Genomic DNA, 72089 nt, shown 5'->3' with positions numbered 1-72089 from the left:
CACTATATGTCTCTGCCCTCAAACACCAAATATGAGTCACAACTTAATAAGCTTGCAGGCCAGTCTTATCTCCACCCATTACCCACCTGTTGCGTAAAGACACGGACTAAGGTTTTGCTGGGGCTTAGGTTGGGTGCAGAATAGGCATATTTAGTGACTAAGGTGGATGTAACCCAGTTTACAAATACACAAACAACTAATAAAAAATAAACAGACTGCTAATTACATAACTGAATAAGAACTGACTTTCTTTTTGGATTTTTACTGATTATTTTTATTTTTATTATTTTTTTTTTCTTTTTTGCAACTGATAGACAATATACTGAAGCAAATAAATATACAACTCTGATAAACATATATTTACAACTCAACCAAGACATACGTACATTATGTACTATCCTCAACAACTGACTATATACAACTCGATAACAAACTGGATTTCGTCACACAGGGTTAAAATAAAGTGAAGGCCGAGGCTGAAATGGTGTGTAATGTTCAGTTTAATAAATGAAAAGGAATATGGTCCAAATGGGCTCCTAGGGGAATAATGTCGGGTAAGGAAATTTATTTAGTGGGGGAAAGTGTACGCAAGGGTTTTCTAAAGTCCTAATCTCCATACAGGTGGTGGTATTAAGATCTCAATAAGTATGTGACAAGCAAGTTCTAACTCTGTAAAACATACTGGTTTCCCTCAATCAATGGTGTAAGACATGTTTTATATCTATTATATAGTATGTGTATTAAGTATAGGGGGCCATCTCACAATATGTCTGGAATAATGGGCTGCCAATATGAAACATGTATACCCGTCCCCTTGACTCGTTATCCCCGCCTAAACGACCCCATTTTCAACTTCTCTTTTTGAAAACATTCGTGAGTAAAACTATCGAGAAGCTGAAAAACCAACCATGACCAGAAACCTACGACTTGGCATTAATGACAACAATTAACAGTTAATAACTTTGGTTTCTGAACACTCTTCGAGGTACTATCGGGCTAAAATTTTCAAATTTCCCCAAACACCACACTTGAGGTTTACATTGTCCTCAATGTTAAAATATTTAAACAATTAATGAACATTTGAGGGACGGGGTTGAAATTGACTTTTTGACTGTTAAGCAATCTTAAAAATTCGGGGCTCAAATGTGACGGTTCTACTAGCAAATATACAATTACACTTTTAACATTTAAACTAATAAGACAAAATAAATTATGAAACTGAAATCACCTGATATTAGTAAGATTGGAAAAGGACCAGTCGGCTAGCGAACTCTCGTAAACACTCATATACTCTCGTCTCGACCAAGTACCAAACTGACAACCGAACCTGCAAAATCTCGAGACGTGTAGAAGCAAGCTTCTCACAAGTGTAAGACATAGGTCTTTTTATGAGTTATGAAAATGATTTTCTGTTAATTTTATTAAAACAATTACCGAGCCAAATTAAGTCGTTTCATAATAAATTTTGTTAAACAAGTTAAAAACGATAAAAGACCTAACTCACTTTCATAGGAATCACGATTGCATTTAGCATATGCAACAAGCCCTGTAAACCTCGCGGTAGCCCATGAGGACGAGTGGGGTCTCGTGAGGGTTTATAGTGAACTACACCCACAAAGTTCGGTTACAACATAATATACACGTACCTGGATTAACCACAGCAAAATGAACATGAAAGCACTCTGGGTCGCTTAACTGAAACCTCATTTTCTCGTGGATCGGTATCCCCGCACTTAGTTTTTGCTATGATGGTACGCTTGAAATACAATTAGTAATAAATAAAAAAAATGCAAACTAAAAATATACAAAATGTACAAACACCACCCTTTTGAAAATTTTATGACATTCAAGGTGGGCGTCAAGCCTGCCCCGTGTAGCCTTCTCGTTACATCCTTTCTCTTTCTTGTAGTTGCTTCCTCACCATCTCTAACTCCATGCAACATCTCATTACATCCTTTCTCTTTCATGCTACTCCTTAGCTCATTCCTGTCAGTCACAAAACATTTCTCTTTTGTGTGATCCTTTCTCAAGGATTCACACTTGTCAACAACATGGTTAGTAGAATTTTCAAACAATGGTAACCGTTTATCACGATCCCCACACTTAATCTCCAATATCCCTTAGCACAATAAATTACCTCATGTGCTGTGGCAAGGAATGGCCTACCCAATATGACTTGCGGTTGTGTATTATTCACTCGTTTGGCATAGTCAAGTACAAGAAAGTCAACTGGGTAGAAAAATTCCTCCACCTGAACCATTACATTAGTCACCATGCCTCGGGGAAGTGTATGAGTTTGGTCCGCCAACACCACGGTGGTGTTTACCCTTTCTAATGGGCCAAATTCATACTGATCATATAAACTACCAGGCATGATACTAATACATGCTCCAAGATCTAGAAGTGCCCGATCAGTTTTAAATTTCCCAATTTGAATTGATAAAAGTGGCACTCCCGGGTCTTGGAATTTACTTGAGGTGGTATTATTCTCCACCTCCTCATCTCTCATGTTGGTCAATTTACCATTTAAACATTTTTCACATGTGCAATTTTCACAAAAAGACTTTTCATATGTTTTTGGTTCTGATTCATTTTGGAAAATTGATTCATTTTGACCGACACAATCACTTTCACCACTAACATGTTCTACCACCCCCTCAATAAACTGTGGCAGTGAATCAACTTCAACAACAGAAATTTCAAAATAAAGTAAAAGACTTACAGCGTTGATGTGCACATTGTTTCCCTTCTTGGAGCTTGAGCAGTAATGGTTCGGGTTGACTGTGGTGTCACTCGGGAGTTGGCCCACATTCTTCTATAACTTTGCCACATCCGAAGCGAGCTGACCGATCTGCTTCATCATTGCCTCTGACGACTTATCTTGTAACTCGAACTGTTGCTTCGTCTCGGTTTTATGATCAGTCATGACTTTCAACAACGCATCCAACTTTGAGTGCACCGACTCATCTGAATTTCCCGAGGACCCTTTCTGTTGATCCTGATTACCCGAAGAATTTCCGCCCCGGTTACCGTCTCTGTTATACCCCCGATTCTGATTACTCGAACCCTGCTGATAACCGCTCTGGCTGTAATTACCCTGCGATCTGTTCTGGCTCGATCCTTGAAAGTTCGGGTTCAACTGAGAAGACGCGTTCCCATAACGAAAGTTCGGGTGATTCCTCAGGCCCTGGTGATATGTGTTCGAATTGAAACCTTTGCCTTTGGAATCCCCGTAAGTATAATTAACTTCCTCGGTGTCATCATCCACATCATTATAATACTCGGGGCAATTTTATGCCTTATGCCCGATTTCACCACAATCTTCACAAACCGGGAATTTAACACCAACTTTCCCGGCCTCTTTTTTCTTACCCTTTTTCAACTCAGCCAGTTCACATTCCAAGTCAGCAATTCTTTCAGACTCACTTGCAACTGACTTAACTGACCTTGATGAATTACCCCGTCTTCGTCTTTCAGCTGCTGCTTCAGATTTCGAATCTTCACACATAAACTCTAGAAAATCCCAATCATCTTCCTCAGGCTGATTCAACAACAGACCATTACACGAGGCCTTAAGATGCTTTCGGTCCTCGTATGTCAACCCATCAACCAAGCACTTTACCAGTTCCCACAGTTCGATTTGGTGACGTGGGCATTTCCTGATCATGTCTTTATACCTGGTAAAGGCTTCATGAAATAACTCACCAGAGAACTGTGAAAAGTGGCGAATGTCTGAACGGGCCTCGGTAGTCTTCGACTGTGAATAAAATTCGTTTAGAAAAACTTGTTGCATCTCGGCCCAATTTCTGATACTGTGCATTGGTAGCGAATTAAACCAGAGTTTTGCTTTGTCTTTTAGGGAAAACTGGAATAATCGCAACCGGAGTTCATCCTGATCGAACGTACCATCACCAATAGACCCGAAAATAGCCGAAAAATCGGTCAAGTGCGAATACGGGTCTTCCGAAGCCAACCTGTGGAAATGAGGAACGATGTTAATGTAAGATGGCCGGGACTTGAAAGTTTGATATCCCTGCACTCGTTCCTGTAGGACCAACAGGATGCTCCGTCCGAGATAGCCGGTCTGAACCGACTGTTAACACTGTGAACCGGAGCCATATAATTCCTCCTAAGCCCCCCGGATTTCCCATACCACCCCGGTTAACCGGAATACCACGAACTCTTTCGGGCCGTTCCGCCCGATTCACCCTGTCTCGACCCCTTCCATTTCTGTTAACTGGTTCAGTCCGTCTTCGATTAACCGGCTCTTCTACCTCTTCATCCCGATTACCATAACCCACATCTTCCTGCTCAAAACCTTCGTTCTCGGGCTCAACTGCCCGATTATCTCTAACCCATTTGTCTACCTCATTATCGATCTCCAAACCTTCGTTTCCATTATTATCTTCCCCTTCGTCTTCATCTTTTGTCGGAACACTCGGTTGAACATAATCAATATTTATCCAAACTCGGTGGTTGGGGTTATTATTTGGAGCGGATGATCCAGCTCGGTCAAAGTTGAGGTTTAGGTTTCGTCTTGGGTTTTGGTTTCGGGTTCTGAAAGCACGAGCTGAGTGATTTTGGTCATATTGATTATTGAAGTCTGGTGGGTCAGGTATGTTTTTGGGGTGAAACGCGTTATTTTATGGAATTGGGTCTTGTTTTGGTTATTGTTATGGTTTTGGTTCTGGTTTTGGTTCTGGCTCTGATTTTGTTCTTCCATCTCTGAGTTTCTGTTTTGTACTCGGTTCTGCCGAGCTAACCTCTCGATTTCGGGCTCGTAAATTAACAGAGACTGTCAGCCCGAATGGCGGGTGCGCATGAACCTGTAATCTGCACAACTAACACAACCCGTGTAAAATGGAAAAATAAAATAAAAACCTAGAATGAAATTAAAAATTACTAAACTAAACTAAAATAAACAAAGAAATCAAATAACACGAAAACACTAAGCTCACTAACTCCCCGGCAACGGCGCCATTTTGATGACCGTCGTTTGAGTCAATCAAAAACCTAATTAAACTATCTAGATAGGATTAGTAAGGTATCGTATCCACCAGGAGTATGTGGTCAATGTGATTCGTGTAAACAACTTTAATATTATGAAGTAACAGATTTAGTGCTGATCACACAAGCAATGATTTGAATTTAGAGTTAAACAAGCAAACGAGTAAACAAGTTTCAATCAATTAACAAAGAAAATCACACCCGGGAATTCAAGTAATCAACCTATAGTAATCTCATGCAATCTAACAGATTAATTATTACTGGTTAACTACAGACTGATCAATCAGACAAAACCTTAGACATCAATAATCATTTTACACACGGCACTGGTTATCAAACGTTCCTTGACAGTGTGGCTCAGTTAAGGGCAACTATATGTTTTATCGTATTCAATCTAATCAAACAATCATATGATCAATTATCTTGCAACCGGTAACAAATCGTTCAGACCAACGTAAACCTAAACCGACAGAACACATAGAAATACTAAACATCAATAATCATATATCAACCATAAACACTTATACATAAATGTTCTTAGTTACGTGAGAAAACTGAAATCGTTACAAACTTTACATCCTGGGTATGATTCGGAGAAGATTAGCCGAGCATCGTAATCGATAGATCTTCAATTATGAAGAGGAAGGCCATTAGGATTGATCAAGAGATGATTGGTAGCCCTGGAATTCACCCAAAATCTTCTAATAGCAGCTGTTGGTCGTCAATACGGAGTTAGGGTTCTTGTTTATGAATAATGAGATATAAACCTAAAATTCCCGTTTTTTATGTTCATCGCGATACGCGATGGCCATATGACCATCCCATCGCGTATCTCGACCTAAGAAAACCTCATTTTCAGATTCCTCTCGTCGAGAAACCCAAAATTCATATATTATGGCTCCTGTAACTCATTTCCTAGCTCAGGATAAGCTCGTTTTACTTTAAGGTCGCATTTTGTCAACCCATCTTGTTCAGTTTTAGCATCGGCTTATGATTTCTCATCCATACTCTTCCCGAATCCTTGTAACACTTCCCAAGACATCAAATCATGCTTCGGTCTTCCCGAGATATCATTCCATGCTCGTACAAGTCTCCAATTTAGCATCTTTAGTGATCAATGACTTGAAATACAAAAGTACGTATGAAGTACCAAAGTTCTAACAATATATACAATAAAACTACATAATTAATACACTAATATATATACAAAATTCCCGACCATCATGTAGGATAAAAATTCAAAAGATAAAAAATAAGCTATAAAAATAAATGAATTCTTAATATTATTCAATTATAGTAATTTGATTAGTTATATTAAATGAATTGATAACTACTAGGTTATTGACCCGTGGGGCGCCACGGGTGGACAAATTTAAATATTACAATAAACACATAATATTTAAACGAAAGAATCAAATAATTATACACTATGTTGGTGAAGTTTGTTTATATGTTCTACTATAAGTAGAAGTGGATGCACCTGCTATTGTTATTGAGCCAGACATAAACTTATATTCTTGTGCAATTCAACAACGATGTCAAGTGATAGGTAGATGAAACAATCGGGCATAAAAAAGTTCATAACTTCAAAAAAATGCACATGTAACAATATGAATATTTAAAGAATAAGAAAAACACAAAATAAAATTGATTATGATTATATATAAAAATAATAGTTTTTGTAGGTGTCTTATTAATCAACAAAATGTTTTGGGGTACTTTGCTCTTTTGTTGATGATTGTTGTTTCTCCTTTATCCAAAAACATTGTCATTTGTGTTCGCTTATTATTTGAAGAGATTTATAATGTATTTGTAGAATCAACTACAAATTGTGAAATGATTATAGATATTTACATAACAAAAGGCACCGACAAATACACGAATATGTAAATAATCAATAATATTTTAGGGAAACAAATACCACTTAACTCGCCTAAAATACTTTGACCGGAACAATTATATGCTCATAAAGTACTTGAAGATTGATTGAGTTGTCCAATTTATGATGGAGTTGGACAATAATTTTATATGTTTTATTAGCATAACTGAAACCACATAACAAATATATGACAAGTTAGTAAATAACTATATTTTATGAATTATATATATGTCTCTGAGATGTATGTTATTAATAAAAATGTGTGTATTAAAACTAATCAAATTATTATCTTGTTGATCAAAAATAAATTTAATCATCGAACCTCACATATTGTTAAAAGTATAATATTGTTAGCATTCTAAATCTTATCTACTGATATGTGTTTATATAAAATTATATTTAAACATTTCAAAACTATTGTCATAAAACTTTAGTAAACAACAACTGTTAATGAAGATAATAAGATACATATTTTTCATTTGGTTGCATATTTTGATTTATTTTTAATTTCGCCTTTGGTCTACAAGGATTTTCCTTCATCAACTTCGATTGTCAGTTGAAATACTTTCTTTGAAATTTATCGTAACCACTACACAATATTAAAATATTATTGTTACATTCAAAAATGAAATTATTTAATAAAACATGCATAACATGTACCATAAGTGTTGAATTCCATCAAATATATTATAACTAAAAGTTACCTACGTTGCTAAGCCTAGTTGTATGGAACATTGTGATGGGCTATAATTATTTGATGGCTTTTGATAATTAATTATTGTTCCAACATTATCTATAAACACAGTCAAACCAAACCAAAATATTATGATAACAAGTGTTTTAAAATCTGGTAGAACAAGATTTCATGTAAAATCCCGTTTTTCGGTTCCGGTTAATAATGAAATATGAGTTATTATGAGTCGGGCCGGTGTTGGGTCAAAAGGAATTGGGTTATGGACTTGGGTTATGAAGGAAAGAGGAAAAGACCATGGGCTTAAGCCCATGATCTAAATTATATAAGTCATTATACCCATTTAATTTCATTACACACATATTCCATACACCTCCCAAAACACATACTTAAGCTTTCTCTCTCTAGTTCCTCTCTCTCTAGCCGAAATCACAAAGGAAAACCAATCCCGATCCAAGGTAATGATAGTATTATGTTAAACCCGTTAAATATAGTCACGAAACGACGAGCCGCCACCGTTAAATCGTTTAAGTCATGAGATCCGGATGGAATCGGTATAAACCGAACCTAAGATGAGCTTAGGTATCACCCTAGCTCAGATCTGGATCGAACAGGACGAAAAAACGGTGAAAAACGAGTTAAAACTCGTTTTTCCGGCGAATCTGCGGTTTTCCGGCGACGGCCGGAAAAGGAAATACGAGGTAAGGTATGTCAGGGAATGTTCTGACATTTCCTGACCTAACCCTAGTTCGCTAACGGGAACTTAACGAATTAAAAGATGATTCGTTAGTTGATTCATATAAGGCAGCATAACGAACTAGCTCTAGTTCGTATCTGATTCGTTAAGGGAAAAGGGTAACGAATTACCCTTGATACGTTATAGCCAGTTCGTTAGAAGAGAAAACGAATTAGATGGACCGATTCGTTACATGGACTGGTTCGCTATGGACTTATTCGTTAAGGGTCCAGTTCGTTAGAGGGTTTAATTCGTTACAAGAACCAGCTCGTTATGACAAGTCAATTCGTTAAGCATATGTAACGAACTAGAAGTTTAACAGAATTACAGAATGGTCCCTGGACTTAGAAAAAGAATGATTTAATTACAAAGAAGCCCTTAGACTTTTAAGTTAGCCAATTAATTAATGATTCAAAATTTCTAATGGAAAATGTGTTAAGATAGTTAATGGAAATAAATTTTTTCCAAGCTGACCTAGCAGATCGACCCCAGCCAGAGGCTCTCCCCCTTGGACCCTGCTAGGGGCTGCCTCCCCTAGACCTCGCTGCCAGGGGCACAGCCCCCGGACCCCCTTCGTTGATGGTTATAACTAGACTAGAAACGCGATGTGAGTAGTGATAGTTAATTGATACGTGTAATTGTTATACAGTTAGTCGTGCTCAGCTCAAGAAAGGATTAACTATAAACAGTGAACGTAATCGCGTTCAGGTGAGTTTCTAGCCCCACTTCCTTATTATGTTTTCGGGGCTGTGTGCATACTTGATGTGATAGTTAATACACTTACCTTAAATGGTAAGTGTATGCCTTGTGTGATTTATGTATGATGATTGCTTGATGGTGTGTGAATGAGCTTCGGATATTGCATGTACCGTCAGGTGGAAGTTAAGGATATGATTGATATGTATGATGTATGAATGATGTATGTATGAATATATATGATATATGAATAATGTATGTATGATATGTTCATGGTACGTGAACGCTCTTCGGAGATTGCACGCGTTGTCAAGGAAAGTATGTAAAGGACAGGTATTTTATAGTAGTACGAATGTAGGGAAGCGACCCTAATAGTATCGGTGAAAGTAGGGAACCGACCCTGATAGTATCGACGAATGAAGGGAACCGACCCTAATAGTATCGGTTTTATGGAACATTAAACAGGCCGGTTTTCATTGAAAACCAGTTTAAAAGCTCTGGTTATCAAACAATAAGAATACAAACAAATAATTAAATTGTTATTCATTAAAATATATGAATATAACTATATTTCGTATAAAAAAGAAGTTGAATAATAGAAATGACACTTACAAAATTCTTTGAAAGATAGAGAAGATGTGAGTGTGAAAGATTTTCAGTCATAGTGTAATCTAACTATCTAATCTAACTATACTAATAAAAGAAAATAATAAAAATGATGTGTCAATCTTACATTCATTCTTGGTCTAATCTCTCTTCTCAATCATCCTACATATCCATGGGTTTTGGGGCAAAAACCATTTTGGAAAATGGGTTATAATTTTGTTCCTAATTATCTAATCTCTCATCTTATTCATACTATCCATCTATGAGTCATGGCTCAAAATAATTTTAACAAATAAGTTATAATTTCATTTCTTATTAAATTTATCATCTTATTATCATACATATCCACGGTTCACGGGTTAAAACAATTTTGAAAAATGGGTTAGAATTTCTTTTTAATTCTCTAATATCTCTCATCTCATTAATCTTAACTATCCATAATGGGTCAAAACAATTTTGTCAAATGTTATAAATCAAGAGATTTTTTTGAATTTTAAAAATTTAAGATTCTAGACATCTAACTATACTGATAAAAGAAAATAATGAGGATGATGTGTCAATCCCACATTCATTCTTGGCCTAATCTATATTCTCATTTATCTTACCTATCCATGGGTTATGGAGCAAAACCATATTGACAAATGGGTTATAATTTATCTTCTAATTTTCTAATCTTTCATATTCATCCTAACTATCCATTGGTCATGGGTCAAAATATTTTTGCCAAATGGGTTATAATTTAATTTCTAATTCTCTAATTTCTAATCTTATTTATCCTACCTATCCATGAGTCATGGGACAAAACAATTTTGAGAAATGGGTTATAATTTATCTTCTAATTCTTTAATCTCTCATCTCATTATCATAGTTATCCACGGATAATTGGTCAAAACAATTTTTGCAAATGTTGTATATAAGAAAAATCGAATTTGTAAATTTGAGATTATATACTTTTTATTGTTTTTACTATATATTTTATCTTCTTTTTATCTATAATTTTGTTCATTCTATCAGATAATGGATCTTTCTTATCGTTATTATTTTACAAATACCGTGTAATACACGGGTTCAAAAGCTAGTCTTATTATATGCACTATATATTTTATTTTTATTTTATCTTTAATTTTGTTCATTTTTGTTTTCAAATAACGATCATAACTATTTTTAGTTTTTAAAAAATCTCGTGTAATACACGGGTTCAAAAGCTAGTTATATATAGGCATGTAAGAATAGGTATATTTTCGGTAGGTTGATTAAACATGGAATGTTGTTTGAATTTTATTTTATAAAATTCAAAATTTGAAAATAAAATATCTCATATAAATGTAAATGCTATAAAATTCAGCACAATACTATTTATAAAAATAACAATGGAATGAATATTCAAACAATTACAATTTTAATGTAAACATTATTGGTAATCAATTTTATTAATAAAAATATATAAGAATGCTTAAAATAAACGGTTGCATTGAAATCTGAAAGTTACCATGTTTATGAATACAACAAGATTTTATACTAATAATGATAATAAATTTATATTTTAAATCGGGAAGTATGTTTAACATAAGTAATGTTAGACCTATTGACATGTTATCTACATATAAGATAACAAAATCATTGACATGTTATTGAGATATTATATACATTTGAAAGTCAACATGTTTATGAATACATCAACGTTATATACATATTCACTAACAAAATTTTTGTTAATGGTATATTGTTTTAATATTATACGGTGTAAATAAATAAAAGAAAATACGACGTGTAACAAAATTAATGTTAACATAAGTATTATTATCTGAATTTCGAAAATAAATAAAACATACCTTAGACCTGGTTTACAAGTTAGTTGGAGTTGTATATGGCGATGTTTCGACCTTGACTAAGCATTAAACAATAGAAGACATGGTTTATGAGATGCAGCAATCAATAGTTTTTCAGAGTTGGTAAATCCAATATTGACGCTGCAAATAAATATAACCTTGATATCAGTATAACTAAAAGATTTTAAAAATAAGGAGGAGATGATGCATATTAACAAACCAAACAAAGTAATAAGAGTAATCTAGTTATTGGTAGTCATGATAAGTGATATTAGTACAAGTAAATACACTTTGTACCAATTGTGAGATGGTCAATTAAGTTTATTTAGTTACCATATTTGAAGTACATGGTTTAAATACGGGTTGGGTATTACATAAGGTAAATGAGTTGTTGATTAATTTAATTTATTTTTGAATTATTTAATTGTAAATAAATTCTTAGAAGTGGTTGTTATATTTGAAAACAAAAGGAAATGACCAATAAGAAGAGGGTAAGTGGACATAAACTCAATTGATTTAATTGTATAGTTAGATTGTGGTTTATTAGTTATATTAATTAAAGAGAGATAATGTATTAATAGATTCTTAATTTATCTTTAAGCTTTTAAAACATAAAATAAACTAGTAGCTCATCTTCATTTATCTTATTTCTCGCAGTAATATCATTATTCTTTTGAACGATCTCATATATATATATATACATACACACACATATACTATAAGTATGTATAAAGTATGTATAAAGTTAGGAAACGATTATTAGGTTATTAGAAAGAAAACAACAACAATAATAATAATAATAATACATAAAATAACTAATTACTTTAATTTAGGGGATGGAATTTATTTTAAGAGGGGAAGAGTCGTAATAACTGAAAGTTTCAAAATATAAATCTTGGTAAAACAAATATAAAATTATCTGTTACGTCTTGGTGATACGATATTACAAAACCGTAGAGAACTAATAGGACTGATCCAGATATATTTAAATCAACTATAATAAAAACATAATAAATTGGACTCATACGAGAACTTGTGAATAAGTATGCAGATAATGCAGATAATTGGTTTAGTTGTGCACAAAACCGAAAAACCAAACCGAAACCAATAAAACCAAAAAAACTGAACGGAAAAAACCAAACCGAAATAGAAACCGGTGGTTCAGTTTTGAACTTTAGCAAAAACCGAAATATTGATTTTGGTTCGGTTTTGTATTTTGTTAAGAACCGAAAAAACCGAACCGAATCGAAATAAACATAGCATCTTAACCATAATCATTAAAACAAAATCTACTGACGAATATTTGTTTAATTTTAACATATTGTTAATACAAATATATTCGGTTTGCAAGTATGATTAAAAACCAATAATAGGTACTTTCGGTTTTGATTTTGAATTTTAATTTCAAATATGTCTTTTATTATCTTTTAATATTTTAGGTCCAAATATTCAATTTTCTATTAATCATTAGTTTAAAGAAAAAAAAATGGCATGCTCGATTTCAATATCTTGGGTCAAGTGTTTTTTGCACAAAAAGTTTTGGCTCGACTAGCAAAACCGAAAAAACCGCTTTCAAAACCGAACCGAACCGAACTCAAAAACCGAAAACCAACAACCGAAAAAACCGAAACCGAATGGTTTTAAAAAATCATAAAACCGAAAGTTTGGTGTTTGGTTTGGTTTTAGTTAAACACCGCACCGAACCGCACCACGCACACTGGTGATTGTCGGTGGAAAGCAGGAAAAATAAAACAAAATTAAGTAAATAAGAAAAAAAATGAAATAATTACACACACCATAATCTGTGACCTACCACGGCTCCTGTTCTTTCTTTCTTACACGACACCGGTGGCGGTGGATTAACCAGATTTATTTATCGCTGACCATTGACATCTCATAAATCCAAGCTCGATCAGTCCTATTCAGTTTTGGAAGTTTAGAAAGCCTCCCAAACGAGCTTGTTCACCTTCCGAAGACGGAGATGGTTTCCGAACAATCTGAACCCCGCCTTACAATATGCTATAGCAACAACAAGAAAGACATCCAGTTTGAGTCTAGCTTGCATGTTGCCGGTACTAGAGGTATCCTGTTTAACCTATTAACGGGTTCCATGCGCTTGATAATATCGCACTTAATCTGGAACTACAAATGAATAAGTGTTAAACATAAATGTAAAATGTAAAGGATGACCACTTTCGTTTTTGATTTTAATATTTTCGTTCAAAGACTTAACCTTGAAACAGGATGTTGCTATAACTGGTTTACTATAAGATAATAACATGCATGTAGTTATGATATGTAAGTATAACTAATGACTTATTTGTATTATTAAAAATTAACTTAACCATAGCGGTACACCTAATATATATGGATTAAATGGCTACGCCATGTTTATTTAGAGATCTTATAACCAGTTTAATAAGATAAACTATACTGTTGTTCAGCTCTTAAAGTTTTAGAAAATATGTTTAGTAGTCAACAATGATGGAACCAGAAATTTTATACAGGAGGGTCACAATAAATTTTTTCCTACCTTCATCAACATAACTTTTTTACCGACAATCTACACCTAGATTCAGAATTAATATTAACGTACAATTTATTAACGAATATTAGCGTAAACTTTATTTACCTTTATGATATTATATTTGAAATCATAATAAGACTTCTCTAATTTAATTTTAATTTGTAAGGCCCCGTTCCCGGTGCCTTACATTGGACGTTGGATTTACTCATAAACGCAGTTCTAAATATAAGAGTTATTTGAAAACATTCGCGGAATATTAAAAACATTCAAACCATTTCATTACATAACCATATTTCTTGTCTTAACGAGCATTCCAAATCATTTAACATAAAACATTGTCTTTAAAATAACATAACATTTCCTTGAGATGCCAGCTTCTTCAAGTCCATGCCATGTGCCTCCCCTCATGCAGTCTTCCTCATTCTACTTACCTGCGTGCATACTAAAAGTCAGCTACGCTAAGTGAGTTCTAGTTAATCATACAACATACAATCTATTCTCATACTTGCACACGAGCCCGAAGGTGTGTACGTTATTCATACCTTGCTTTACATACATAACTATCCATACTACTTAAAGAGCCTTCCGCCCTATAACCTCACAGATATTATAAGAGTCTGATCCCCAATATCACAGATATTATTAGGGTCTGGTCCTACCATCACAGATATTATAAGGGTCTGGTCCATATCCTCACAGATATTATTAGGGTATGGTCCCTATCCTCACATATATTATTAGGGTCTGGTCCTTTTATTTCATGCAACTGTACCATACATGTTCTTGCATATTTTCCTTGACAATACGTGCAATCTCCGAAGGGCGTTCACGTACCATCAACATATCATACATACATTATTCATACATCATATATATTCATACATACATCATTCATACATCATACATATCAATCATACCTTTAACTACCACTTGACGGCACATGCAATATCCGAAGATCGTTCACGCACCATCAAAAATCATCATACATAAATCATACAAGGCATACACTTACCACCTAAGGTAAGTGTATTAACTATCACATCGAGTATGCACACAGCCCCGAAAACATAATAAGGAAGTCAGGCTAGAACTCACCTAAACTCGATTACGTTCACCGTTAATTGTTATTCCTTTCCTTAGCTGTGCTCGACTAACTGTATGACAATTACACGTATCAATTAACTATCACTACTCGCATCGCGTTTCTAGTTTAGTTATAACCCACAGCGAACGGGGTCCGGGGGCCCTGGCAGCGGGATCTAGGGGCCGCATCCCCAAGCAGGGTCCAAGGAGCAGAGCCCCTGGCTGGGTCGAGCTGCTAGGCCAGCTTGGAAAAATTTTATTTTCATTAACTGTCTTATCACATTTTCCATTAGAATTTTGAATCATTAATTAATTTGCTAACTTAAAAGTTCAAGGCTTCTTTGTAATTATCTCATTCTTTACTAAGTCAGGGACTGTTCTTGTCATTAGTCAAACTTCTAATTCATTACTGGTTCTTAACCAACCGGCTTATCAAACGAACTGGTTCTTATAACGAATTGAACCCTTTAACGAACTGGTTATTAAACGAATTAGACCTTCTGACGAACTGGTCCTTTTGACGAATCAGTCCATATAACGAATCAGATCGCGTAACGAATTGGTCCTTCTAATTCGTTATCTCCTTTAACGAACTGACTATAACGAATCAAGGGTGATTCGTTATCTTTTCCCTTTAACGAATTGAAGACGAACTAAAGGTAGTTCGTTATGTTTCATTTAATGAATCAACTAGCGAATCACCCCTAGTTCGTTAACTTCCCGTTAACGAATTAGGGTTAAGTCAGAGAATGTCAGAACATTCTCTGACATTCCTCTAACCTCGTACCCCTTTCCGGCGCCGCCGCCGGAAAAACGTATTTTTCACCATTTTCACCGTTTTTCGTCCCGTTCGATCCAGATCTGAGCTAGGGTGACCCCTAAGCTCATCTTAGGTTCGGTTTATACCCAATTCCACCCGGATCTCGTGACTATAACGGTTTAAAGGTGTCGGCTTGTCGTTTTGCAACTAGATCTATGGGTTTGAGCTCATATAATATCATACTACAATTACCTTGGATCGGGATCAGTTTTCGTTGGTGATTTCAGCTAGAGAGAGAGAGACTAGATAGAGAGCTTAAGTGTGTGTTTAGGGAGGTGTATGAAATATGTGTAAAATGAATTAAATGGGTGATTAATTGTTTATATAATTATGGATCATGGGCTTAAGCCCATGGTCCTTTCCTCTTTCCTTCATAACTCAAGTCCATAACTCATATCCATTTAACCCAACACTAGCCCTACTCAAAATAAATTCTCATTTTATTATCCGAAACTAAAAAACGGGATGTTACATAATTAAAAGCGTATTTTTTTTCATTATAATGTACACATCGATTACTTTATAAAAAACATAACGTGTATTGTTAAGTAAATCGATATTATAAACACCATCTTAAAAAAATAGACTTTTCTTTAAACTTTTTACGTAGGAAAGTATCTTTAGAATCAAAATTCATATATGTTTATTTTTTAATAAAAAGATGATAATTAAACAAAGTAAAAGGAATACATAATTAAACGAAATAACAACTTACTATAATAGTAAACTTAAAATAGTTGGCATGAGTGGGGTGACGGGGCGCGGCGTGTTCGCGCAGTAAGATAAATTAACTATGAAAGTCAACGATTAAAAAAACAACTTAATATAATAGTAAAACTAAAGTTTTATATATTATAGTAAATCTACTATTATAATAAACAAAAATATTGGTTGAACCACAAACCCCTTAGTTAGCCTAATATTTTGACAAGTGGCATACTCATGTAATTTCTAATTAAATTTATTATTTAAAATACAATTTTAATTTAGATTTAAAACATTCCTTATTAGCCTTATCATTCATCACATCAATATTAAATTTACACATTATACTTACTTGTATAAATTATTTAAAATACAATTTAATTAAGATTTAAAACATTCACTATTTATATTAAATTTACACATTATGCTTACCTGCATAAATTAGATACGTTAATTACTATCTATTTATTTGATTTGATTTAGTTTTTGTTATTGTAATTGAGCTATCAAGAACCCCCTTATTGGATATTTCGAACGGTATGTCGTATTTAACATTCTATTTTGTATTTCAGTATAATTCTGTTAATATTCATATTTTTCCCTTTGCTTCATATTTATTTACAGTTGTTAATAAAATTGTTGCTGATAAACGAAAAGCACGGAAACTAATTTAAGATAATAGAATATCTAAACTGCATGCGTCTATATTAAGGCTTCAAAATACTACACTTTTACATATAAACAGTAACCGCATATTATACCGCAAAAAATAACTTCCTCTTCAAATACGTCTGTTAGACATCAACGTACATCCATCTCTAGCGTCAACGAAAGTATAACTTCATCATATGTAAATGCTAATGCTGGTATGCATTTAGATATTAAATGTTTTTTTAATTTTATTATGAATATAAAATTAAAGTTATAGAAGAACACATCCACATACAACATTCTAATTTTAGCAATAGTTTTCGTTATTATAATTTTAACTTTTTTTAATTTTAGCAGGTTCATCTAATACGAGTAACATTATGCATAACGAACATATACATGTTGAAGATATTGTTAGGGACCCGTTTGTAGGAATATCTAGAGGTAAATATATTTGAGAATAGCAAAAATTTAGTACATTTTTTAATAAAGTTATAATTATTTATTTCAAATCGTGTAACAGATTACTTGGATCATGGTGATCAAAGTTTGACGTGTGGAAGTTGTTACGCAAAATTATGGAAAAATGAAGGAGTACATGGTAGAACAAATAATGAGATAACAAATTATTTGTTATGTTGTGGTTACAGCAAGGTTCAACTTCCACGATTAAAAGCTCATTATATAAACTATAAAAATTTGTTTACTGGTGCTGGCTCTAAAAGCAAATACTTTTTAAAGAATATTCATCGTCACAATTCGATATTTAGTTTTACTTCAATGGTTGAAAAAGTTGATAACTCCATTAATACGGGTAAAGCGTAGTACATTTTTAGACTTGGTGGACAAATTATCATCGTATTGGAAGTCTTCTACCTCTCCAAGGTGGAAAACCTAAATTCTCTCCACTATACATATATGACACGGATAGTGAAGTATCAAATAGAAAGATAGTATGTGGATATGCACTTTAAATTTTCATATACATTATAGATTATTATTATTATTATTATTATTATTATTATTATTATTATTTGGTTTTATCATTTACATTAGTCTAATAATAATAAATTTTTTGTAGTGACACAACCAGGGGATCTACGTCAACTTTCAGACTTGATTGATTTGGAAAATATTATAGAATTGAAAAGTATGTTAGACTCTCAAAATGTTTTGGTAAAAAAATACAAAATGGTTAGATATTGTTACAAACGAAATTCAAATTTCAACCTAAAACTCCGTCTTATTTGAAAAAAGGCAACAAGATGGAAGAACATATAACTTACCAACCACATCTGAAGTTGCAGCTCTTATTATTGTAGACATTAATGTTGGTTTTGCAATGACAAACAATAAAAGTCAAAGCCAATCAGTTTATAGGGTTGGTTTATTTCTTAGACAACCAATTTTCGCCCATGCGTTGTCTAGAGTTAAAAATTTTCGCCCATGCGTTGTCTAGAGTTAAAACAAGAGGACTCAAAGTACTCATTTTTTATGAATATGGTCATGTTTAAAAAAAGACTACGAACGTTGTATATAAAGAGATTTTTAGAGAGCTTTGTCATGTAATTCTATTTGTCTTCATTGTAATTTATTAGATGTTTTAAGTGCATCTTTAGATTCATTGACTTTTTTATAATATAATTTATCCAACCCGTGTATCACACGGGTACCTAACCTAGTTAAACATACGCTAGAACTTCACTTTAATATATAAGTTTTTTCACCTATACCAAGATTATAATATATATTAATTATTAATTAAACTTAAAATTACGCATAAACAAAAATATTTTGGGATTTGAACACTCTTTTTAATGTTTGTCACTATAGGTAACTAGGTTCTTGTTAACTAACAGTCAAGATAAAAAACCATAATTATATGACAAATATTTATAAGTTAGCTTTTATCTCCTTCTAAGAGTAGCCCGTACTCAACTCACCAACTTCTACTGTCCGCCACCATTCTCGGTTGGAAAAACTCAAAAAATATCGTTTTGCAAATTTTTTCTTCCTTCAAACACCTTTAACGATGAGAATTTTGAGGGTCAAACTCTAAAAAGTCGATTCCGGTAAGAACTATATTAATGAAAACTCGACCGGCCTGAGGGTCAGTGACCCCTTGAACCCCTTTAAATCCGCCCCTGGTAGTGAAGAATTAAATTTCAGCTTTCTACACAAGGTGGAATCTGATGTGTAAGATCTTGTTTCCTATTTCGGTTAATAAAATAATAATATTAATTATTATGAGTTGGGCTTGTATTGGGTATAAATAATATGGGTGATGGAGTTGGATTAATACAGAAGTAAGAAAGACCAAGGGCTTAAGCCCATAACCCATAGTATATAAACTATAACTATTCATCAATCCGTTCATTTTCGCCCATTCCATACACCATCCAAAACACACACTTAAGCGCGCTCTCTCTCTCCTCTCTCTTTCTCTAACCGAACCCAAGAAGGAAACCGAGCATTAATCTGAGGTAATGATAGTATGATTTTATATAGATCCAAACCCACTAGATCTAGTCAAACCCACACCCTCAACCGTTAAGTCATGAGGTCCGGATGGAATCGGGTATAAACCGATCGAAGTACGAGATTAGGGGTCACCCTAGCTCGGATTCGGATCGAAAGGTAAGAAAAACAGTGAAAAACGGTGGAAAACCGAGTGATATCTTGCCTTTCCGGTGAGATCCCGGTTCCCGGCGATGACGACGCTGGAAAGGCGGCGCCAATGATTAGAGGAATGTTTGGGAATACGATGAAGGGACATCATACATTCTCAGATTCCCTAAACCTTAGGCGCGTTTAACGGATGGGGGCACACCCATTTGTTAAGGAAGGAGTAACGAATGAGATACATTCGTTACAGAGAGATGACAAATGAACCCTTCGTTAGGGAAGACCGACGAATAAACCCTCATTAGTTGAAAGGACCATTTGTTAGTCAGGCGAATGAGTCCATTCACTAAGAAAGTCCATTCACTATGAAAGTTCATTTGTTATAAAGGTCCATTTGTCATGAAAATCCATAAGTGGCCATTCGTTGAGAAGTAACGAATGAGTCCATTCGTTATGAAAGAACACACTCGTTAATAAGCAACAAATGAGCTCCATTCATTAAGGAACTGGATAACGAATGGAGTTTGTAAAATGATCAAAAAGGCCCGGGACTTAGAATAAAATTAATTAATTACAAAGAAGCCCTCGAACTTTATGAATTAAACGAAGGTACCTTTAAATGTTAATGAGTAACGATTAACTAACCGGTTAAGGATCGATGAAGTAAAACCGGCTTAGACGCTTAAGATTAATTAAGCAGGCAGCTAAGAATGGCTAGGGCAGTAATTGATATTGTTTTTATTAAACAGTTAGTCGTGCCCAGTTAAAGAAAAGAGTTACCGTTAACTCTAAGAGAAACCGAGTTCAGGTGAGTTTCTAGCCCCATTTTCTTGTTATGTTTTCGGGGTTGTGTGCATACTCAATGTGAAGGTAATTACACTTAACTCAAGTAGTAAGTGTATGCTATATATGATACATGTGATAGAATGTATGAATGTAATGAACGAATGCATGTCGAGACGTGAACAATCTTCGGATATTGCACGTATCGTCAAGGAGTACACTGTTAGATGAATGATGTGCAGAACGCCTAGAGTGTTCGTAAGCTACGACGTATTTATTGTATATGTGAGGTATGTGTAAGCAGGTACATGAATGGTATGTGAGATCTATGCCCGGCATAGTAAGTTAGGATGGAAAATCCCTATTAACTTCTATTGGACCTTTACTCAATATGTGATAGCGTAAATACGGACTGTGAACCTTATTAGCGTTCCTTATACGGATATTATATAGTTAAGTGTATGTTCCTTCTATGGGGTACCTTATATGGACAATAAATATGGTTCCTTCTATGGATCAGGTATAGGGCTCATTCTATGGATAATGTGTAGTGGTTCTTCTATGGAAAGTATATAGGGTCCATTTTATTGGTAATGTTTAATGATCCTTCTATGGATAACATCTAGGGATCCTTTTAAGGATAGTTTATATATATATCCTTCTATAGATGATACAAGTTGTTACTTCTACGGATAATAGGAATTGTTCTTCTAATAGATATTATGCAATGGTCTTCTTACGGATAGTTATAAAGTGTCAGGAATGAAGTTCGGTTTAAGTATGAATATGTATCTTCAGATACGTATACGTGAATGTATGAGAATGTATTATACGTTGTCTGATTAACTAGAAGTCGCTCAGCGTAGATGACTTTTAGTATGCACGCTGGTAAATATGTTTAATGAGTTGGCATGAGGATGACACATGTCGTGGATTGAACCGCTGGCATCTGAGGATGGTAGAAATGATGTTTTAAATATGATGTTTATTGTTATGTTTCAAAGAAAAGTTTGAATGTTTTGTAACGAATGATTGAAGTTTACGTTTGTGCCAAAGGTTTTAATTAACTCTGATTTGTTGAACTGTGTTTATTATTAAATCTGATGCTAAAGTAAGGCTAACGGGAATGGGGCTTTATAAGTTGGTATCAGAGCATAAGTTTGAGAGAATTAAGCATCGTACATGCTTAGACTCGAACATAGAATGAGAATTAAGTATGAAAAGAAAGAAGATGTCAGTTCAAGAAAGCCATGTGTCACTAAAGCAGGCTAAGTAAAGGTAAAGCATGTGATTAATTTCACTTGTAATGTAAGAATGTGTAAGGAGGTTAGCTTAAATGCTAGAGATAGGAGTATATGATTATATGAACTGTTTGATTGATTAATTGTTTAAAATTAGAACTTAGCACAAGTGGACTCACTAAGGGAAGTGTATAAGACACATAGAGTAACGTGATCAACTAATCACAATTGGCCATTGTTATTACCTGTTAGCCTTACTATCCTTGTATAAAATAGTTCCTTAAGTGATGAAGTTTGTGTTTCCTTATAGAATACGAATTTCTAGAGTAACAATGATCGTTGGTCAAGGGGATCGTACCGGATATCATGGTACACCACGTATTGTCCGAAAACCTTCTGTAGAGCCAATTACTAACACCGGAGAGGAAGGAAGTGCAGCTGGGCAGAATCCAAGCAACAACGAAGGGCATCAACTTGATCCATCGGTTCAGGCCGCCATTGCTCAAGCTGTAGCTGCTGCAGTGAAAAACCTATAACCTGAAAAGTATATAGAAAGCCACGCAAGAACCGTTGAGAAGATAGGGAATGAAGGTAAGAAAGCTGATGGGGAGGAAGACGACTCGAGTGAAGTTCGATCTATGAAGGTTAATGCAAGGAAAAGAGGAAGAGGTGGGTGTGACTACAAATCGTTCAAGGGATGTGACCCACCGACGTTATCTGGCTTGGAAGACGCAAAACTACTCTTCAGTGGATAACCGCAATGACAAGGTTATTCGAATTAGCGAGTGACGTCCAGATCAAGCGGTGGCTATGCCACCCAGTCGTTTGGCGATGAGGCTATGTTCTGGTGGGAGACAGTGGAGCAGAGGAAGACCCGAGAAGAGATTAAAGCTATGAAGCGGGTTGACCTAAAGGAGTTGCTGATGAAGCGATTTTGTGTTGATTCTGATGTTGAGAGGGCTGAGCTGACTTTTTTGAATCTGAAGGAAGGAAAAATGACACACCGGGAATACACCACTTAGTTAAACCATATGTCTTGGTTGGTTCCCGACATGGTTAATACGGAAGAGAAAAGAATCAAGTGCTACATCAGAGGACTACCACAAAGTGTCCGAACATTGGTTAGGGCAAATAAACCCGTAACATTCGATTCAACTGTGGAATTGGACGAAATTGTTTATGATGACCTTGCCGTCAGTGAAGAGGAGAAGTTGAAACGAAGAGAAAGAACCCAGCCCCAAAACCAGATGAAGTTAATGAAGAAGGTTCCCTTAAAAAGAAGGCAAGGAAGGATGAGTTCCCGGTCTATGGAAAATGTGGGAAGAAACACTCGGTAGAGTGCAGAATGGGATTAGGTGTGTGCTACAGGTGTGGAAAAGCAGTACATTCCTCTTGGGAGTGTAAGGATTACCATAGGTGTCACAACTGTGGAGGACGTGGACACCTAGTAAGGGACTGCTGGAAGCCGAATGAAGGACGTGAAGCAGAGAAGAATGCTTGAAGTTTAATAGTTTCCTCTGTATGCTTAGAAATGACCGTTCAAGAAGGCTAGTTACTAGCCATAAGTTTTATTCTAATGAATTGATACGTGTTATTTTATATTAAAGTTTAGACTTGTGACTGTTTAAATTAACAATGATATGAATCGTCCTGAATGCATGTTGGTTATGATGAATATTTGTGTTGTGATAAAGCGTCATCTTAGGCGTTAGTGTTAATATAATATACAACAAAATCCCTTGGGAAGACGAGACGAGACTTGGTACATCGAGGACCTTATGGAAAATCTACCTTAATAGCTAAAGCACATGAACACCACTCATTGACTACAAAGTCAAGAGTAGGAAGGATAACCCAGAAAGCAAAGACGATTCAATAAAGTGTGTGAATATAAGAAGTGTTCCGTTTACAAGGAATAAGCTAGGTTTCGGGGACGAAACCTCATTTAAGGAGGGTAGACTTGTAACATCACGTTTCTTGTTTCAGTCAATAAAATAATAATACTAATTATTATGAGTTGGCTTGTATTGGGTTGAACAATTAAATAATATAGGTGATGGAGTTGGATTAATAAGGAAGGAAGAAAGACCACGGGCTTAAGCCCATGACCCATATTATGTAAAATATAATTATTCATCAATCCGTCCATTTCCACCCATTCCATACACCATCCAAAACACACACTTAAGCTCTCTCTCTTTCTCTCTTTCTCTAGCCGAACCCAAGAAGGAAACCGAGCATTGATCTGAGGTAATGACAGTATGATTTTATATGGATCCAAACCCACTAGATCTAGTCGCGAAACGATGAACCGACACCCTCAACCGTTAAAGTCACGAGATCCGGATGGAATCGGGTATAAACCGATCGAAGTACAAGCTTAGGGGTCACCCTAGCTTGGATCCGGATCAAACGGAAAGAAAAACGGTGAAAACCGTGGAAAAACGAGTGAGATCTTGCCTTTCCGGTGAGATCCCGGTTCCCGGCGATGACGACGCCGGAAAGGCGGTGCCAATGATTAGAGGAATTTTTGGGAATGCGATGAAGGGACATCTGACATTCTGTCAGATGCCCTAAACCCTAGACGCGTGTAACGAATGGGGCCACGCCCATTCGTTAATGAAGGAGTAACGAATGAGCTACATTCGTTAGCCCATTCGTTACAGAGAGATGACAAATGAACCTATTCGTTAGGGAAGACCGAAGAATGAACCCTCATTCGTTGGAAGGACCATTCGTTAGTCAGGCGAATGAGTCCATTCGCTAAGAAAGTCCATTCTCTATGAAAGTTCATTCGTTATAAAGGTCCATTCGTCATGAAAATCCATAAGTGGCCATTCGTTGAGAAGTAACGAATGAGTCCACTCATTATGAAAGAACACACTCGTTATTAAGCAACGAATGAGCTCCATTCGTTAAGGAACTGGATAACGAATGGAGTTTGTAAAATGATCAAAAAGGCCCGGGACTTAGAATAAAATTAATATTACAAAGAAGCCCTCGAACTTTATGAATTAAACGAAGGTACCTTTAAAGGTTAATGAGTAACGATTAACTAACCGGTTAAGGATCGATGAAGTAAAACCGGCTTAGACGCTTAAGATTAATTAAGCAGGCAGCTAAGAATGGCTAGGGCAGTAATTGATATTGTTTTTATTAAACAGTTAGTCGTGCCCGGTTAAAGAAAGGAGTTACCGTTAACTCTAAGAGAAACCGAGTTCAGGTGAGTTTCTAGCCCCATTTTCTTGTTATGTTTTCGAGGCTGTGTGCATACTCAATGTGAATGTTAATACACTTAACTCAAGTGGTAAGTGTATGCTATATATGATACATGTGATAGAATGTATGAAAGTAATGAACGAATGCCTGTCGATACGTGAACGATTTTCGGATATTGCAAGTATCGTCAAGAAGTACACTGTTAGATGAATGATGTGCAGAACGCCTAGAGTGTTCGTAAGCTACGACGTATTTATTGTATATGTGAGGTATGTGTAAGCAGGTACATGAATGGTATGTGAGATCTACGTCCGGCATAGTAAGTTAGGATGGCAAATCCCTATAAACTTCTATTGGACCTAGACTCGATATGTGATAGCGTAAATACGGACTGTGAACCTTATTAGCGTACCTTATACGGATATTATATAGTTAAGTGTATGATCCTTCTATGGGGTACCTTATATGGACAACAAATATGGTTCCTTCTATGGATTAGGTATAGGGCTCCTTCTATGGATAATGTGTAGTGGTTCTTCTATGGAAAGTATATAGGGTCCCTTTTATGGGTAATGTTTAAGGATCCTTCTATGGATAACATCTAGGGATCCTTTCAAGGATAGTTTATATATATCCTTCTATGGATGATACAAGTTGTTACTTCTACGGATAATTGGAATTGTTCTTCTAATAGATATTATGCAATGGTCCTCTTACGGATAGTTATAAAGTGTCAGGAATGAAGTTCAGTTTAAGTATTAATATGTATCTTCATATACGTATACGTGAATGTATGAGAATATATTATACGTTGTCTGATTAACTCGAACTTACTCAGCGTAGATGACTTTTAGTATGCACGCAGATAAATATGTTTAATGAGTTGGCATGAGGATGGCACATGCCGTGGATTGAACCGCTGGCATCTGAGGATGGTAGAAATGATGTTTTAAATATGATGTTTATTGTTATGTTCAAAGAAAAGTTTGAATGTTTTGTAACGAATGATTGAAGTTTACGTTTGCGCCAAAGGTTTTAATTAACTCTGATTTGTTGAACTGTGTTTATGAGTAAATCCGACGCTAAAGTAAGGCTAACGTGAACGGGGCTTTACATGATGGCTTAACATGAAGAAATGGATGAAACAAATTATAATTTTTCAGTGTTTTGAAACCTGGCCCAGTCGGTGTGGTCCCGGGACCGGTCTGACCGGGACCCGGTCCCTATACCGGGTAGGGTAATGTATGGCCGTTTCTAAAAACCTGGCCGGGTTTTGCGGGTGGCGGTCGGCCCTGCGGGTGAACCGGTAAAACCCACTTTTTCAATGAATCCAAACTGAAATGTGCATGTCGGGATTCGAACTTAGGTCATTTTAATATGTACCCCATAAGCCAACCAACCAAGCTCCATTAATGTTTTTATTAATCAAACATAAATTATATATATTTAAAAAACAACATATAAAACATTAAGTTTGTCTTGTAAGTCCTGAATCTGGATCAATACAGTATGATATCAACCCAAACACGATGTTAGTGCGGAATCCTAACACCGTGATGAGTCAAGAACGATGTAGAGGAATAATATAAATATGATAAACACAATAATACTCCAAATGCACACGATTATTTTGATAAATCGTCTCGTACATGAGATTACCCAAATCAGTATTTGCTCTCTTGATGGTGACTATGAAAGTGTGAGAGGGATCTAGTTCATCTACCCTAATTATCAACTAAGACATGCTTTATATAGTTAGCATTTACAAGAGGCCTAATGACCAAGCCCAACTAAGCCCAAACAGAAATTAACATGATTTCTATATTGCTAGCCCTTCCCAACCGAAATCCATAGGGATTTCGGTATTACATGCTCCAAGCCATAAAGTCCATCTTGTATAATACTTCGACTCTTCTAGATTATTTCTCTTTTGTCTTGATCATGTCATGGTCTTTTGATATGCGTCAGTCTAACCAAATCGTGACCCAACAATCTACCCTGGACTGATGCTTTCAAAACTTTCAAAATCTTTACTCAGACATGATCAAGAACTTCATGTGTCTAGAACAACCCATTTAATAAACATTGATTTTGTGGTTGTTCTTGCATGCATAGGGATCAGTTGGACATACGGACCCAAGTCATGAATGTTCTGGGATTCCCTTGAGCATCAACACATGTGACCTCTTGCCAACTCATGTCTTTACCATCATCTAAGAACATATTTGACTTTACAGGTTCGGTTTGTTGAGTCTTAACTTTCCAAATCTGTTTTGGTTTAGTAAAACACGAAAGAACAGATTTTGGAGTTGAACTTGTTGAAATAGAACTCTCAACACTCTTAGCATTGTTAGATTTTGCAAAATTGAATTGCCCTTTACCATGTTTAAAATCATTTGAGTGCAAACTTGTCGTGTTAACCTTGAATCCTTGATTGCACTTCACCTGAACAGTCTTCCTTTTCATTGTACGATATAGACACTCTTTCGCCAGATGCCCGCCATTCCCACATGCGAAGCACACCTTCATTCTCTGATTTTTCTTTGCTAAATTCCAATCACCATTAGAAGGCTTAACTCTGGAATTTCAGTCCGTTGATGTTTTAGGTGAGACACATTTCATCGTCTTAGACCGAGACCTTCCTCTGAATGTAGCCCCTTGATTATTCATATAATAGGGTACTTAAAGCCGATGAACACATTTTTTGGCTATGTGACCCAGAGTGCCACAATGGTAACACGTATGCCTTTAAACACCAGCATTACCCACCTAGTGAACAAAACATTTCACACAGATGCTCTTCAAGATCGTCATTCTGGCTATCTCAGTTCTCAATGTCAACATTTTCAGCACATGAAGTAGAGGCAACAAGATTGTTAACACATAGAAGACCAAGCTTGATTTACTCTAGGGATCTGATCCAACAGTTTCAAATTGAACATGTTTACCATATTTCATGTTCTCCTCCCTAGCCTCTTCCTCTTCAGTTACAGGTATACTCGTGTAGTTATGATTAAAATAAGGAGGCACCTTTTCATATCCTAATCCCTCAAACTTCTGAGTTCTATACTTTAACTACACGCAATCATGTTCTCAACCACCTCACTTGAAACATCAAACTTCTTGAAGTTGAACTCGGCATTATCAAATTTATTTGTTAATTTTGTTGTCTCCAACTTGAATGTTTCTAACTCGGCAGTTAATTCAGCAATACGCCTCTTGCAATCTAAGTGGTGACAACATTTTATACAAATATCTTCTTGAAGTTTACGTATGTCCTGACGTTATGCATCTATCTTTTCTTTATACAGTTTCTCGGTTTTCTTAAGAGTGTAGTTTTCACATTTGACCCTTTCCATCTCCCTTACCATATTGGAATTTGCTAATGTATTTGAATCTACCTCTGTAGACGAACTCTTCATGCTCTGAAATACTAGTGGTGAGGGAGCAGACTGATTAAGAGTTCTTCTAAACATTGAGAAGGTTTGTGGAGGATCCATTGAGTAATTAATTTTATTTTTTATTTTATTTTTTTAACCGAGATCCCGAAGTCTTGACCGAGAACTCAAAAGCTTGACCGAGAACCCACTTTTTAACCGAGAACTTAAACTCTGACCAAGAACTTCAAGTATTGACCGAAACTCTGATCGAGAACTCTAACTCTGGACCAAGGACTAAATTTTCCTATCGAAAACTCAACAAAATCACCCGAGAACCTTTGTTGACTTGATCAATTCGGAAACAAATCAAATCCCGAAATTCAGGGATTTGAAATTTCAAAAATTAAATTAGTTATCTTCCCAAAATACTTCTCTCCCAAAACAACAAAATTAAACTATTTCCTCCAATAATCAAATAAACACCCCAAAAATCTTGAATCTCCTGATGAACACGAAGAACAATTCACCAAAAAGAACAATTCACCAAAAATCCAGAAATCTTGAATCGTTGATATCACAACCGAGCCTAGAATAGGTCAAGAGGCTCTGATACCAATTGTAATCCCGAATCTGGATCACTACAGTATGATATCAACCTAAACACGATGTTAGTGCGGAATCCTAACACCGTGATGATTCAAGAACGATGTAGAGGAATAATATAAACATGATAAACACAATAATACTCCAAATGCACACGATTATATTAATAAATCGTCTCGTACATGAGATTACCCAAATCGGTATTTACTCTCTTGATGGTGAGTATGAAAGTGTGAGAGAGATCTAGTTCATCTACCCTAATTATCAACTAAGACATGCTTTATATAGTTAGCATTTACAAGAGGCTCAATGACCAAGCCCAACTAAGCCCAAAAAGAAATCAGCATGATTTCTATATTGCTAGCCCTTCCCAACCGAAATCCATAGGGATTTCGATATTACATGCTCCAAGCCATAAATTCCATCTTGTATAATACTTCGACTCTTCTAGATTATTTCTCTTTTGTCTTGATCATGTCATGGTCTTTTGATATGCATCAGTCTAACCAAATCGTGACCCAACACTTTTTTTTAAAAAAAATGTCGTATGAAAAAGTTATTGACGTGTTAAAATAACTGGGGAATTGACATGTGCCTTGAATGTGGATAGAGAAAGTCATCATAAGATGGTTATTACCTTAATGCCTTTTCATCAATTTTATTCTTAAATTAATCTCCACCATTCAAATCTAAGATAAATGAATTAGATTCTTTCTTACCATTCTCATTTTTGTTATACTTTATATTTTAACATTACCCTTTGTTATTAATCATATGTTAAAACTAAACAAATAGTCATCGGTAGATTTTATTTTATTGGTTACGGTTAAGATATTATGGCTATTTTGATTTTTTTGTTAGTTCGGTTCGGTTTATTCGGTTTGTAACAAAATACAAAACCAAACCAAAACCAATATTTCGATTTTTTCTAAAATTCAAAACCGAACAGCCGGTTTTTAATTTGGTTTGGTTTTTTTGGTTCGTTTTTCTGGATTTTATGGTTTCGATTAGGTTTTTTCGGTTTTGTTCACACCCCTACAAAATAATTTTAAAAGCCTAAACATATGCGGGCATTTAATAACATCTTTCAAATAAATATTTAATGACATGACCTAGCTTTAGGTCAACGAGAATAAAACTCGCACAGAGCCTAGGGCCCTCGAACTCTTTGGGGACTCCCAAATACTAAATAAGGATGTTCACGTTTTGCTTCAGCTGGTTTTGATAAAAATTCTGGGACAAACTAACTAGATTGGTAGGCCTAACCGTGGGTTGACAGGTTTAACCAAAAAAATATTACTATGATGCCCATCTAAATTTACCCAAGGTTGTCATCATCCAACACAAGAATACAATGCAAAAAGATAACAAATGGCATAAAAAAGAGATGGCAATTGACAATGATGCACACCTAAATGTACCCAAGGTTGACAAACAAAAGTAATGTAAAACCATGAACCGCATTACATATATAATAGAAGAAAAAAGTGAATTGGTAAACAAAGACTCAACATAATTAATTAAACTAAGCAATGCCAATAAATTGGGAACCATCCTGATGACTCGTAAACTATCTTGACACATCAACTATCCCAGCCTTGACTCCAAAGTCCAAACAGCTCCAATATAAAACAAAATTTAATATAGCACTCTAATTTATTGGTACAAGATACATGCTCTTCGTGGTGTAAATGATGCAGTTTATGTTCATTATGTTCAAGAAATTCATCGAAACGTGTTGTCCAAATCTGATGATATGCCAAACCGTTTTTCTGCAAACTCCTAGCATATCATCATATTATGTCAAGACGTTTCGATGAACTTGAACATAATGAGCACAAGCTGCATCACTTACACCAGGCGATGCATCTATGGTACACCACTCAACTTGCAGCATAGAAACCTGTGGAAGATAACATTAAGCCTGGTTAACATCATTATTATTATTGCATCATGTAGCCATTGTAAGTTTATGACAAGCTAGGAAAGCCGAAAGAGACCTTATGATCTTCAGTGAGCGCAATGGTTTAGGACCCACGACAGAGAAAGGCCCTGCTATCACCACAATTAGCAGCAACAATCTGACAAGGTGAAACAAGCACACCCACTGCAGTTGATCCGGATGAAAATCCATTAACACAAACTTGATCAACATTCTGATAAGCCACAGAGTGTGCAGATTCTCACTTTAAAATCTTCTTTCACTTCACTACTTGGTGCAGTGAGTTAGCACAATAATCACTCACCTCTGTCATTATCAATGAGTAAAACACTTTACACACTGCCAGATTCAAAGAGTGGGGGGAGGGCAACCGCTCCCACCCGATAGGCCCGATAATTTTAATTTATGCTAAAAAATATGTTTTCTTAATGTTTAAAAAAAATTGAAACTTTTTTATATGTAGTATATATCCTTATGAAGGATATATACTACGCATATAATGAACTATCATTCTTGAAGTTTACGTATGGCCCGATAATTTAGTTCTTTGATTTGATAGATATAGAGATACTACGCATATAATGAACTATCATTATTGATGAAAATAAGAAGTTGATAAGACATTGCAAAATATATTGAAATAGTGTTTTTACCCGGCCATGGAGAGCATCTCGATCAACATATACCTGCCCACGGACTGTTAGATCGATATCGCCATCCGGTAGGTAAGTTTTCAGTGGCACAGAACCATACAGGTGCTGCGTATGGTTCTGTGCCACTGAAAACTTACCTACCGGATGGTGACATCGATCTAACGGTTGTTAGCATTCCTCACTCTGAGCGTACTTTGCTTTGTGAGGTTTATGATGTTCTTCAGGCTGAAATGAATAACCGAAACAGTGAATTCATGCTTAAAGAAATCTGATTCATTCATTTCTCATACTTTTAAATAAGTAACAATAGATTAGTGTTGGAGTTCATTTGCATTATACTTTGCATATCTGCTATTAACATTAACATATACATATTGGCTATTTCTTGTAAATAAATAACTAGTTTCATGTTACATTAGATTAGTACTGTTGGATTTCATATACGTTATACTTTGTATATCTTTTATTTACATATACATATTGGTTATTACATTCAAATAAATAACTAACAGTGTCATCTTACATATAAAAGGTGGTCTTGTTCTTTTGTCATGTTAACCTATATTAAAAATTGAGTGTTTACGGATGTACGGTCTTGAAGACGTAGAATCATGGTGAAGGACTTTTAGGGGACATGTAGTTTTTTTTGTTGTTACAAATGTGTGTTAGGGTTTTTGGATGTAGGGTCCATTATACTTTTATCACTAATTTTATTCATCTACTTAGTATTACGGATATTGTTACTATTATTACTAATACTATTTCCGGTTTATTTATTGTATTTATTTGGTTTTTTCTCTCAGAAAGCAACATATATATTCTTTGTAATACATGTATAGTTTCCCTGCATTCCACTTTATCTAGACATTGCTAATAGTTTTGCTATTGGTGAGATTTACTAGGTATGGGTTTGTTTTCATGTGCACACGTTTTTATGGAGGTTAAAGACAATGGTAAAGAGTTATAGAATTACCAGGAGAAAGCCAAGCCAGAAACCCATTTGGCGTTTAGCATATCATCAGATTTTGATGATACAATCAATGAACTTTTTAAACATAATGAGAACAAAGCCGCATCACATATGCGTGCACCAAAGCAAGCATGCATCCACCGCCTTTCACAAAGCAACATAGAAACCTGAAAAATATAGACGCATTTGTATCATCATTCTAGTTTCTGGTTGTATTTATGCGGATGCTTAAAAAGACATTTCCAAGAGTCCAATACAGCCAACTATCTCAAAGCCAATTACACACTCATACACAAGATAAAACTCCTTTACAAGACGATTTGGTTAACTACTTTATGTCTTGCGGATTCATTTTATTCATCAAACTTACATAAATAAAGTGAAAAATACATGTACCTAAAGAAAAGGAAAACAATCTATCCACTAACCATTACTGTACCATTACTATTAAACTAACCCATGTTCTAATCAAACATCCAAAACATGTAATTACATATAACTCCTGCTAACACGCTCTTCAGCCAGAATTCAAATCCATGACCTATAACCCGGCACCCGATCAAGATTATTCCCAACAGGGGGTGGAGGGGGTCTTTTTTTTTGCATCTGAATTTGAATATATCCATGACACATAACAGAAAAGTAACTTACATCAACGTCATAGTTGAAGGAAATTTAGTTAGCTAAATCACGAGTATTAACTTCAAATCACACAAAATAGAATATATATATATGGGAAAGTTAACGTATAAATGAAATTAGCATGCTAATTGTGAGAATCAAATAGATTAATTAAATATACAAGTAGAATAATTATGTAATTACTCTGTGATATAATTACATAATTACTATATTTGTATATATAATTACTCTACTTGATTCTCACAATTAGCACGTTATTCAACCATATATATATAAACACACACACACACATACATACATACATACATACCTACCATTTAAAATAATTTTCAACAGCAAGCTACCCCGTATGAAAACAGTTACGTACTGTGTTTCATGCACTGAGCAAGATTTGCAAATTTACCAAATATAACTGCAAATAAAGTTGTTGATACACCAAATCAAAACGATTATATCTCACTAAATTAGTAAGGTAACAATCATGTGTTTCCCTATAACATCATTATCAATCAACATAAAATATAAGCATTTTTCTCTTAAATCTACTATGTTTGTGCAGTTTTTCTTTGCATTCATAAATACATAAAGATGATCTCTAAGAACGTCATAGTTAGAAACTCAGTTACTCAAATCATGAATATTAACTTCTAATCATCCTGACCAAAAAATGACAAAATAAATGTCTTTTCCAAAGGTCGTTTTTACCCTGTATGAAAACAATTACAGTGTTTTATGTAAGAATGCGATTTTTAAAAGCATTAAATTGTGAAACATAATAGCTAATTTTGCAAATTTACCACATACAAAACCGATTAGATCATGCTAAATAAACTAAGAGTGCAAACTTAAATCTTTTTAGTATGTTAAACCAAGTTTAGGCAACATAATCAAATTTGGGGATAAAACATTTGATCCGTAGATTGGAATTGGTAAGAAGTTAAATTGAATTTGTATCAACTAAACATGATTTTGAAACCCTAAATTTCAAAGAAAACATGGCCAGTATATTTTAATTAAGAAATATGTGGAAGATAAATTAACAACCAACGAAGAAACATTCAAACAAAGAAGTCATACACCCAAGGTGGAACGTATACCTTCCGTTGAAAATAGAGTTGCATATGGAGTCGCCGCGGCAATGGAAAACAACATTGAAGGCAAAGAAAAATCAAGATTATGTATATATAAGGGAGGCAGCCGCCTCTATACTAAACCCTAAGGCCCAATGGCTATATATTGGGTTATAATGCATTTAATTTAACTCACGAGATTGAAAATAGAAATGACTAAAACTATAGATACAAGTTAGTGAGATAGGTAAGAATATAAAGGCTTGAATAATAAACACGAGAAAAGATGCCCATGTATAGGGTCGTGTTAGGCTTTTTTTAATATATAACTTTTTTGAAAACAAATTATAATAGTGGTAAAAATTCGGTTATTAAATGAAGAAATGAGATACTATACCAAGACTATATGATAGTTACATGTTAAACCTATGTATAGGGTCATGTTAGACCTCATAAACGACTTGGCAACCATCTAGGGCACGGTCTCGATAAGGACATGGTTTTTTTTAAACAAAAAGGTTATATCTAATACATGTACAATGTTTTTTTTAACTATTATTAATTAATTAGGCTGAAAATGGTTAATAAAAATCACTAATAAGAGTCTAAAAATATAAGTTTATTAAACATTTAACAATCTAATGGTTTCAGCCTAGGAATGAATTACCAGCCTAGTAATGAAATCACCAACGGACAATTAATTTTTGCGAAAAAAAAAATTATCTAACGTTCATTTATTAGTATCCATCATGGTCACTTAAAATCTTGGAGACGACCATGCCCATGTATATAGGCACTCGCATTGGCGGATCTTTCTTTAGGCCAAAGTGGGCTGTGACCCCACCATGTTTTTCCCTCGATAGTGTATTTTTTTCTGAAAAAATAAAGAATATATATACATGTATTGGGCCAGCCAAGTTATTTGAGTCCGGTCATCCATATTATTTAAGTCCGAGATAGCCTTGAATTGTTTTTAAAATAAACTTGGTTTAAAGCCGAAGAACAAGAAATCTTTTACGAAATAAACGTAAAGATAAAGAAAGACTAAGAAATAAAACTGCATAAGAACAAGCTCAACCCCAAATAAATTTTAACCAAAAATAAATAAACATTAAGCCCAAAATCCAACCCTACCATCTGGTTGATGTTAGAACATAACAACAAATGGAGTTTCCATTGTGCGTCGGTCATTGTGAGACTTAGTGACTTGTGAAGTTCGGCACTGAATTCAGAACAGAAGCTGAGAAGCAAGCATGTGAATTGGTGAAATGTTTGGGTAACCGATTAATCGATTGATTTGGCATTGTCGCTGTCTACTAAGGCCTAAGGTTCGGAATTGACTTGTGCGGGAGTGAAATCGATAAATCGAAATAGTCAATGGAATCAAGTAGAGATCAGATTCGGCAATTCGTATTTCACCATTTTGTATTTCTATCAATTTGGTGAGTTATGGTTTGGAATTATTGTTTGACCCAGCCCGACCCGAACCGGATTGCTGACCGAAACTTAGATATAGAAAAAAAATTGGGTCTTGTGACTTTCGGCCCATCCATACTAGATGTTCAAGATCCGCAATTGTCACTACCTAAGACATTCTTGTTATTTGATTTGGGTGATATTTCATTCATTTTTTTTGTTTCGTACTTATTTCCTCAAGCATGATTATACTCATATATGTTCTAAGCTTAAACGCATGCTAAAAGATGTACATCACAACTACTTAGTTACATTATGAACTTAAATATAAATGGAGTTAAAAAATATGCGATATACTTCCTACTTATACAATTTAGTGGTATAAATAAAAATTAAATGAAAACACGTGTGGTATACATGATACATGTTTGTGTTATATTTGTTTAACTAACTTTAGAACCTGTGTGATGCACGGAATGCATAAAAGAAATAAAATTAAGCTATATAAATTAAATGGTTAAATTAAAAAAAAACATGTATTTTATCAAATTAAATGGTTTTGTAAGTTTAAATTATATTTTCTAATGGAATAGTCATACGAATACATTGTGACTCTCACACAATTTCTTCATAATCACGAAAAAGATGCACCTAGTGACTTTATAAGTTGTAATTATATTTTTATAATAAAATAACAAATTTTAACAAAATATGGTAAGATGTTTCATTATTAAATGACAGCAAAAAGATGCACCTAGTGATTTTATAAGTTGCAATTTTATTTTTTAATGAAATAACGAATTCTAACAAAAGTTGATAAGATGTTTCATTATTAATGACATAAAAGAAAAAAAAGAACATCATATATATATATATATATATAAGCCACCTGATTGCTTTATTTGTAAATGAATGATTCTCATGCATTTGATTCAAATTCATCGGTATGGGTCTCAACAAACCCAAATAACCCTTAAACAGGTTATAACATGTCATTAAGTTAAATTAAAAATTAATCTCACCAAATATTTGATATGAAAATTCCTATAAAATAGGGATATACTAAAATTAATATCCTATTTTTTATAAAAAAAAAATACTTATAATTAAGAAATAAATTTACAGTAAAAAAATAAACGGGTCATAGGTCTCACCAAACACAGATAGATTTTAAAACGGGTTATAACATCTCATTTATTTGTAAAACTCTTTCATCATCATATTATAATTACATTATTAACTTCCTTACAATAAATAAAATTAAAATCCATAAAAATATATAAATATTATAAACAATAATGTAAAACAACCTCACGGGTAGGGATGTCAATCGTGTCGGGTTGGTGAGTTAACGAGTTGATGAGTTTCGGGTTGGTGGGTTAGCATGTTGAGATTCTTCAACCCTAACCCAACCCATATTTTTATTTGTGTTGGGTCGTGTCGACCCATTTAAATTTGTGTCGTGTTCGGGTTGTGTTTCGGGTCAACCCATTTTACATTCATATATGAATATGAGTAATATCTATTGACTTGGTATTAAATTAAACAATTTATTACTTTTATTTATATCATAATTACATTATTAACTTCCTTATAATAAATAAAATTAAAATCCAAAAAATAAATAAATATTATAAACAATAATGTAAAACAACCCCGTAATACGGGTAGAGATGTCAACCGTGTCGGGTTGGTGTGTTAACGAGTTGGTGGCGTGTTGAGATTCTTCAACCCTAACTCAACCCATATTTTTATTTGTGTTTGGTCCTGTCGACCCATTTAAACTTGTGTCGTGTTCGGGTTGTGTTTCGGGTCAACCCATTTTACATTCACATATGAATATGAGTAATATCTATTGACTTATTATTAAATTAAACAATTTATTGCTTTTATTTATATAAAACTTGTTAATAATTTGTGACAATCTAATTGTTATTGTGTATTTATTTCTCATTCTCAGTTAACATATTTAGTTAGCAATAAGAACAAACGAATGACATAAGCAGAGAATATACAGTTAGAACTACACTTTGAAATTAATAGAAGTAAAAAGTAGTGTAAAAAGAAATTAGTTTTACTTTTAAAAGTTAATTGATATATGAAAATTTTAAAATCTAAGTATTTAACTTTAAAATTTAGAACATCATATCTATAAAATAAAAATATTAGCGTCTCTGAAATTGTTAAATGGGTTAACAAGTCAACCCACTTTTTAAAGGGTCGGGTTCGAGTTGACCTGTTTTTTAAACGTGTCGAGTTCGGTTTGACCTGTTTAAGAAAACGGGTCGTGTCAGCCGACCCAAAACCTATATTTTTTTGTGTCGGGTTTGTGTTGAGTTTCGGGTCGTGTCAGGACTTGACGCCCATAAATACAGGAGATAAAAGCTAGTATATAATTAGCACAAATGAATTACTGTTTCAAAAAAGATAGAATAAAACTCCATGGATCTATAAAGGTTGAATAAATATATGAGAATAAAATTGTTATTCATTCATAGTTTCTTCATGTCTTTATCATCTTAGACCTACAAATATCGTTGATTGAATTTCACACATTCATATCACACACTCAAAAGTGTATATAAATTGATTTAGTAAATAAAAATGTAGATCCGATTTCATTAAATATACAAACATTTTTATTATATTGACATAAATAATTGTATATGTTTAATATATATAATTTAGGTATTTAGTTATTTGATTAAAGCATTTATTGATCATGTGAGGCATCCATCTACACATTTATTATTTATGATTTGGTTATGCAAAACCGCTTTCAATTATTTGAGCACCTCTCACGGTTTAGAAAATAGATTGTGTGTTTGATTTCATAAACGATAAACATCTTTGTGTTACAAAGTGCATGTGACCTCCATGATTTGTAAAACACAAGAATTGAAACAAATCCTACGAATCCAAGTTGCATCATTATTTATTTAAAAAAATAAATAAATATAAACATCATGGCAAATGCCAATGTTCATGTGTGTTCATCCTTTTTTTAACACAATGCAAAAGGTTTATAAGAATCCGATCATGTGAAGCTAATATCCGCCATGGTGGGTGGATGGAAGCCTCAGTTGTTCATCGAAGCATGGTTGAGTGGGTGCAATATCACCACAAGCATCGGTTTAAGCAATGACGGATCCTAGAAAATTTTCTCATAGGGTCGGAATACTTTTTAGTCGGTATTCAGTTGACCATCGCTACATAATTTTTTTCCGATCCGATTCGGCCAGTCGTGTCAAGTAAGTATATAATTTATTTGGTCTTGTTGGGCCTCTTCGATCGGCAAACATCGGGTCGGCTCAAGTAATATAGAAAAAAGATAATCAACCAAAAAAAATACCTGAAACCTGATTAGAAATGCATAAATAAAATGTCATATGTTTAAAATCATGCTTTATGGGTTTTCATTTTTTGAAACTTAACAAAAACATCATATAGTATGCATGTCTTTTTCAATAAATTAAATACAATTATCATTTCAATTCTCATCACCCATTTGATTACTCAAATCAGACTTCATGTAAAAGTATTTTCAACGCCTGCGGTTGCGACGGGTAATACAAGAGCTGACCTCAATAAATTATTTCCAACGTATGTAGAAAGTCGAAACATTTTCTTTGAAGATTAAAGCTCTTATAATCCGTTGAACTCACCTAACAAAATACTTATGCTATTTTAAACTTTTTTAATAAGTTAAATGTATATTGGGTTGAGAGTTTTGGGCTTGGACCTATAACTTATGAATAGATTGACCAGGCATTTGGGCTTAAATATGTATTAAATTTGTTTTAATGAAATTGAAAATTTAGTTATTTATATACATTTATATAATTATAAATGTAAATTTATTTTTTATATGGCCGGTCTGAAAATTCTTGGGTCGTTCTCAAATTTTCACATGATCTTTTTGTCGTTCTCAAAATTACACAGGGTCGGTGTCAGAATTTCACAGGGTTGGTCGAGATTTTAAAACATATATTCCACTAAAAAATTTCTCACAGGGTCGGCCGACCCCTACTCAAAAAGTAAGTACGCCCCTAGGTTTAAGTATCGCGGCACGCCACCTAGGTGCAGGTTACATTTGCATGGTAGAGTTATAATAGATTTTTTCTAATGCCTACAACCTGGTGGATAGGACTACACTCTTGCAAAGGTTCGTTTCAGATGCCCATCCAGTTCCTTATGGGTTAATTTTCTTTATGGGTTAATTTTCTTTATAGGCAGCCGGCTAGGCTATATGTAGGGAATTATTGTATTCGGTCAACTACCGGGGTTCAACAAGGCGATCCTTTAGGACCTCTTCTCTTTGCATTAGCTTTAAGCACCCTCATTCATCGGGTACGTGATGGTTGGAAGCTACTTTTTCATGCATGGTACTTAGATAATGGCACAATTATAGGAGATGCCATTAAAGTGGCTAAAGCCTGGATATCATTATATCCAATGGCCAAGTTTGGGGCTTGAGCTTAATACTAAAAAGACAAAAGTATTTTGGTCGTAGTGCAATGGGGAAAAGGAAAAAGTAAGTTTTTTTCTTATCGGGATTGGGAGACCGGAGTTGTGGGTAAAACTCTTGAATGTGAGGTTAGACGGACGCTGGTTTTCAGTAATTTGGCCATTACCAGAGCTTCAAGTGTAGTGGGCCTAATAAGATGTCTTATTCGCATGTGTGGCCCTCAATGTGACTATCTCTTACTTCGCCCTTATATGGGGTTGGCTAAGTTGTTGTTCGGCCTCCAAACATGTCAGCCTATGTTTGTTAAGGATGTTGTCTCTGTTTTTGACCAAGGGCTCCGAGCGGCGATTTAGGATATTGTGGTATGTTGGAGTCCGTTTTTTGGGGATTTTTAATGGAAACTAGCCTCTATCCCTATCCATTTACAATTTAGGGTTATAATTAGCTAAGGATGTTTCCACATATGCTTTCGTAGTCTCGAGAACACAATATTGGAAGTTACAGAACCACATTTTGCGATATTGTAGTGTTGTTGGGTTAGAGTCCGATTTTGGGTTTGATTATTTGCACAACTCTATTTTCGATCTTGATCTTGATGGGTTCGCTAATAAGGACACCCCCTCCTAAAGCCCAAAATACTTTTGTGATTACCCTTTATAGTAAAACCGTTCAAAGTTTGGGAGAAACTTTGGCATGTCCACTCGTTAGAGAGCGGTGTTAGAATGTGTTTAGGCTCCTCATGCTCAAAACTTTTTGACTGTTATCTCCATCGAAGGGTCACGCCAGCATATATCAGCAGTGGAGTAATCCTTTGTGATGTGTTAAAACGAGCTTGAATCTCGGCAAAAAAGAGGCTCTTGTGAACTTCTTTGTCGGATTCGCGTAAAGGAAGGTCTACGCTTCGACCAACGGACATTCTTGTGTTTGGATGGGCGGGGGAATCATGCTTGTGACAAACTCACTGGGTGTCCCTTCTTGTCAGGCCGGGTTTGCTGCTAGGCAGGCCGTGTTAAAGGCAAAATCAGGAAAAATTGTTAAGCACGAGAAGGCGTGTGTTGAGAATCAACACGCCTTCAATCTATTTGCTTTCAATACATTTGGGTCTCTTGCCCCCGATGCTGCTATGTTTCTGAAAATAGTTTAGCGGGTCGTGCACAGTAACTCATCAACACCGGAGAACATAACTTTGTTTTCAGTAGAATCGGTTTTGTCATTCAAAACGAGTGTGACGCACCTTGTTGCCCGCTTACCTGTGTTTTTAATGAAATTTGATACTTTTTGTAACATTCCGTTTTCTAGTTTCGGTTAATAAAATGAAAACATGAGTTATTATGAGTCCGGCTAGTGTTGGGTTAAATGGGTATGGGTTATGGACTTGGATTAGAAAGGAAAGAAGGAAAGACCATGGGCTTAAGCCCATGATCCATAATTATATAAACCTTAATTACCAAATAATCATTCATTTACACATATTCCATACACCACCCAAAACGCACACTTAAGATCTCTCTCTAGTTTTCTCCTTTCTCTAGCCGAACCAAGAAAGAGGAATCGATCCCGACCCGAGGTAATGATAAAATGATGTTATGTGGATCCAAACCCGCTAGATCTAGTTGCGAAACGACGAGCCGACACCTTTAAACAGTTAAAGTCACGAGAATCGGATGGAATCGGGTATAAACCGGTCAAAATATGAGCTTAGGGGTCACCCTAGCTCAGATCTGGATCGAACGAGACGAAAAACGGTGAAAAACGGTGTAAAACGCGTTTTTCCGGCCACCGCTAGGTTTTCCGGCACGGCTGCGCCGGAAAGGCGACGCGAGCATTTAAGGATGTTAGAGAATGTTTCTGACATTCTCTGACCTAACCCTAATTCGTTAACGGAAGAATAACGAACTAGCCTTAGTTCGTTAGCTAATTCGTTAAGGGAAGAATGACGAACTAGCCTTAATTCGTTAGCTAATTCGTTAAGGAAATAAGGACGAACTAGCTCATTCGTTAAGGCCATTCGTTAAGAGAGGGGCGAATGAACCCCATTCGTTATAGGGTTCATTCGTTGACCAGACCATACGAATGAGTTTAATTCGTTAAAGAGATCAGTTCGTCATAGAGGTCAGTTCATTATGCAGACAGTTCGTTATAAGGATTAATTCGCTACAGTAGTCAGTTCGTTATGGGGCTCATTCTTTAAGAATCCCCATTCGTTAAGGACTGAATAACGAACTAGATGTTTGGAAGAATGACAGAATGGTCCCTGGACTTAGAAAAGAATGATTTAATTACAAAGAAGCCCTCGAACTTTTTAAGTTAGCAAATAAAATAATAATTAAAATCCTAATGGAAAATGTGTTAAGGCAGTTAATAAAAATAAAATTTTTCCAAGCTGACCTGGTAGCTTAACCCCAGCCAGGTGCTCTGCCCCTTGGACCCACTAGGGGCTGCCACCCCTAGAACCCCGCTGCCAGGGGCGCTGTCCCCTGACCCATTCGTTGAGGGTTATAAATGTTCTAGAGATATGATGAATAGTAATAGTTAATTGATACATGTAATTGTTATACAGTTAGTCGTGCACAGCTAAGGAAAGGAATAATATTTAACGGTGAACGTAACCGAGTTCAGGTGAGTTTCTAGCCCTATTCCTTGCTATGTTTTCGGGGCTGTGTGCATACTCGATGTGATTTGTTAATACACTTATCCTAAGTGATAAGTGTATGCCATATATGTATTATGTTAAATGTATGAATGATTTCTTGTTGGTACGTGAACGATCTTCGGATATTACATGTACTGCCAGGTAATGGTTGATGATATGTATGTTGTAGATGAAGAATGAATGATGTATGAACGTATGAAACTTACAATTATGTATATAGAAAAGTATGGTACGGAGGTATGGAAGAAAGGGTGACAGGACCCTAATAATATCCGAGGATGGAGGTTACCAGACCCTACTAATATCCGAGGATGGAGGGTACCGGACCCTAATAATACCAAGGATGACGGGAGACCGAACCCTATTAATATCCGAGGATAGAGGTTACCGGACCCTAATAATATCCGAGGTATGTAGGGTGAAATGCCTTTTATAATGTAAGGTTAGCTATGAATGTGTATAGACGAATGATGAACATGTTATGTATGTAATGCGTACCTTTGGCACGTATATGTGTATGTAAAGTAAGTTATAGGATTAACTAGAACTCACTCAGCTACGCTGACTTTTAGTATGCACGCAGGTTAACAGATTGAGACAGCTGGTTTGAAATGGACACATGGCGGGATTGAAGAGGCTGGCATCTGAAGATTTGTCATGATGTGTTGAATGTTATAAATTTACGTTATGTTTTAAAGGACAAGTTTTGGATGTTTGTAACGAATGGTTGATTTTATATTATTCCGCGAAAGTTTTAATTAACTCTAATATTTAGAACTGTGTTTATGAGTAAATCCAACGTCCAAGTAGGGCACCGGTAAAGGGGCCTTACAAGTTGGTATCGGAGCAAAGTTCGAGAGATTTAAGCATCCTACATGCTTAGACTCGAACAGAGAATGGGATTTAAGTAAGAAATGAAAGAAGATGCCAGTTCAAGATAGCCATGTGTCACTCAATCAAGCTCAGTAACGGTAAAGTGTATGGATAAATAATGAACGATAATGTTAGCTTAACTTCTAAAGAAAAGGTATGTGTATGTTAGGGATAGGATGTCTTGATTGTTTGATTGATTAACTGTTTAAGATTAGAACCATCACAAATAGACTCATAAGGGGAAGCGTATAGGACACGGAAAGTAACGTGATCAGCTAATCACAACTGGCCACTGTTATTACCTGTTAGCCTTACTATCCTTGTACGAAATAGTTCCTTGAGTGATGACGTTTGTGTTTTCCTTTACAGAATACGATGGTTAGATCTAGGGCAGTTTTTGGAGTAGGAGGCCACAATGGACGACGTGGCAGGCCTCATCGTTTTCGACAACCTTCGGTAGAAACATCTTCCAACACCGGAGGTCAAGGAAGCGCAGCGGGACGAAACCCTAGCAACAACGAGGTGCATCAACTGGACCCCGCAATCCAAGCAGCAATTGTTCAAGCTGTAGCCACTGCTGTGAAGAACTTGAATCATGAAGGGTCTGCTGGAGGCCGTGAAAAAACTGCAGAAAGAGCGGGAGGTGATGGTAGGAAAGATGATGAAAGGGAGAGGGAGGCCTCGAGTGTGGTTAAGTCAGTGAAGGTTGATGACAGGAGGAGGGGTCGAGGTGGGTTCAACTACAAGTCATTCAAAGGTTGCAATCCGCCGAAGCTGACAGGATTGGGAGACGCAATCGCTACTCTCCAATGAATAACCACTATGGATAAGGTTATCCGAATTAGCGGTGGGTTATGCCACCCAGTCCTTCGGTGATAAGGCGATGTACTGGTGGGAGTCGGTTGAGCAGAGGAAGAGTCGGGAAGATATAAAGGCGATGGGGTGGATGATCTGAAATGATGTTTTTGAGTCTCGGCCACAGTCTAGGGCAAGGTCTCAATAAGAGCATGATATTTTTTAACGAAAAAGTTATATTTAGTACATGTACAATGTTTTTTTTAACCATTATTAGTGAATTAGGTTGAAATGGTAGATTAAAAACACCAATAAGAGTCTAAAAATCTAAAGCATTGTCATTGGTTTTAGCAATGTAATGGATCACCAGCCTAGTAATGAAATCAGCAATGGATAATCAATTTTTGCGAAAAAGAAAATTATCTAAGGGTCATTTATTGTATCTATCATGGTCACTTAAAATCTTGGAGACGACCATGCCATGTATATAGGCACTCGCATTGACAGATCTTTCTTTAGGCCAAAGTGGGCCGCGGCCCCAACATTTTTTTCTCTCGGTAGTGTATTTTTTCCGAAAAATAAAGAATATAATACATGTACTGAGTCCGGCCAGCCAAGTTATTTGAGTCCGGCCATCCATATTATTTGAGTCCGAGATAGCCTTGAATTTTTTTAAATATAAACTTGGTTTAAAGTCGAAGAACAAGAAATCGTTTACAAAATAAACGTAATATAAGAGATAAATAAAAATAGTCAATATAAGCGAGTAGAGACCAGGTTCGGCAATTCGCATTTCACCATTTTGTATTTCTTTGAATTTGGTAAGTTCGGGTTTGGAATTATTGTTTGACCCGGCCTACCCGAACCGGATTGTTGACCCGAAACTTAGATATAGAAAAAAAAATTTGATCTTGTGACTTTCAGCTCATCCATACCAGATGTTCAAGATCTGCCACGGTCACTAGTAAAGACATTCTTGTTATTTGATTTTGGGTGAGATTTCATTCGTCTTTTTGTTTCTACTTATTTGCTTAAGCATGATTATACTCATATATGTTCTAAGATTAAACGCATGGTGATGTACATCACAACTACTTAGTTACATTATGAACTTGAATATAAATGGAGTTAAAAATATGCAATTCTACTTCCTACTTATACATTTTAGCGGTATAAAATAAAAATTAAATGACAACACGTGTGGTATGCATGATACATGTTCATGTTATATTTGTTTAACTAACTTTAGGACCTGTATAATGCACGAAATGTTTAAAAGAAATACAATTAAGCTATTTAAAAAAACTGTATTTTATCAAATTAAATGGTTTTATAAGTTCAAACTATTTTTTTTAATGTAATTTTCATACGAATACATTGTGACTCTCACGCAATTTCTTCATAATCACGAAAAAGATGCACCTAGTGATTTTCTATGTGGTAATTATATTTTTATAATAGACGAACTTTAACAAAAGATGATAACATGCTTCATTGTGAAATGACATAAAAAAAAGATGCACCTAGTGATTTTATAAGTTGTAATTCTATTTTTTTAATGAAATAACGAATTCTAACAAAAGATGATAAGATGTTTCGTTGACATAAAAGAAAAAAAGACCATTATATATATATATATATATATATATATATATATATAATTGGCATGAATGAATTACAGTTTCAAAAAAGATAGAATAAAACTTCATGGATCCATAAACGTTGAATAAATATGTGTCAATAACGAATTCTAACATTGATTGCTTCTCCCCAGAAAAACAAAGGAAGTTTGGAGGCTGACAGCATTGTTTTAGTAGCTTCAATCAAAGTTCTATTTCGACGTTCAGCTACACCATTTTGTTGTAGAGTTTAAGGTGCACTGAAGTGGCGTTCAATTCCATTTGAACTGCAGAAGTCATTTACAGTTCTTTTTCAAAACTCTGTTCTGTTATCGCTTCTTATACATTTCACCTTCATGTTCATCTGCCTCTCCACCAATGTAATGAACTTGATCATAAATTGGGCAGTTTCACCCTTGTGTCCTAAAATGAATGTCTAGCTAAAACGAGAAAAATCATAAGTAATAACAAGACAATGGCCTTTTCGGCCAATTGCCAATGGATGGATAGAACCAAACAAATCCATATGTAACACCTGAAGAATGGAATCTATGAAGTTAATCGTCTTGGGCCTGTGAGAGAGCTTGTGTTGCTTGCATATAGAACACGAAATACATTTTTCAATGCAAGAGATTGAATTAACAGACAATCTCCTCACATGCTCACCTTTGACTAATTTGTTTAAGTTTTTGAAATTTACGTGGCCAAGATGTTTATGCCATAGAGATGAGTCGTTCTCCGACGCCTAAGATATTAAACATGAAGCGGTCCTTCGTGAGTAAGGACTATTCCTATCCAATATATAAGCATCATTATGCCTCGGAGTATGCATCAATATCATTCTTCCGGGACCTTGAAACCTGGTTTTTGAATCAAGCATTCATTCTCAGTGAATAATGTGGAGTACTGTCGATCACAGATTTGTGAGACACTTAGCATATTGTGGTTTAGTTGCTCCACCAAATTGACGTCATCAAATGTTAGGATCCCATTCGACACTCTTCCACGCTTTGTGATATTACCAGGTTGATCATTTCACTGGTAGAACTACAGATTGATCATTTCTTATTCATGAGCTTGGTGTAGCTCTGGAACGGAATTGATTAAACTGACTATTCATTTTCGTTGCCTTCTATGCCAGTTCTTGCAATGTCTTGCAAAGTGAGATGGGTTACCACACACATAACAAAGTCTCTTTCTGTTATCCCTAATTGGTGGTGTTGAATAAGGTGATGCTTGGAAGGGAACAAACAAATTATCAGTTTTATAACCCCGATCATTAAAGACATTTGAATAGAATGAATTGATATAATCTTGTTGATGACTCCCATAGTAGCTGTTATCAAATTGATTGTATAGTTGAGGATGCTAAGCTTGATTAGTTAATTGATAAAAATTGTTTCTATGTGGTGGAATATATTTACATAAGGTGCTTGGTTTCTCTTTTTCAAAACAATTTTCTTTAATTTTATCTACCTCCACTTTACAATCACTTGGTGAAAAACTTGGTTTTTTGTCTCAACATATTCCTTTTCTTGCACATTTCTATTATGCATCGTCCCATCAAAAATAGTTTCATAATCACTATCAGAAGTAGAAACATCATTTTCATTCAAATCATTAAAATAACTATTAAAATAACTGCCAACATCAACACTTTTACACGATACATGATTGTTCAAAACAGTTTTCAAAGTATTATTATTACAGACCGGGTTATCAAAAGATGAGTTTAGATTCACACAAGAATCAAAAAGTTTAAAATCCGTTTGTCTCAAAAAAAAAAAACCTTGTTCGTTTCCACATAATCACTTTCTTCTACACGACCTGTTGAAGAAGATGAACTACCGTTAGGACTAATTAAAGGAAGAATTGGATCAATCGTCTTTGGAATAGCAGGAACAAATTTCTTTGGTTTTGGCACGTGACCAATACCATAGAACATTTCATCCTCAGGTTGGGTGTTGAAGCTAAAGTGAGGAAGACTGGTATAGTTATCATTAATATGAGGTAGAACTACAGCAGTATGATCATAACCTATTCCAATCTTAACCTTCACCCCAATCTGTGCCCCCAATTATTCCATTGAGCTTATTAGAATCTAACTCAAATTTCTCAACAGCTATTTTCTTCTGGGCTAAATCTAGCTCAAATTTGTCAATTTTATCATTTAATTCCGCAACACGTTTTTCATGGTGTACAGCTATTTTTTCAGCTTGGAAAAGTTTTTCATTAAGTTTAGCCATATCATTATTATGATTTTTAATACTAGTGGCATAAATCTTTTGCTTTCCTAAGATCATCTATCAGACATCTAAGGCTAAGATTTTCATAAATAATGGCAGCATTATGAGTTCTATAGTGCATAACTTTATCAATACAAGCTTGTGAGCAAATTTTGTGTACCTTGGGAATGACAGAGGTAGGTGAAGGTGTTCCGGCAGCAGGGCTTGATGAGGTGCTTGCTTGATGAGGTGCTTGCTTTATTAGTGAAGGCCATTCCAGCAAAGGTCAAAGGATTCTTCAACTCTTCAAATTGGTCACCCTCCTAATCTAGTTAAGTTGAATCAGCAATTCTTGTAATCATAGCCTTTGACCTCGACATGAAGTTTCCCTTGGATCCACTTCCTTGACTGATTCTTGAGATTCTTGACTTCGAGGAGTAACTTGGAACAGGCCTCTTGTCGTTTCTCTAAGAACCCTCATTATCATACATCTCGGTGATCTTGATGTCATTCACAGCCATGTGTGGATTGGTGCATTCTCTTGCGAAGTGACCTATTTCTTTGCAATTGTAGCAACACAACTTGTCTTTCTCAAACTAATGCTCTTCCATCAGCATCTTTAAAATTGTTCTTCCTATACTTTGTCATGATGTTTGAAGCTCGGTGAACAGCCATGGCCATCTGGTATTGATGTCCATTTTCTTGATATCTCTCTTGTTCGATTACAACTTTACTTTTGAAGGTACAGTGTGTACTTTCTGCCACTCTTTTCAAGACTGCCTTTCCTATGAAATTCACTTCAATCACCTTTTGACCTTTTATGGACCTTCACAAACATCCATAATTCAAACACTTTTAACAACCATTTTGAAAATTTTCAAGCCTTTTAACACAAAATTCTTGTACTTTTATCACTCAAACTTTAACATAAAGCTTGAACACTTGAAGATTATGAACTTTTTGAACACTTTTGTGGCTTTGAACAATCTGTAACCCACAAGAACTCTTGAAAATCATTTTTTAACAAAAACAATAAAAAATCCAAGTTTGACCCAAGATCTACAACTAGTAGAGCCCGAAAGCTCTGATACCAATTGTAGGTCCCTTGACCGGATCTAACAACACAACAACTAGTTATCTTGGATCAACCTCTACACTAGCTAGCGAAAATCGCTGGTGAGGACCGAGATCTCGGATCTTGTTTGGTGTTTGTTTATTGCCGAAAGTGAGGGAGAGAAGAGAGAGTTTGTGAGTTGTTTAAGATACGGTTTTGACAAAAGGTTAGTTTGTGTATGAGTTACACACTCTATATATAGTGTGTAATCTCATACACCATTTCATTATATACAGCCCAATGGGCTTAAATACATATGGCCTTGGTCCAAATATACAAAATACAAGACCAACAAGCTAACACATACACTAAAGAAATACAAAATACAAATACGAAAGACTGTTCATAAAATGGGCCTTACATTTTCTAATGCCTTCAACGTGGATAGGACTACACTTTTGCAAAATCGGGTGGACCATCAACAACAAGTGCCAAATCAAGAGTCTTTACTTAGTGCAAAACGTCATGATGATATTGCTAGACTTTAATTAATGGTCTCACACCTTGAAAACGATCTTCCTTCCTCCTCAAACTTTGCTCAAAACCTAAGAAGGGAGCTAGAATCAACTGTTGATAGAGCCATAATTGAGTTTGAGACTCTTGGTTCACGGGGTACTTTGTTGGAGGAATGTGGGGGGGGGGGGGGCTAATTAGTGAGAATTTGGAGCTCAAATCACTGGTTGAGCGATTAGAGAAAGATATTGAAGAAAAAAGAAGCCTCAACGAAGATCAACAACTTATCAATGAGGGTCTGGTGAAGCGTTATCTTGTTGCAACGAGTAATGAGATTGACTGATGACGACGTTGAGAATTTGATGAGACGTCTGATTGAAATGTTTAGAGGATGGGTACAGGGTGAAAAGCAAGCCATGGGCAAAGAAACAAGAAATGATCTGCTGTTGCTAATCTTGTTTCTAACGCTAGAAGAGTCAAACACCCGAGCAAACTAGATGAGGTTGTATTTGGATCTTCAAAGAAGGGTGCAAGTGGCAGCTGTGTTGGTGATATTGCTGATAAACCAATTACGGTGGTTATGCCAGTTGTTACGTTACTGGTACTACTGATGCAGGCACCGGTCAGGCCAATACCGTGAGTTCTACACTTGTTGTAACTACTTTGGTTGCACAAATGATTGTTGTGCTCACATGGTTCAAGGTGACAATGATGATGTTGATGACAGTTACGACAGTGATGAGGATGATGATGACTCTGATGGGATAATGAAGAAGAAGATGATGAGGATGATGATCCTCACGGTAGTTTTGATGAACCACGTAATGAAAGCGGTCATGGTGATGATGAGAGTGGCGGTGATGGTGCCACTAGTGGAAATAAGGCGAGTGAACCACAAGACTCTCCAAGTAAAGAAAGATAAGTTAGAAAAGCGGATGATGCGCTAGAGGTTGAGATCACCTCAGTCTTTAATGTTTATTCTTTTGCATGTACCGACTCTACCATTCAAGAAGGCGTGTAACAAGGCAATAAATATGATGATGATGACGGGATCAATTACGCTCCGAACTCGGACACTCCAGTTCGCGATGAGACTGTGGTGGCACTCCCTACCCAATCGCCCAATCTCAGGCCACCACTGCTGCTGCTAAATCGTCTCAAGTCCTGAGACGACGAAAGAACAAGAAATACTTCATCAACAACATGGTAAGCATTAGGGATCGAAACTATCCCTGCTTGGATGACTATCTGACCGTCTACTGCAAGTGGCACCCGAGTAACAAAACTTGGGCCATTCGTCGAGCAACAGAGATCTCACTTACATGCCTATCACTAACATGCATCTTTTTATGAGCTCGACATGAACTACTTTAGAAGAACAGTGGGCCACGGTGTAACCGAGAAGCAGCTAAAGGGATGGTTCAACAGGTTCCTGAGCAAGCAGTGGAAAAAGGATTACCTAATTTCAAACTTAACAAGGGTAAGGCTTTTTGTCATTCGACAGAGATCGATCCCGCCACTAGAAAGAAGAAAAAGGTGTGGCGATAATACACTCACAAAGAGGGGAGAGCAATTTACCATGCCGAACCATTCCTCCCCAACTTGTTCGAGCATTTCATCTGCTGGCAATTTGACAGCACGACAGGAGAGATGATAATTCACTACAAGGATATACATCACCTCTGCTTCTTTGACAAGCATGAGATTGCAGCACTCAGCAAAGAAGACCTCCTGAAGTTGTACAACTCGCCACTCGGAACAGTTGAAGACGTCATACGCGACAAAACTGAATACATAGTTGAGAAGTACAACAAGTTCGCGCGCAATCTTGTTGACAATCAATTGTACAATTGCGAAGACGGCTTCAAGTATGAAACCGACTGAAGAAAAGAGCTAACGGATTAAATACTACAGACTAGAGGAAGACTGTAGGGCCCTATTTTGTATATTAGTCTTTTGTATTTACTCGTTCAATTAACATTGTATTTTAGTTAGCTTGTCGGTTTGTTCCTTGTATGTTTGGGCCCGAGGCCACGTAAACAAAAGACCATTAATCCGTTAATAATAAAGAATGGTGCATGAGAACATACACTATAGTAGTGTATGTTTCTCATGCAAACACATCCTTTTACAAAAACATATTTTTATCCATTCACCTACTCTTCTCTCCCTCTCTAACTTACCATTTAGGAAATAATCAACCAAACAAGATTCGAGATCTCAGTTCCTCACTAGTGATTTCCGCTAGTTAGTGTTGAGATTGATCCAAGAACAATAGTTGTTTGTTGTTTGATCCGTCCATAGGACCATCAGAGTTTTCGGCTCTACTAGTTGTTTGTTGTTTGTTGTTTGATCCGTCCACAGGACCTTCACGTATTAATTAAGACTTTTATGCTTGTTTTGAAAATGTTTTCTTCATTACACATTTATTATTCATTATATGTTTAAACAACTCACTTAACAGGTTAACATGTTACTAAACAGGTTTGTGTTCGTGTTTTGAGAAAATGACACGATTAGTTATCGTGTCGTGTTCGTGTTTACTATAACAGGTCATCGTGTCTTATCGTGTCATGTCCGACATGTTATGACAACACTACTTTTTTATTTCTTCTCTACCAAGACAAGAAAAAAATAAAAGAAACCTACTCCCCTTTTGTTTAGAATGGCGCAAATCCCACACAACACAAAAGTATCTTCCATGATTCTTGGTAAATAACGTGAACCACAAATAAATCAATGTCTTTTCCTTTTAAAGGTGTAACAGATACTTCCGATCGTACTTCTAGGTTAATAGCCGAGAGCCAAACAAAACCCTAGCTCGATCCAACTCTTCTCTTGCGATCGAGTTCCTCAGTTTGTAACGAGCTTAAGCTTTGATACTACTTGTTCTAATGTAGGACACACAAACCCGAATAATACTGCAAGAGAAAAATAAACGAAGACGAACACACGTGATTTACGTGGTTCGGTCTAGACTGACCTATGTCCACAGGCTGGGTATTTTATTATAGTTACTACCTCACTCGTTAGATTTTTCAAGTACAAGATTACAATGTATGGAGACTGGTCTAGGTTTTCAAGCTTAGGGAACAAGAAAACATAAACGGCCCCTAATAAAGATATAGGACGGGCCGAAAACCTCCGATGTCTTCCATCTTTATTAGACCCAACTATTCAATCTTAAAGTAAAACAATTCCAAGCCTCCACAAACCCAACAATTCTTTGGTGCAAAAGAATATTGAGACATGTGAAATGGCGTGATCCGTATTTTTGAAATGGAACCTACAAATGCTAGTAATTCTATTCATTATGCAGTATATTTGATTTCGAGGCATGTGGAAAAGTGCTTCTCGGGTTAGGTTGAAGATTAGAAGATTAGGGTTGGATAAACCTCCGGGTTGTAGTTGGATTTCAATCGAGGGAGAAAGTCACACTTTTTATCTAGGAAACTTGAGTTTTTATCTTGGTGAGACGACTCATGAAATGGTTGAATGGATTATTAGAACTCCCCTTTGGGTTCATTTACACTTTACAACATATTGTACCTTCACCTAGAGCAAAAGAAAACTAATTGTTTCTTTCAAGTAAAATATAAAATTTAACATTAATGTATATTTACCTTTTTTTTTTCAGCAACATCCACTTTTCCTTTAAATTTGCCGGTCACAAGCAGTGGCGGATCTAGACTCAAAACCGAGCCATAGTGCTCAAAATTTTATTTTTCCCATATTTAATACAATGTTAACGAAACAAATATTAAGAACACGAAAACAAATAAATTTAAAATAACTGGGTTAACGAACCAACAGTGGTGGATCTAGGTTGGGCTTCTTCAGTTTTTGATAGCTTGAAACCGAGCCATTACATCTTCTTCATTTACTTTATCAAACGTTTCTCTTTCGACCGCACAAACTAAAACATTGTTCAAACACTCATAACCCATTCGATTGCGCAAATCCGTCTTGATAAGCTTCATTTTAGAGAAACATCTTTCAACGGTTGCAGTTGCAACCGGTAAAACCAATGCTAGCTTCAATATTCGATAAACCAAATGAAAAGTTGTTGCACCATGCTAGCTTCAATGTGCTGATGGATTATCTCTTAAAATCAAAGCTTTTAATCCATTAAACTTTCCTCGCATATTGCTTGCACCATCATAACCTTGACCCCTAAACCCCTGACCTGTGTGAACAATTATAAACTATAAGTATAAGATACACATATAATATATTTTATTAAAGTTTATGTAACAAAAGTATGAAACGTATTACTTACGTGATCAATGCTCAACTGGTTATTTGATAATAAAGAAACGATGGCTTCTTTAAGAGTTATAGAAGATGTATTATTTACGTGAGCAACTCCAATTAAACTTTCTTTAACAACTCCGCGTTTATCAACATATCTCACAACTATGGCCATTTGTTCTTTTTGAGACACGCCACTAGACTCATCGGTTAACAACCCAAACACATCATCTTTAAATTCTTCACAAAGCGTTTTGGTTACTTCTTTCGTAAAGCAATCGATTATCTCTTTCGGTGTTGATGGAGCTGTTAACTTATTATTCATTTTTGCATTCCCTAAACAATACCTACCAATATCCGGGTTGTTCTCACAAATTAACTTTAAAACCGTGGAGTTGCGCCGGCGGCTACTACAGTGGAGTGTGGACGATTGGTGGATGCGCTGCTACCGTGGACAGTATTATTATTCTTTTTTTATGTGCATATTATTATTTTTTTTGGTTGTAAATGGATAGGTGAAGGTGAAAGGTGGTTTGGTTGGGTTGGGTTAATGGGTTTTTTTGTTTGGGTTTTGGCTTTTGATTGGGTTTAAAACATATATTGGTTGGGCTTAAAATCTTAGCGGTAACATTATTTTTTTCCAGTCGTAACGAAACACGAAAATCGGCCAATTTTTTTTTTACACTACCCATAAAAATTTGAGCCGTAGCGGAGGCTACCGCTGGCCTTGTGGTATGTCCGCCCCTGGTCACGAGGTCTTCGATAACAAGGCTGTTAGATAATGTCTAATTGTTAAGAGATATAGGTTCTGTTGGAGCTTGTTTATTATCTTCGTTTTCAACATCAATCTCTTGATTGAATTGGAGTTAATTACACAGAGGCCCTTTGTGGTTTGCAATGATTTCACGCATGCTACAAACAGGGCCGTCTCAGCGTCTTGAAGGTCAAAAGCGAAATAAAATGTTGAGACATTTTTTAAAAATAATTTGATATAAACCCTCCTCCTTTACTCGGGTTTGGGACCAGCGATAATAAATTATTAAGTTTATAGTTGACGGAGTTAAAAAAAATTAAAAAATAAAAATTTTGTATGTAAATATATTTATATGAAATTTACTTTTCTTGATAATAAATTATTAAGTTTCAAGTTCTTCAAAAAAATCTTGATTTTTGTTTTCTGCTTTTTACCCTATCAAGCATTTTATGTACAGCTATACATAATAAATGAAAGGAATTAGGCATTCATTTTGCAGCTTGAAAGGAATTGGGCCTTCATTTTGGTTGTGGCCCATTTTTAACACACACATATATAATACATGCTATAATAATTGGAGGCCTAATAAAATTGGAGGCCCAAGGCAATGGCCTGACTTGCCTGGCCCATGGTCCGGGCCTTGCTACAAAATTTTGATAAATTGCATTCATGCTTCTTGAAACTTTGATGTGGATAACAATTGTGCTCCAAAACGTGGATGACCGTTAATTGTTGGAGTTAAGTCCATGTAAAGGGACTCTTTTACCCTTGGTTTAATAACAAAATAATCATAAAAGCCTAAACATACGTGGGCATTTAATAACATCTTTCAAATAAATATTCAATGACATGACCTAGCTTTAGGTCAACGTGAATAAAACTCGCACAAAGCCCAGGGCCCTCGAATTCTTCGGGGAAGCCCAGAAACTTACCATACTAAGTAAGGATGTTCATGTTTTGCTTCAGCCTGTTTTGATAAAAATTCTAGGGCGAACCAAATATAAAAAACGGTTGTTATTATGGTGAATATTTTTTTTAAAAATGTCGTATGAAAAAGTTATAGAAGTTTTAAAATTACTGGGGAATTGACATGTGTCTATGTGTCTTAAATGTGGAAAAAGAAAGTAATCATAAAATGGTTATTACCTTATTGCTATTTTCATTAATTTTTAATCTTAAACTAATCTCCACCATCCAAATATAAGATCAATGAATTATTTTCTTCTAACCCTTCTTATTTTTGTTATACTTTTTATTTTAACTTTACCCTTTGTTATTAACCATATGTTAAAACTAAACAAATTGTCATCGGTAGATTTTGTTTTAATGGTTATGGTTAACATATATTATGGTTATTTTGATATTTTTATAGTTTGGCTCGGTTCGGTTTATTCGGTTCTTAACAAAATACAAAACCAAACCAAAACCAATATTTCGGTTTTTCTCAGTTCAAAACCAAACCACCGGTTTCTAATTCAGTTAAGTTTTTTCGGTTCGGTTTTTTTGGTTTTTACGGTTCCGATTCGGTTTTTTCAGTTCAATTTTGTGCACACCCCTACAAAATAATCATAAAAGCCTAAACATATGCGGGCATTTAATAACATCTTTCAAATAAATATTTAATGACATGACTTAGCTTTAGGTCAACGAGAATAAAACTCGCACAAAGCCTAGGGCCCTCGAACTCTTTGGGGACTCCCAAAAACTTACCATCCTAAGTAAGGATGTTCACGTTTTGCTTCAGCTGGTTTTGATAAAAATTATAGGACGAACTAACTAGATTGGTAGGCCTAACCGTGGGTTGACAGGTTTAACCAAAAAAATATTACTTTGATGCCCATCTAAATTTACCCAAGGTTGTCATCATCCAACACAAGAATACAATGCAAAAAGATAACAAATGGCATAAAAAAGAGATGGCAATGACAATGATGCACACCTAAATGTACCCAAGGTTGACAAACAAAAGTAATGTAAACCATGAACCGCATTACATATATAATAGAAGAAAAAAGTGAATTGGTAAACAAAGACTCAACATAATTAATTAAACTAAGCAATGCCAATAAATTAGGAACCATCCTGATGACTCGTAAACTATCTTGACACATCAACTATCCCAGCCTTGACTCCAAAGTCCAAACAGCTCCAATATAAAACAAAATTTAATATAGCACTCTAATTTATTGGTACAAGATACATGCTCTTCTTGGTGTAAATGATGCAGTTTATGTTCATTATGTTCAAGAAATTCATCGAAACGTGTTGTCGAAATCTGATGATATGCCAAACCGTTTTTCTGCAAACTCCTAGCATATCATCATATTATGTCAAGACGTTTCGATGAACTTGAACATAATGAGCACAAGCTGCATCACTTACACCACGCGATGCATCTATGGTACACCACTCAACTTGCAGCATAGAAACCTGTGGAAGATAACATTAAGCCTGGTTAACATCATTATTATTATTGCATCATGTAGCCATTGTAAGTTTATGACAAGCTAGGAAAGCCGAAAGAGACCTTATGATCTTCAGTGAGCGCAATGGTTTAGGACCCACGACAGAGAAAGGCCCTACTATCACCACAATTAGCAGCAACAATCTGACAAGGTGAAACAAGCACACCCACTGCAGTTGATCCGGATGAAAATCCGTTAACACAAACTTGATCAACATTCTGATAAACCACAGAGTGTGCAGATTCTCACTTTAAAATCTTCTTTCACTTCACTACTTGGTGCAGTGAGTTACAGATTCTCACTTTAAAATCTTCTTTCACTTCACTACTTGGTGCAGTGAGTAAAACACTTTACACACTGTCAGATTCAAAGAGTGGGGGGAGGGCAACCGCTCCCACCCGATAGGCCCGAAAATTTTAATTTATAGTAAAAATATGTTTTCTTAATGTTTAAAAAAAATTTGAAACTTTTTTATATGTACTATATATCCTTATGAGTTATGAAGGACGACTCATTGAGTTCTTTGATTTGATAGATATAAAGATACTATGCATATAATGAACTATCATTATTGATGAAAATCAGAAGTTGATAAGACATTGCAAAATATATTGAAAGAGTGTTATTACCCGCCCATGCAGAGCATCTCGATCAACATATACCCACCCACGGACTGTACAATTCAAGTGAGAGATATTGCTAACAACTGTTGGATCGATGTCGCCATCCCATAGTTAATTTTCAGTAGCACAGAACCATACGCAATACACAACACCTACAGGTGTTGCGTATGATTCTGTGCCACTGAAAACTTACCTACCGGATGGTGACATCGATCTAGCAGTTGTTAGCATTCCTCACTCTGAGCGTACTTTACTTTGTGAGGTTTATGATGTTCTTCGGGCTGAAATGAATAACCGAAACAGTGAACACATGCTAAAAGACATCCGATTCATTGATTTCATATACATTATACTTTTAAATAAGTAACAATGGATTAGTGTTAGAGTTCATTTACATTATACTTTACATATCTTCTATTAACATTAACATATACATATTGGCTATTACTTGTAAATAAATAACTATCTCATGTTACATAAGATTAGTGTTGGAGTTCATATACGATATACTTTGTATATCTTTTATTTACATATACATATTGGTTATTACTTTCAAATAAATAACTAACAGTGTCATGTTACATATAAAAGGTGGTCTTGTTCTTTTGTCATGTTAACCTCTATTAAAAATTGAGTGTTTATGGATGTACGGTCTTGAAGGCGTAGAATTATGGTGAAGGACTTTTAGGGTGCATGTAGTTTTTTTTTTGTTACAAATGTGTGTTAGGGTTTTGGGTGTAGGGTCCATTATACTTTTATCACTAATTTTATTCATCTACTTAGTATTATGGATATTGTTACTATTATTACTAATACTACTTCCGGATTATTTATTGTATTTATTTGGTTTTTTCTTTCCGAAAGTAACATATATACTCTTTATAATACATGTATAGTTTCCCTGCATTCCACTTTATCCAGACATTGCTAATAGTTTTGCTATTGGTGAGATTTACTAGGTATGGTTTTGTTTTCATGTGCACATGTATTTATGGAGGTTAAAGACAATGGTAAAGAGTTATAGAATCACCAAGAGAAAGCCAAGCCAGAAACCCATTTGGCGTTTGGCATATCATCAGATTTTGATGATACAATCGATGAATTTCTTAAACATAATGAGAACAAAGCCGCATCACATATGCGTGCAACAAAGCAAGCATGCATCCACCGCCTTTTACAAAGCAACATAGAAACCTGAAAAAGACACATGCATTTGTATCATCATTCTAGTTTCTGGTTGTATTTATGTGGATGCTTAAAAAGACATTTCCAAGTGTCCAATACAGCCAACTATCTCAAAGCCAATTCTCATACACAAGATAAAACTCCTTTACAAGACGATTTGGTTCACTACTTTTGCGCATTCATTTTATTCATGAAACTTACATAAATAAAGTGAAAAATACATGTACCTAAAGAAAAGGAAAACAATCTATCCACTAACCATTACTATACCATTACTATTAAACTAACCCATGTTCTAATCAAACATCCAAAACATGTAATTAAATATAACTCCTGCTAACACGTTCTTCAGCCAGAATTCAAATCCATGACCTATAACCTGGCACCCGATCAAGATTATTCCCAACAGGGGGAGGGGGTGGAGGGGGTCTTTTTTTTGCATCTGAATTTGAATATATCCATGACACATAATAGAAAAGTAACACACATCAACGTCATAGTTGAAGGAAATTTAGTTAGCTAAATCACGAGTATTAACTTCAAATCACACAAAACGGAATATAAATATATATATATATATATATATATATATATATATGGTAAAGTTAACGTACAAATGAAATTAGCATGCTAATTGTGAGAATCAAAAAGATTAATTAAATATACAAGTAGAGTAATTATGTAATTACTCTATGATATAATTACATAATTACTATATTTGTATATATAATTACTCTACTTGATTCTCACAATTAGCACGTTATTCAACCATATATATACACACACACACACACACATAAATACATACCATTTTAAATAATTTTCAACACCAAGCTACCCCGTATGAAAACAATTACGTACTGTGTTTCATGCACTTAGCAAGATTTGCAAATTTACCAAATATAACTGCAAATAAAGTTGTTGATACACCAAATCAAAACGATTATATCTCACTAAATTAGTAAAGGAACAATCATGTGTTTCCCTGTAACATTATTATCAATCAACATAAAATATAAACATTTTTCTCTTAAATCTACTATGTTTGTGCAGTTTTTCTTTGCATCCATAAACACATAAAGATGATCCCTAAGAACGTCCTAGTTAGAAACTCAATTACTCGAAATATGAATATTAACTTCTAATCATCCTAACCAAAAAAATGACAAAATAAATGTCTTTTCCAAAGGTCGTTTTTACCCTGTATGAAAACAATTACAGTGTTTTATGTAAGAATGCGATTTTTAAAAGCGTTAACTTGTGAAACATAATAGTTAATTTTGCAAATTTACCACATACAAAACCGATTAGATCATGCCAAATAAACTAAGAGTGCAAACTCAAATCTTTTCAGTATGTTAAACCAAGTTTAGGCAACATAATCAAATTTGGGGATAAAACATTTGATCCGTAGATCGGAATTGGTAATAAGTTAAATTGAATTTGTATCAACTAAACATGATTTTGTAACCCTAAATTTCCAAGAAAACATGGCAAGTATATTTTAATTAAGAAATATGTGGAAGATAAATTAACAACCAACGAAGAAACATTCAAACAAAGAAGTCATACACCCCAAGTGGAACGTATACCTGCCGTTGAAAATAGAGTTGCATATGGAGTCGCCGCGGCAACGGAAAACAACAATGAAGGCAAAGAAAAATCAAGATTATGTATATATAATGAAGGCAGCCGCCTCTATACTAAACCCTAAGGCCCAACGGGCTATATATTGGGTTATAATGCATTTAATTTAACTCGCGAGGTTGAAAATAGAAATGACTAAAACTATAGATACAAGTGAGTGAGATAGGTAAGAATATAAAGGCTTGCGTAATAAACACGAGAAAAGATGCCAATGTATAGGGTCGTGTTAACGGCTTTTTTGAATATAGAACTTTTTTGAAAACAAATTATAATGGTGGTAAAAATTCGGTTATCAAATGAAGAAATGAGATACTATACCAAGACTATATGATAGTTACATGTTAAACCTATGTATAGGGTCATGTTAGACCTCATAAACGACTTGGCAACCATCTAGGGCACGGTCTCGATAAGGGCATGGTTTTTTTTAAACAAAAAGGTTATATCTAATACATGTACAATGTTTTTTTTAACTATTATTAATTAATTAGGCTGAAAATGGTTAATAAAAATCACTAATAAGAGTCTAAAAATCTAAGTCTATTAAACATTTAATCGGTTAACTTGGGTGGTCAACATTAGCCAGCCAGAATCACATCTAATCGGTTAACTTGGGTCTATTTTGACTTAAAAAAATGCAACATAATTCGTATTTTTATAATATTAAAGAACGAATATCATTTTTTTAATTACTGATTAACATTTTTTAGAATAATTTAGTCTTTAAAAATGTATTTCTCTTATTTATATTGATATTCACTTATTTTGTTACAAGTATTAGTAAACTTATGATATTTGAAATATATATATTAACCAAAAATTAAATTTTCTTTATATTTATCATTTCCGAGTACTCTCCGAGTACTCCCTCCAAAGGAGTCGGCCGCCTAGGGACCGCCTAGCGACTTTTGCAACATTGATCACAACTACTTAGTTGCATTATGAACTTAAATATAAATGGAGTTAAAAAATATGCAATATACTTCCTACTTATACAATTTAGTGGTATAAATAAAATTAAATGACAACACGTGTGGTATGCATGATACATGTTCGTGTTATATTTGTTTAACTAACTTTAGAACCTGTGTGATGCACAGAATGCATAAAAGAAATAAAATTAAGCTATATAAATTAAATGATTAAATTAAAAAAAAAAAACATGTATTTTATCAAATTAAATGGTTTTGTAAGTTCAAATTATATTTTCTAATGAAATAGTCATACGAATACATTGTGACTCTCACACAGTTTCTTCGTAATCACGAAAAAGATGCACCTAGTGACTTTATAAGCTGTAATTATATTTTAATAAAAGAATAACGAATTTTAACAAAATATGATAAGATGTTTCATTATTAAATAGCATAGCAAAATGATGCACCTAGTGATTTTATAAGTTGTAATTTTATTTTTTTAATGAAATAACGAATTCTAACAAAAGCTGATAAGATGTTTCATTATTAATGATATAAAAGAAAAAAAAGAACATCATATATATATATAAGCCACCTGATTGCTTTATTTGTAAATGAAGGATTCTCATGCATTTGGCCCAAGTTCACCTGTATGAGACTCACCAAACCCATATAACCCTTAAACAGGTTATAACATGTCATTAAGTTAAATTTAAAATTAATCTCACCAAATATTTGATATGAAAATTCCTGTAAAATAGAGATATACTAAAATTAATATTCTATTTTTTTTTAAAAAAAAATACTTATAATTAAGAAACAATTTTACAGTAAAAAAATAAACGGGTCATAGGTCTCACCAAACCGAGATAGATTTTAAAACGAGTTATAACATCTCATTTATTTAGGAAACTCTTTCATCATCATATTATAATTACATTATTAACTTCCTTACAATAAATAAAATTAAAATCCATAAAAATATATAAATATTATAAACAATAATGTAAAACAACCCCGTGGGTAAGGATGTCAATCATGTCGGGTTGGTGGGTTAACGAGTTGAGGGGTTTCGGGCTGGTAGGTTAGCGTGTTGAGATTCTTCAACCCTAACCCAACCCATATTTTTTATTTGTGTTGGGTCGTGTCGACCATTTAAATTTGTGTCGTTTTTGGGTTGTCTTTCAGGTCAACTCATTTTACATTCATATATGAATATGAGTAATATCTATCGAATTAGTATTAAATTAAACAATTTATTACTTTTATTTATATCATAATTACATTATTAACTTCCTTACAATAAATGAAATTAAAATCCAAAAAATAAATAAAACAATAATGTAAAACAACCCCGTAATACGGGTAGAGATGTCAATCGTGTCGGGTTGGTGTGTTAACGAGTTGATGGGTTCGGGTTGACCTGTTTAAGAAAACGGGTCGTGTCGGCCGACCCAAAAACTATATTTTTTTTCGTGTCGGGTTTGTGTTGAGTTTCGGGTCGTGTAAGGACTTGACGCCCCTAAATACAGGAGATAAAAGCTAGTATATAATTAGCATAAATGAATTACAGTTTCAAAAAAGATAGAATAAAACTCCATGGATCTAAAAAGGTTGAATAAATATGTGAGAATAAAATTGTTACTCATTCATAGTTTCTTCGTGTCTTTATCATCTTAGACCTACAAATATCGTTGATTGAATTTCACACATTCATATCATACACTCAAAAGTGTATATAAATTGATTTAGTAAATAAATATGTAGATCCGACTTCTTTAAATATATAAACATTTTTATTATATTGACATAAATAATTGTATATTTTTAATATATATATAATTTAGGTATTTAGTTATTTGATTAAAGGATTCATTGATCATGTGAGGCATCCATCTACACATTTATTATTTATGATTTGGTTATGCGAAACCGCTTTCAATTATTTGAGCACCTCTCACGGTTTAGAAAATAGATTGTATGTTTGATTTCATAAACGATAAACATCTTTGTGTTACAAAGTGCATGTGACCTCCATGATTTGTAAAACACAATAATTGAAACAAATCCTACGAATCCAAGTTGCATCATTATTTATTTAAAAAAATAAATAAATATAAACATCATGGCAAATGCCAATGTTCATGTGTGTTCATCCTTTTTTTAACACAATGCAAAAGGTTTATAAGAATCCGATCATGTGAAGCTAATATCCGCCATGATGGGTGGATGGAAGCCTCAGTTGTTCATCGCAGCATGGTTGAGTGGGTGCAATATCACCACAAGCATCGGTTTAAGCGATGACGGATCCTAGAAAATTTTCTCATAGGGTCGGAATACTTTTTAGTATGTATTCAGTTGACCATCGCTACAGAATTTTTTTCCAATCCGATTCGACCAGTCGTGTCAAGTAAGTATATAATTTATTTGGTCTGGTTGGGCCTCTTCGATTGGCTAAAATCGGGTCGGCTCAAGTAATATAGAAAAAAGATAATCAAAAAAAAAATACGTGAAACCTGATTAGAAATGTATAAATAAAATGTCATATGTTTAAAATCGTGCTTTACGGGTTTTCATTTTTTGAAACTTAACAAAAAAATCATATAGTATGCATGTCTTTTTCAATAAATCAAATACAATTATCGTTTCAATTCTCATCACCCATTTGATTACTCAAATCAGACTTCACGTAAAAGTATTTTCAACGTCTGTGGTTGCGACGGGTAATACGAGAGCTGTCCTCAATAAAGTATTTCCAACGTGTGTAGAAAGTCGAAACATTTTCTTTGAAGATTAAAGCTCTTATAATCCGTTGAACTCACCTAACAAAATACTTACGCTATTTTAAACTTTTTTAATAAGTTAAATGTATATTGGGCTGAGAGTTTTGGGCTTGGACCTAAAACTTAGGAATAGATTGATTGGGCATTTGGGTTTAAATCTGTATTAAATTTGTTTCAATGAAATTGAAATTTAGTTATTTATATACATTTATATAATTATAAATGTAAATTTATTATTTATATGGCCGGTCTCAAAATTTCTTGTGGTCGTTCTTAAATTTTCACAGGGTCTTTTTGTCGTTCTCAAAATTACACAGGGTCGGTGTCAGAATTTCACATGGTCGATCGAGATTTTAACACATATATACCACTAAAAAAATTTCTCACAGGGTCGGCCAACCCCCCTACTCAAAGAGTAAGTACGCCCCTAGGTTTAAGGATCGCGGCACGCCACCTAGGTGCACGTTACATTTGCATGGTAGAGTTATAATAGATTTTTTCTATTGCCTACAACCTGGTGGATAAGACTACACTCTTGCAAAGGTTCGTGTCAGATGCCCATCTATTTCCTTATGGGTTAATTTTCTTTACAGGCAGCCTGCTAGGCTATATGTAGCGAATAATTGTATTCAGTCAACTACCGCGGTTCAACAAGGCGATCCTTTAGGACCTCTTCTCTTTGCATTTGCTTTACGCACCCTCATTCATCGGGTACGTGATGGTTGTGTCACACCCCAGACCACGGCCTAGGAGTGTGACACTTATTTTGGTACCACAAGTGTAATTAAATCAGAGTTACGTTTAATAGCGGAAGACTTTATAAACTTGTGGATTTAAAGTGTAATATTACAAAAGACGGGATTATAAAATACCCGTTTTAAGTTATAACAAAAGTATTACTTGTTTTTAATTACAAAACACCATTTTAATATTTTATGTTTATACAAAATAAATCCGATCCATCGGATATCTATAGCACTTCGTCACTCCAAACGCTATCCTTGTTCACCAGCAAAATGTAAGAAAATACGTTGCAACGTATGCTGGTGAATATGTTGACGCTAAAAATATTTTCTTTACTTAATTACCCTTCGAGACTACGTAGGCCTCGGCCCAACGTGGCTTAGGAATAATCAAGTTAAAACAACACAATTTATAAACTCAAGTCCCTATACTCGGTTCCCCAGCAAACACCGCAGCGTTCGACTAGTTGAGTGCTTATACGTATACACAAGGTCATACTCCCCGCAGGTGAGCGTAATTGTGACCAGGTGTGGTGTGCCCACCACATATATGAAAGAATTCAGACAAATGTACACTATAGCCTGAGGCCAGTATGTATACTCTTGTTTATAAATGTTTTAGAGACACTTAGTCTCATGTAAAGTTTTTCATATAACATGTTTGACTCGTTTGAAAACAAGTTTGTAAAAGTGGGGCGTATTCACCTTTTGATTTTGATCGGCTTCAAACACCGTCCGAGGGTCTTTCCCGTTGCTATCTCGCACCTATAGTACGAGTATAACCAATTGTTAGTCGGATGCACAATCCGGCTTAAGACCTTTAGTCTTATTTTATAAACTTTACCTCGATGAACCTTTAGTTCAAAATCTCTTTTAACTTTAAAACCTTTAGTTAAAAAGTAATTTCTAAACCATTAGTTTATTTATAAAACCCTTAGAAGAAATGTATTCTTTTTCTTTTATTATTTAAGAATAGCTATTTATTACTTAAATAATATTTTCATAACAAAGATTATATATACTTACACACACATATATATATATACTTATCAATATTCATAATCTTATCTTTCATTCTTATCTTTGTTATGTTTTCTTTTCTTTTATCGAGGTATCGAGTATAACCTAGACATAAGGTTTAAGCCTTTTATAATATTTGGCATTACGCCTACCTTGTTGGCGTTTAGAAACCCTAATAACTCGAGCAGCACTCCAACGCCGCTTCACCTTCCTTTCCTTATCGTTCAACCTTTCTTCTCGTTTTCCTTCCTTCGGCACGCCAAACGATAAACACCAAACTTCAACACTTATTGGCACGCCTTTCGAGATTCATCGCCATGGTGTAGAAAATAACAAACGCCTTCTTGGTCGATATGTGGGTGGAGGGTGGCAAGAACTTCGAGGAAACGTCAGCACGGAAAACGATGAATCGGAAAACGCTTATCGAGGAATTATAGCACGAACTTCGAGGTGGATCGAGAGTGTGGTTTATATAATCTAGAGAGATGTTAGAGAGAAGTGAGAGAGCAGGTTTTGGTGTGTTTGGAATGAGATCCCGGACCTGCTATTTATAGACAAAATCTGGAAGCCCATGGCGATACGCGATGGCTTCCTGGGCACCCATCGCGTATCACGATGGAGCCCAGACCAGTCACCATATAGGTCTGCCACGTGTCGCCACGTGACAGACGGTGTGCCACGTATTGACACGTGGCGGACGACGTGCCACGTGTTGCCATGTGTCAGGACACGTGGCAGACGGCGTGCCATGTGTGGACACGTGGCAGAACTGTGCCAGAGGTGTCAGACCACGTCATCGCGATACGCGATGACGTTGGTTCAACAGCGATCGTGTATCGCTGTTGACTCTTTCTAGAACTTTTTGACCAAGCCCTTCGCGATACGCGATGGGCTTGTCCTTTGTCCCGTCGCATATCGCGATAGGACAAGAAAACAGAATTTTCCTTTTTAAACCCAAAGGTTTGGAATTTGGCAAATTTGATCCCTAAACTTTTGGATTTTGACATTTTTGGACTCGAAATTTATGTGATGTTACGGGTTAGAAGCTACTTTTTCATGCATGGTACTTAGATAATGGCACAATTACAGGAGATGCCATTAAAGTGGCTAAAGCCTGGATATCATTAGATCCAACGGCCAAGTTTTGGGCTTGAGCTTAATACTAAAAATACAGAAGTATTTTGGCCGTAGTGCAATGGGGTAAAGGCAAAAGTAAGTTTTTTTCTTATCGGGATTGGGAGACCGGAGTTGTGGGTAAAACTCCTTGAATGTGAGGTTAGACGGGCTCTAGTTTTCAGTAATTTGGCCATTACCAGAGCTTCAAGAGCAGTGGGCCTAATAAGATGTCTTATTCGCATGTGTGACCCTCAATGTGAGTTTCTCTTACTTTGCCTATGTATGGGGGGTGGCTAAGTTGTTGTTCAGCCTCCATACATGTCAGCCTATGTTTGTTAACGATGTTGTCTCTATTTTTAACCAAGGGCTCCGAGCGGCGATTAAGAATATTGTAGTATGTTGGAGTCCATTTTTTGGGGATTTTTATTGGAAACTAGCCTCTCTCCCTATCCATTTACAATTTAGGGTTATATTTAGCTAAGGATGTTTCCACATATGCTTTCGTAGTCTCGAGAGCACAATATTGGAAGTTACAGAACCACATTTTGCGAGATTGTAGTGTTGTTGGGTTAAAGTCCGATTTTGGGTTTGATTTTTCGCACAACTCTATTTCCGATCTTGATCTTGACGGGTTCTCTAATAAGGACACCCCCCCTCCTAAAGCCCAAAATACTTTTGTGATTGCCCTTTATAGTAAAATCGTTCGAAGTTTGGGAGAAACTTTGGCATGTCCATTCGTTAGAGAGCGGTGTTAGAATGATTTTAGGCTCCTCATGCTCAAGACTTTTTGATTGTCATCTCCATCGAAGGGTCACACCAGCATATATCAGCAGCGGAGTAATCCTTTATGATGTGTTAAAACGAGCTTGAATCTCGGCAAAAAAAGAGGCTCCTGTGAACTTCTTTGTAGGATTCGCATAAAGAAAGGTCTACACTCCGACCAACGGACATTATTTTGTTTGGATGGGCGGGGGAATCATGCTTGTGAAGAACTTACCGGGTGTCCCTTCTTCTCAGGTCGGGTTTGCTGCTTGTTAGGCCGTGTTAAAGGCAAAATCAGGAAAAATTGTTAAGCACGAGAAGGTGTGTGTTGAGAATCAACACGCCTTCAATCTATTTGCTTTCAATACATTTGGGTCTCTTGCCCCCGATGCTACTATGTTTCTGAAAATAGTTTAGCGGGTTGTGCACAACAACTCATCGACACCGGAGAACATAACTTTGTTTTCAGTAGAATCGGTTTTTTCATTCAAAATGAGTGTGACGCACCTTGTTTCCCGCTTACCTGTGTTTTAATTGTAATTTGATACTTTTAGTAACATCCCGTTTTCTAGTTTCGGTTAATAAAATAAAAATATGAGTTATTATGAGTCGGGCTAATGTTGGGTTAAATGGGTATGGGTTATGGACTTGGACTAAAAAGGATAGAAGGAAAGACCATGGGCTTAAGCCCATGATCCATAATTATATAAACCTTAATTACCAAATAATCATTCATTTACACGTATTCCATACACCACCTAAAACACACACTTAAGATCTCTCTCTAATTTTCTCCTTTCTTTAGCCGAACCAAGAAAGAGGAATCGATCCCGACCCGAGGTAATGATAATATGATGTTATATGGATCCAAACCCGCAAGATCTAGTTGTGAAACGACGAGCCGACACCATTAAACAGTTAAAGTCACGAGATCCGGATGGAATCGGGTATAAACCGGTCAAAATATGAGCTTAGGGGTCACCCTAGCTCAGATCTAGATCGAACGGGACGAAAAACGGTGTAAAATGGGGTAAAACACGTTTTTCCAGCCACCGCCTGGTTTTCAGGCACCGCGACGCCGAAAAGGCGGCGCGAGCATTTAAGGATGTTAGAGAATGTTTCTGACATTCTCCGACCTAACCCTAATTTGTTAATGGTAGAATAACGAACTAGCTTTAATTCGTTAACTAATTCGTTAAGGGAAGAATGACGAACTAACCTTAATTCGTTAGCTAATTCGTTGAGGAAATAAGGACGAACTATCTCATTCGTTAAGCCATTCGTAAAGAGAGGGACGAATGAACCCCATTCGTTATGGGGTTCATTCGTTGACCAGACCAGACGAATGAGTTCAATTCGTTAAAAAGATCAGTTCGTCATAGAGGGCAGTTCGTTATGCAGATCAGCTCGTTATAAGGGTTAATTCGCTACAGTAGTCAGTTCGTTATGGGGGCTCATTCGTTAAGAATCCCCATTCGTTAAGGACTGAATAACGAACTAGATGTTTGGAAGAATGACAGAATGGTCCCTGGACTTAGAAAAGAATGATTCAATTACAAAGAAGCACTCAAACTTTTTAAGTTAGCAAATAAAATAATAATTAAAATCCTAATGGAAAATGTGTTAAGGCAGTTAATAAAAATAAAAATTTTCCAAGCTGACCTGGCACCCGCTAGGGGCTACCACCCCTGGAACCCCGCTACCAGGGGCGCTGCCCCCAGACCCCCGTTCGTTGATGGTTATAAATGAGCTAGAGATACGATGAATGGTAATAGTTAATTGATACATGTAATTGTTATACATTTAGTCATGCACAGCTAAGGAAAGGAATAACAATTAACGGTGAACGTAACCGAGTTCAGGTGTGTTTTTAGCCCCATTCCTTGCTATGTTTTCGGGGCTGTGTGCATACTCGATGTGATTTGTTAATACACTTATCCTAAGTGATAAGTGTATGCCATATTGTATTATGTGAAATGTATGAATGATTTCTTGTCGGTACGTGAACGATCTTCGGATTGCATGTACTGCCAGGTAATGGTTGATGATATGTATGTTGTAGATGAAGAATGAATGATGTATGTACGTATGAAACTTACAATTATGTATATAGAAAAGTATGGTATGGAGGTATGGAAGAAAGGGTGACCGGACCCTAATAATATCCGAGGATGGAGGTTACCAGGCCCAAATAATATCCGAGGATGGAGGGTACCGGACCCTAATAATATCCGAGGATGAAGGGAGACCAGACCCTAATAATATCCGAGGATGGAGGGTACCGGACCCTAATAATATCCGAGGTATGTAGGGTGAAATGCCCTTTATAATGTAAGGTTAGCTATGAATGTGTATGGACGAATGGTGAACGGGTTATGTATGTAATGCGTACCTTCGGGCACGTATATGTGTATGTAAAGTAAGTTATGTGATTAACTAGAACTCACTCAGCGTAGCTGACTTTTAGTAAGAATGTGATGCAAAACCCGCATGCTACAAATGTGGTAAGACGGGTCATATGGCAAGGGAGTGTACTGATGGTGGAGCTGGAGGTAGTGGGAAGAAAGATGTTGATCAGGCTAGGACCAGATCTAGAGCCTACATGCTAACTCAAGAACAAGCCAAGCATATTCTGGTTGTCGTGACAGGTACGTTTCTAGTGAACGGTATATCCGCTTCAGTATTATTTGATTCGGGTGCGAACAAAATTTTCATAGCCACGCCATTTAGTAAATTATCTAAAATGAAATGTTGCTGAGTGTCTGAAACTTTTATAGTAGAAACTGCTAGTAATACCTCGGTTAAAATAATGATAATGGTTAAAAACTGTAAGATAGAGTTAGAGGGACATGAGTTCCTGTTACTTGGTATGTTATGACCTTAGGAGGGTTCGATGTGGTATGGATTGTTTTCTAAGTATGAAGCTCAGATAGTGTGTAAGAGTAGGATAATAAGGTTAAAGTCCTTGGATGGTAGTGCGGTGATGGTTTATGGTGATAAGGAAATTTCTGGGCTTAATGTCATATCGATGATAAAAGCCGAGGGTTTGTTAAGGCGAGGGTGCGGTGCCTACCTGGCATATGTTGTCAAACGCTACGGCCGAGACAAAGAATATGAAGGATGTTCCTATCGTGTGCGACTACCCAGAAGTATTCCCGGAGTATCTTCCGGGGTTGCCACCGGAGCGAGAGATAGAATTCTAGATAGATTTAATACCAGGAGCCCAACCCGTCGCGAAAGCACCTTACCGTCTAGCACCGTCCGAGATGAAAGAATTGATGACCCAACTGCAGGAACTCCTCGACAAGGGTTTTATTAGACCAAGTGTTTCCCCGTGGGGCGCACCAGTGTTGTTCGTGAAGAATAAGAAGGATGGAAGTATGAGAATGTGCATAGACTATCGCGAATTGAATAAGCTTACAGTAAAGAATAGATATCCTTTGCCAAGGATTTATGATCTGTCTGGCCAACTTCAAGGTTCAAGTTGGTTATCACGTATAGATCTCAGATCAGGCTATCATCAGCTGAAGGTGAAGGAGGCAGACATCCCTAAGACAGCATTCCGAACGCAGTATGGACACTACGAGTTCCTCGTAATGTCATTCGGTTTAACGAATGCTCTTGCAGCATTTATGGACATGACGAATTGGGTGTGTCGGCCGATGTTGGATAAGTCAGTTATCGTCTTCATCGATGATATAATGATTTATTCAAAGGGCGAGTCTGATCATGCCAAGCATCTGAGGGAAGTGTTGGAAGTTCTGAAGGAAGAGAAATTGTATGCTAAGTTTTCGAAGTGCTCTTTATGGTTACGAGAAGTGCAATTCCTAGGTCACGTGATCAATCCTA

The sequence above is a fragment of the Bidens hawaiensis genome, unplaced genomic scaffold (assembly GCF_021521415.1).
Source record: "Bidens hawaiensis isolate Kalapana, Puna unplaced genomic scaffold, B.hawaiensis_p1.1 tig00026593_1, whole genome shotgun sequence".
In the NCBI taxonomy this organism is placed as follows: Eukaryota; Viridiplantae; Streptophyta; class Magnoliopsida; order Asterales; family Asteraceae; genus Bidens; species Bidens hawaiensis.
The sequence above is the reverse complement of the archived record's forward strand: the minus strand, read 5'-3'. Positions refer to the sequence as shown.